At 39.5% G+C, this 72,089-nt stretch overlaps 2 protein-coding genes and 2 pseudogenes across 2 annotated transcripts; 1 reads left to right on the top strand and 3 right to left on the bottom strand.

The window, feature by feature from the left end:
- The first annotated feature begins 32,503 nt into the window (after positions 1–32,503).
- LOC109457534 (thymocyte nuclear protein 1 pseudogene) lies at positions 32,504–33,197 on the top strand (annotated as a pseudogene).
- A 1,038-nt stretch (positions 33,198–34,235) lies between these two features.
- Positions 34,236–46,216, bottom strand: LOC141569564 (melanoma-associated antigen B10-like; annotated as a pseudogene).
- A 5,888-nt stretch (positions 46,217–52,104) lies between these two features.
- LOC109457531 (melanoma-associated antigen B10-like) lies at positions 52,105–53,160 on the bottom strand. Its single transcript, XM_019750495.3, has one exon. The coding sequence runs from the start codon at positions 53,158–53,160 to the stop codon at positions 52,105–52,107; it is 1,056 nt and encodes a 351-aa protein (XP_019606054.2).
- Positions 53,161–64,836: 11,676 nt separating this feature from the next.
- On the bottom strand, positions 64,837–65,877 carry LOC109457530 (melanoma-associated antigen B10-like). Its single transcript, XM_019750493.3, has one exon. It carries the CDS (start codon positions 65,875–65,877, stop codon positions 64,837–64,839), a length of 1,041 nt encoding a protein of 346 aa, XP_019606052.1.
- Between the last annotated feature and the right edge of the window lie 6,212 nt (positions 65,878–72,089).

Raw genomic sequence — 72,089 nt, 5'->3', positions numbered from 1 at the left:
GATAATAGGAAATTTTAAGAAAGTAAGAAAAATACAAAGCTTTTAGAAGTTGTTAAAAGTACTAGGCATCTACATATAGGGTTGTTAAGGTAATAGATTTATATTTCACTCAGAATCAAAGAAGAACACAGAGAGACAGAGAGATGGAGGGTGGGGGGAGAGGGCTGGTTAACATAAGAATATGGTGGTTTTCTTTAAAAGTTAAGATGAGCATATTAAATAATTTATTAAAAGCAAAACTTTAAACATTCATTTGGATTTAGAAAAAATTAACCTCAGCATAAAATATAATGTTAAATAACAGCAATACTATTTAACAAAAAATAGGCCTTTTCGTGTGTGTGTCTCTCTCTCTCTCTCTCTCTCTCTCTCTCTCTCTCTCTCTCTCTCTATATATATATATATATATATATATATATATATATATATATATATATATATATGCAATTGGTAAAGTAATTCACCATCTAAAATTGTTTTAAAAATGGTAATCATGTGAGGTGAAGGATGTAACTAACCTTATTGTGGTAATCATTTAGCAAAAATTACGTGTATCAAATCATGACATTGAATACCTTAAACTTATACAATGTTACATATGAATTATATCTCAATAAAGGTGGGAAAAATAGTTTGAGAAATAGTATGATCTTAAATCACTTTTTATGCAAGTCGTTTCAGGAATAATTTTTAGGTCAAAAGCCTCTGATTATATATCAAAAAATTAACTATATAAAATTTAATTTGAAACATTCTTTTTAAAAAATTTTAAGTAACTAAAACATTTGCAGGCAAGTAAGACACGATTATAAGATTTGATGCAGATTTGAACACTGTGATGATATGCCCATTGGAAAGAAAAAAGAACAAAGTTAAAATATTATTTTTATTGAACCCTTATTACGAACAAATGTTAGTGTCAGTGAACTATTTTAAAATGTAAAAATGATGTTGTGAAACATTGTATAGTGTAGAATTTCCAATGAGCAGCTCTTGTTGAGTGTGAAAATAAATTAGAAACAGATCCAATTTACTAAATACCTGAAGAATCTCAGTTGGGAAAATCATCCAATTCAAACTTAAATATTAGAGTTAGGTTTTAGGGAAAAGGTTTCAATCATCATTTTTCAATTCTCTTGGTTTCTGTTAACATTTGCTAGCTGTCCTTCTTAGGGTAATATTTCCTCAACAAATAATGTTCTTTTACTTTATTAAATACAATATATAAAGTGTCAAAGATATAGTAGGCATACAAGACATTGTAGTTATATTTAAATAGGATAATCTCATTGTCCTTATTGTGTCTTATTTGTATCCTGTTTTTCATAATTACATTATTTTTTTTAATGTAAAAATTGTTTCTGACCATCAGTGGAAATACACACCAACCCTATTGGTCACATACTTTTTGAACATACTTTAAAACTGATATGGTGCATTTAGGTTATGCCACTTCTATCTATGAAATGTTTACTTTGAAGTATGTGGGGGATGGGGTTTCTGTCTATCTTGAAAATTAATAACATATATGTTATAGCATATATGGAGAAAAATCCATGCTCACAACTTATAAAATGCTCCACTGTGCTATGGATTGTTTTTTTTTTTTTTAAATTTTATTGGGGAAGGGGAACGGGCCTCTATTACTGGGGAACAGTGTGTACTTCCAGGCCTTTTTTCCAAGTCAAGTTGTTGTCTTTTCAATCTTAGTTGTGGAGGGTGCCGTTCAGCTTCAAGTTGTTGTCTTTTCAGTCTTAGTTGTGGAGGGCGCAGCTCAGCTCCAGGTCCAGTTGTTGCTAGTTGCAGGGGGCACAGCCCACCATCCCTTGCGGGACTCCAGGAATTGAACTGGCAAACTTTGTGGTTGAGAGCCCACTGGCCCATGTGGGAATCGAACCGGCAGCCTTCGGAGTTAGGAGCACAGAGCTCCAACCGCCTGAGCCACCGGGCCGGCCCTGGATTGTTTTGAATATGTAATATTATTTTAAATGAAAAAATAGTACATTTTAGAAAGTTTTCTTAGGAAACAAGGTGAAGAGGAAAAGGAACTTGCCCATCAATTTCTTAAGAAGCAAAGAGTTTATGACACAATGTCAATACGTTTAAAATAATCATTTAATGCTTACTCTTGGCCAGGTACTAAGCTGGAGGCGAGAGACTCAGTGATGAAAAAGAAAGCTATGAGCATCAGTGCTCTCCTGGAGTTCACAGGCTACTAAGGTAGATGATTTTTTAAGTAAATAATTTTGCAAATTATTAAATAGTTGCAATTGTGATAAATGTTTCAAATGCAGTGTCATGAGCAAATGAAACTGGGTGAGTTACCTTATTCTGGAGCTGAAGAAGAGGTCAGAATCCATACCCTTAGGTGTAAGAAAAGAGTAACACTGTAGTCATGTGAGATTAAAATGGTAATATTGTTCAGAGGTAAGGAAACCCTGCAAATCTGCCCCCATGCAAATTCTCTTTGAGATGACCAGCTTATCAGGAACTCACCTTTTCTACTCTGAGTTTCTGAAATGGAGACTTTGTCCTCAAATTTGTTTCACTATAGTGTAGCTATACACTCAGAAAGTGCAGGTAGAAAATCTGAAAGTGAATGAACCTTCTTCTCCAAATTCTGTTGGGCTGATAATTCGTTATGATTGCCCTTACTGCTTTCCACTCTTCATTCCATGAATCACTACTATGTTTCATGAACATGTTACCTAAAAAAAAATTACATGGCACTATTCTAAGCCTTGGTTAGGGTGATAAAATGTATAACTGAGTTATATGGGGGGAGGGGATCATGATACTGCTCGATGGGAGATTCCGTTTTCTGACTGAAATTCAAATCAGAAATTATTCTTCCCAGCAATTCAGGCATAAAATGTCATAGTTCACATATCTTTTTGAATTAGTATTTTCACTTTTTTTTGCATAAATACCCAGAAGTGAAACCCTGCTCTTTGCAACAACATGGATGAACCTAGAGGGTATTAAGTAAGTCTGACAGAGAAAGACAAATATTGTATGATTTCACTTATATGTGGAATTAAAAAAAATCAAAACAAACAAAACAAAACAAAAACAGACTCATAAAAACAAAGAACAATTGATGCTTGCTAGAGGGGAGAGGGAGAGCGGGCTGGGTGAAAAAGGTGAAAGGGGAGTATAGTCAATACTAGCATCATAATTTTGCAGAGTGACAGATGGTTACTAGACCTAGTGTGTTGAGCACATTGTGAGATATGTAAATGTCAAATCACTGTGTTGTGCACCTGAAACTAATATAATATTGTATACCAACTATACTTTATTAAACAAATCAAACACTGAACAATATTTAAAAAAGTCATCGTTCACTGTGCGTTGACCAAGACATCCTTACTGTTCCCCTTAGCTTGACTAAACTTTAGACAGGCATTTTCCTGACTTGCTTTTTGTAGAGCATTTGCCTTAGAAAACTTGCAAAATGGTAACTTTTTTTAAAGACCTGACTCTGGGTGGTGAGCACACAATGTGATATATAGATGATGTATTACAGAACAGTACACCTGCAATCTGTGTAACTTTACTAACAATTGTCACCCCAATAAACTTTAATTAAAAAAAAAAAAGGACCTGTAGATCTTCTATAACCAAGGAATGCCTTTCCCAAGGCTCTGGGAACCATCCCTTTGAAATGTAATCATCAAGAAAGCACCCTTTTCTCCGAGACTGCCCGAGATACTTGGAGACTAACTTAGATAAGCACCACTTAGCAAACACAGATAATCACATTGACACTCTTCCCTCCAATGTCCTCTATTGTTTTTCTATTAGCTCACCCCAGCCTGTAAAATTCTCCTGCCTTTTGTTTCAGTGGAGCTGAGTTAAATGGCTCTCCTCTATTGCAATAGTTTTGAATATAGTCTTTTTTGCCTGTTTAACTGATCAGGTGCAATTTTTCTTTTATAGTTCAAAAAATGTTTCTCCCTAATTTTATGTGAAATAAGATCAAATATTGCAGTTATACTAAGGACTGCAATCAGAGTTAAACCAAACATATCAGAGAAATGCAATAATTTTTAGAAGGAAATTACAGACTTTATGATGATAGTCTATTCTTCGAAAACCTAGTCAGACTTACACAATCAGAGCTGTGAAGCAGAGATATATATTCCAGTTCAAATTGCATGAGGTGGGCTCAAAGCAGCTTTTGACATTCAGAAGAGGAAACTGACTGCTTAACTATTATCCTAATTCATTGACTGAGAAGGAAATAGAAAACCGATGTTCAAAACCCAAGATATGTCCTTTATAGGTTGTTTAATATATATGTGCATACTGAATTGTATACAGTTTAAATTCTAGAGTTTGGCCACAATCATTCTCAACAAAACTTTATTTTTGGCTCTCTTATTCATTTTCTTAACCTTTCTAGATATTGTTATAGGCACAGGATTAAATTATGAAAAGTAAAACATATAAACTTCAGAAGAGATTACATTTCCTACCTCCACTTCCCCAACACACATGAGACATCACGGTGTCTACCGTATACCAGGGGTGCCAAAAAATGTATATACATTTTAAGCGATGTTATCTTAAAATGTGTATGCCTTTTTTTGGCACCCTCTGTATGTCACTGTTATTGTAGTTCATATGTGGAGCCTCTAGCTAGAACTTTCTGTAAGGATGAAAATGTTCCAATAAAATAACCTAGCCACACTGGTCACTGAGCACTTCAAATCTGACTAGTGTGACCAAAGAACTGAAAATTTAACTTGATTTAATGACAAATTTAACTTAAACATAACAAATCCCATGTGGCTACTGGCTACTACACTGGACCGTGCACTAATTTATATCAGTCATCAATCTTACCTCATTGCCAATGGGTTAGAGCTTGCTAGGAGGTTAATCACACAAAACTTTTTACAAGGTTTTCATAGTAGAAAATGAGATCCGTGCCAATATAGGTCAGAGTTTCTCAATCTTGGCACTATTGACATTTAGATAATTCTTTGTTGGGGGCAGGGGAGGGGAGCAGGTGTCCTGCATGTAGAAGATGTTTAGCAGCATCCTTGGCCTCTACTCTAGGCCTAGGTCACAGAAGAACCTCTACTTTATGACCACCAAAAATATCTTCAGACATTGCCAAATGTCCTCTGGGGCTTTAAGCGGCATCCACATACGGACTGTCTTTAAACTCTAGTATCCCTGGTGGAATTCTGGCCACTTCTTCAGGCAATCTGCCTCCAAGACCACCTGGCTCAATTAAGGAGTCTCATTGACATGTCTGCTGTGGTAGATATCTGAATATATGACTATGAAGTAAGAGGTGGAGAGAAAATAGTACAGGAAACAATGGAAGAGGAGAACTAATTTTGTTACAGCCACAAGAAAATATTAATTTTTAAATTACGTACTTTGAGTTCTTACACTTTCAACTTTGCAATATGATCTCGTCTGTATTTCCTAATTTGTGTGATTACTTGGAATTACCACCCATTCAAAGAGTTTCTAACTTCATATTATTTTGGCACATTTAATTTAAATAGTATTTAGATAGCATTCTAAATCTCACCCCTGTGAGACAAGAAGAGAAATAAAACTCTGTTCTATATCTGTCAAGGTTCAGAGTCACATTCCCCACCTCAACTGAAAGCAATTTAGCTCAATACAGGTGAAGAAGGGATGTATGTGGCAGCAGCTAGAGAGGGGGAGGACGGCATCATCTCTGGGCGTGGTCCTCGACACAGATCTTCTAGAAGCAACACTCACATACAAACAGTCTTAGAAAGAAGAGTGTCTGGACTCAGAAAATGTGGGTTCTAGTTTCTGGTCTGGCATATTCAAACTGTGTGACCTTCGGCAATTACGTTTTTTCATCCTTGAATGTTCTCATTTAATTGTACAAAGGCATAGCCTGTCCAGATACTTCATCTTTTATTTAGCGTTGAGAATAAAATGAAATTCTATGAGTGTTTGGCTTGCAGCAATATTGTGAACACAACTAGATAAGTGTCTCTTTACAAGCTTGCCAATGTAGTCTGGGATGCAATAACTTATAGTTATATTCATAATGAAGGCCGGCAACAATATAACAACTACCTGTGCTTTTCCAGAATACATAGTACATATTCTTTTTCAGTAAGATATTTTATCACTTATCTGAAAATTTCTACTCTAGATTACCAAATCAGAATTGATCGCACAGACTACCATTTATCAATGTGATAGTGTTTTTATTTTTATTTTTAAGCTAAAATATATAATATATCTTTGGTAGTTTTTAAATACAACATTTGAAATTTTTCTTAGAAACAAATCAGCATGTGTTTGCTAATGACTTAAACAAGCGTTTCATTGCATTTATTCCCTTTGAATGTACCAAGGTGCTTCCATGGTTTGTTGGGGCTCGTCTTGGGCTCGTCTTACATGTAGAGCTACATATGATAATAAGGAGAACATAATTAAATTTAACAATTACCAAATGCCCTTACATTTGGTAATTGTGATTTTTCATAAAACATGCCACAACCCCATTCATAAGACTTTTAAATTCTTGATATAATATTTATAAATATGCTTTAGATTTAAAATTAGTTCTCTATTTCCAGAACAAAATGTGAGGGAAGAAAATACCCGTAACTTAAGCCAAAGGGAGGTTTTGACTTTCTGGCAAGTTGAGGTATACCATTTTGAAAATTATGATGCTTTTAAATAAAAACAAGAATATTGGACATGTTAATTAGCTTGACTATAATGATAATTTCACTCTATATGTATATCAAAACATCATGTTGTGAATGGCAAAATAAATAAAGTGGAAAATATATTAAAAAATAATGTCATAATAACTTTAGTAACAGGTGGTTACTAAACTTATCATGGTGATCGCATCATAAAATAAATAAATGTTGAATCACTATGTTGTACACCTGAAACTAATATAAAATTGTATGTCAGCTATACTTTAATACCTAAGTCTATCACAAAAAAATTATCTTGTACAGCTTAAATACATATACTTTTTATTTACAAATAAACAAAAAAGAATGGTGATTTTTGGAGAAGGTGTAGAGATTGTTAAAAATATGATGAGTTTAAATAAAATCAAGAATTCAACTTTTGGGGGAGTAGGCAAGGAATGGTGCATTATAAATCATATTGTTACAGTAGTAAAACATGCTATTTGAAATAAAATATATATTTTCTTAAAAAATACATCTTGAATCTTTAAAAGTTAGGCTACTTTTAGGAAAATGTGCAAAAATGAGTTTACATAACTGCCATTTCAAAAATAGCACTATTTTTGTCAATGATAGTGTTGGCATCATACATAGAGTAGGGAATCTCCATGAATGACTTTTGGAAATGAGTGAACTACTGAGCAAAAGATTTAGCCAATTATTTTCTTCATGTATTTGGATAAAAAGGGTTTATCTTGATTAAGTGCGTTACTATGATGCACACACAGACGGAGTCTGTCAATAAACATCTCAGAAATTGAAGTATTTCCCACAATGTTAATATTTATTACTGTTACAAGAATTTTGAAATCCCAACATATTTGGGAAAGTAAATGATTTAAATTCAATAAAGTGCATCTATAATGGGATATAATCCGGAAATTCTATAATTGCTATAATTAAGAATGACTTTATTTCAGTGTTATTGAAAGACACCAAATATTTGGATCAATAAATGTTGACCAGCCTCAGGAAGTTATTTTATATGTTGTGAGTACAGAAAGTAACCCCAAGAAATGACGTTATTTGAATTATAACAGTTTTATAGAAGAGCTGTAATTATAATGATAAAGAGTCTTTTTAGAGATGGGTGGGTGAGAGAGTGGGGGGTGGGGGGAGTGGAAGGAGGGGCTTTCAACTGGAAGTTTGTGCTTTGCAGCGAATAGAAGCCCAAAACAAATTTACAAATTCAAACCAACCAGATCATAAAAATTCTATTTTTTTCCCTCTGGTGTGTGTGGAGGAGGAATTGTAGGATCAATAACTAACACTTAACTGAGTAGCCACTTTTTGACAGAGACTACATGCACTGCTTTATTTAAAATTTATGGAGCAGATGTGGCCTGCTTCTTGAACTTGAAATCAAATCAAATGCTCAAGTTATCAAATGTTTATGTCAACAGGAACTTAATTTTTGTTTCTTGAGTTACACAGCCCTTCCTCTAATATAGAGTCTAGATCTTCAACTCCTTTACCCCCTTTACATGGCACATATGACCTTGTGCTTGGTGGCCTTTCCTGGCAGCAGATTTTATCTGGAACTACAAAACATTATGGAGTTTTTAATAATGTTTGATCACCAAAGGTATGTTGCCAGAGTTTCAGCCTTTTCCTTTCATGTGGCTCATTGGCTCTCAGGCACATTTATCCATCTCCTCCCCAGTAAACAGGATCTGTAGCTAGAGAATAATGAAAAGATCCTTCTTTGCTTGGCTATACTGCAGATATATCCCAAGGGTATAGGTGCCTCCTTTCTTCATATTTGCATAATTGGCATGGAACAGATCAGAAGAAGAAAGGGAAGTTGAAGGTGAACAAAAAGAAGAGGTACAGAAAGAGAAGAAAGAGGAGGAGTAAGAACTTAAAGATGAATTGCTTTATAGAAGGATTTTGCCTTTAAAAACAAAGAATCAGGTATACTTAAAATGTAATATATCCCTGTAATGTGGATCAAGTTCTCTCAGTTTCCAGCATTCTTTTTTTAAGTTAAATTTATTGGAGTGGTAGTGGTTAATAAAATTAACCCTCGGTAACCATTATACCATTTTCTGTGTCTATGTTTTTCTTTGTTTGTCTTGTTTCTTCATTTGTTGCTTTCAGTTTAATATCCCACATATGAGTGAAGTCATATGGTTCTTGACTTTTTCTGTCTGACTTATTTCACTTAACATGATAATCTTAAAATCCATCCATGTTGTCGCAAATGGCAGTATTTCATCTTTTCTGATGGCTGAGTAGTATTCCAGTATTCTTAAGGTTACACATAAGGGTATACAGTGAAGAAAATTGTTATGTCCCATAGCATTAGGCAGTATGTCATTTTACGATCAACAGGAATGATATCCAGTGAATGCTCAAAATTGTTTTATTTCTGTAGCTCTAAAACATGTGCTGTTTTGTTTGCATGCTATTGATTTAAAAATATATGGTATATGATATACAAGAGAGAGATAAAGGAAATGGAGAATTGTTTATTGTTTTTTCTGTAGTAATGCAAATACACAGAGCCACATCATATTTAGAGCAAGAATGAGACACTATATGAAAATTTAGGAAACAAAGATAAATGCTGCAATAAAATGTGTATCAGTCATAATCAGAAAAACAAAATGCCTTTCTATTACAGAGAGATTAAAGACTAATACACCAATTGAAATGGCTGATGCAGAAAAGATGAGGAGGCATAAAATTTAGAATTACTACTCTCAATAGAAATTGCAGGGACCACAGTAATTTATTATACCGTGCTGACTGATTTTTAAGCGAACACTTGGTCAAATGATTTGGGGACTGTTTGATAACTGCAAAATCTCTTCACAGTGCTACCTAAATTAGTGCTATATTGAGTAATTGGGAAAAGGTGTATATATACCAGGGGATGAGAATCTTAGGGAGACATCTTAGTATCTTTCCTATCACAATGCCTATAGCCTAAAGGTTAACAATTTTTCTCATAGAGGAACTCTTACAAATATGCCCAAAAACACATGTAGAAAAATGTTTATAAAAATGGACAGAATGGAGACAACCTTAATGCAAATATTTATCAATGAGGTAACAGATATGTGTGCTTTTTTAAATGTGAAAGATGAAATTAAGCCACATGTTTCAATATGAGTGACTTTCAGAAATGTTAAAAAATAGCCAGTTATAGCAGAAGTCATAAAGTATAATGTTATATGCAACAGATATTATCTGAGATATATATATATATCAGATTTTTGTATATATATATAGATATAGATAGATAGATAGATAGATAGATAGATAGATAGATATACATATATATATATGTATATATGGGATTCCAAAGCAAATAATGTCTATAAATCATGAATAAAAATCTAATATAAATAAGGATATAGACAGGAATTCCACAGACTAGGAAATTTGAATTTAACATAAAAATATATTCTCACTAGAAATTTGGAAAATGCAAATTAATACAACTAGATACTACTGAATTCCACTCTAAAGGCCAAAAACTATAAAGTGTGCAAAGCCTAGTACTAGTTAAGAACATTAATGGACACGTATATTGATGCAATTACTTTGGTTCAACACTTGAAAATCGTGTAATTCACCATATCAACAGGCTAAAGAATAAATAGTATATGATTATATCGATTGACACAGGAAGAGGATAGAACAAAATCTCACATCTATTCATGATAAAAACTCAGCTCACTGAGAATAGAGTGGAACTTCCTCAATTTGATAAAGAACATCTACAAAAAATCTACAGCTATCATCTTTAATGGTGAAAGACAGTGTTTTCCCCCCTAATATCAGGAAAAAGACAAAAATGCCGGCTGTCACCACTCTTATTCAACATACGACTGGGCATTCTAGACCCTGAAATAAGGCAACACGATGATGATGCTGATGACAATGATGATGATGATAATTAATAAAAGTCATACAGACTGGTTGGAAAGGAAGAACTAAAGCTGTCAGTATTTGCAGTTGACATGCTTGTCTACATAGAAAATACCAAAAAATCTAAATGAAAAAATAAAAACCTACAACTGGTAAATGAGATCAGCATTGTTGTAGGATACAAAATTAACACAAAAAATCAATTGCATATCTATATATTAACCAATATGTAGAAAACGAAATTTAAAATGCAATACCACTTACAAATACAAAGAAAATGACATACATGGTATAAACTTAACAAATAAGGTACAGTATGTGTGTGTGTATATATATACATATATATACACACACACGGTGCTAAAAAAAATGTATACATATTTTAAGACAGGAAAAAACTGTGTTAATTGAATACTCAATATATACCAATACACAAATATGAATAAAAGTCACGTTGGACTTCTGCAATTACAAGAGGTGCTCTAAGTACCATCCAGACATTTCTGATTACCGTGAACTATTGCTTGAGCAATGTTGTCCAAGTGTCCACTTGTATGTATTTCTTTGGCACCCCCAGTATATTTAGGTGCTCCTATGTTGGATATATAGATGTTTACTAGGGTTATGTCCTATTGTTGGATCGACCCCTTTATTATTATGTAGTGCTCTTCTTTGTCTTTTATTAATAGTCTTCATTTTAAAGTCTATTTTGTCCGATATAAGTATTGCTACCCATCTTTTTTCTCGTTTCTATTTGTGTGAAATATCTTGTTCCATCACTTTACTTTCAGTCTGGGTGTGTCTTTTGATCTGAGCTGGGTCTCTTGTAAACAGCATACGCATGGTCTTGTTTTCTTATCACTCAGCTACCCTATGTCTTTTGATTGAAGCATTTAATCCATTTACATTTAAAGTGATTATTGATAGGTACATAGTATTGGCATTTTATTACTCATATTTCTGGTCTTCCTTAGTTAGTTTTCACCTTTCTTCTGCTTAAAGAAGCCCTTTAAACATTTCCAACAATACTGGCTTGGTGGTAATGAATTAATTCCTTTAGGTTATTCTTGTCTGGGAAACTCTTTATCTCTCCTTCAATTTTAAATGATCGCCTTGCTGGGTAGAGCAATCTTGGATTTAGGCCTTCGTTTTTCATCACTTTGAATATTTCCTGCCATTCCCTTCTGGCCTGCAAAGTTTCTGTAGAAAAGTCAGCTGATAGTCTTATGGGAGCTCCCTTGTAAGTAACTAGGTGTCTTTCTCTTGCTGCTTTTAGGATTCTCCCTTTGTCTTTCACCTTTGCCATTTTAACTATGATGTGTCTTGGTATCGGCCTGTTTGGGTTCATCTTGTTTGGAACTCTCTGTGCTTCCTGGGCTTGTAAGTCATTTTCCTTCACCAGGTTAGGGTAGTTTTTGGTCGTTATTTCTTCAAATATGTTCTTGATCCCTTTTTCCCTCTCTTCTCCTTCTGGTATTCCTGTGATGCAAATGTTGTTGTACTTGTTGTCCCACAGGTCTCAAACTATTTACGTTGTTTTTTATTCTTTTTCCTTTTTGTTCTTCTCATTGGGTGAATTCTACTACTTTGTCTTCTAAATTGCTGATTTGATTCTCTGCTTCATCTAATCTGCTGGTGACTCCTTCTAGTGTATTCTTCAGTTATTGTGCTCTTTATTTCTGACTATTTTTCATGGCTTCTATATATCCTAATTTATGCTTGCTATCTCATTGTTTAAATTCTCGCTAAGTTTCTTCATTATTCTATCTATATTTTAAACTCTGAATCTGGTAGGTTGATTGCCTTTGTTTAATTTAGTTCCATTTCTGGAAGTTTCTTCTGTTCTTTTATCTGGGACACGTTTCTTTGTTTCCTCATTCTGGCTGTTGCTCTGTGTTTGCTTCTATGTATTAGGTAGATCACCCATGTCTCTCAGTTTTTGCTGGGTGACCTTATGTAATATGTGTCCTTCGTAGTCAAATTACTCAGTCTCCCTAATTTCCTGTGCATGTGTTCCAGAGGTATCCCTTGTGTTGTGTGTGTTCTGTTGTAGTTGAGCCTTGATTGCTATTGGCATGTTAATGGGTGGGATTGACTCCCAGGCTGGGTAGCTATGAGGATTGGCAATGCCCACAGTGTATGAGCTGCTGTGTGAGAGTTGACCCCTCAGTGGAGGCTTTGCCACTGTGGGCTCTTGTGCCTGTTGAGAATTCCCTTCGGGTGTGCAGCTTGTAGACCAAACCAGGTTGTGCTCTGGTGTGGTCTGAAGCTGGCCTCTGGGTGTGTTGATTCTGATGCCTCTTGGACGGGGCTCTTGTGCAGGACAATTTCAGAACAAAACAAACCAACAACCACAAAAACAAATACGCTCACACATAAAAACAGCAAACACTCAAAACAAATAAAAATACAAAAATCAAAAAAACAAAACAAAAGAAAAAAACCAGAAAGAAAAGAAAGGATAAGAAAAAAGAAGAGAAAAAAGAGAAAGGGAAAAAGTGAAGAAGGATAATATATATATATATATATATATATATATATATATATATATATATATATAATATTATAATATATAAAAATACACATGATATGTATATAAAATTATATATAATATATAAAATATAAAATATATAATTATAAAATATATACTATTATATATAAAATAAAATATATAGATTATAATTATATATGAAATAATATGTAAAATAGATATGTAATATTATATACATAAAATTATATATGTTATATATATGTTATATATATTCTATACGTAAAATTTTAAAAAGCACAGGTCTTAGTTTAAAGCCCACCAGCTATCTCACGGTTGTCCACTGCTGTGTAAAATCCTCTCTGCATCTTGTGGAGGCAGAGCCGGCCACCTGGTGTCCAGAGTGCCCCTGGCACTGCAGCTCTAGTTGGGTGAAGCTATGTGGTGTGGTCTGTGGTTTCTACAAAGTCAGTGCAGTTTCTGCTCTCTCCTGCACAAATGTGCGCTAAGAACACCACAGCCAGCCACTAGAGGGAGGGCTTCTTATCTGCAAGCAGGTTGCCTGGGTCTTAGCACACCTCTTCTGTGGGGGGATGTGGAGTGTGATAGAGTTCTGAGCTTCTGTAAGCCTAGAACTGCCTCTGCATCCTGATGCTAAACGTGGGTGTGTCTCAGTGGCTGTAGTTGCCACTCCGGGATCTGCCCAGAAACATTGGGGGCTGGGTGGGCTGGTGCATTTGTGGCTCCCTCTAGCCCAGCACTGTCACACCCCCCAGCTCTTTCCGTATTGTTGGAGTGTGGTTGTCAAACCATCTTTCCAGTACTTAAGGTCTGTACCTATTCTTTTCTCTAATCTGACACTGCTCCTGCTTTCTGGTGCCTGCTTCTAACACTGGGAGGGCTGAGCTGGGGAGAGCGCTGGGAGGGTGGTGGGGAGGCGTCCAGGCTCCCTGTCTTTTTTTTTTTTTTTTCCTTCTATTTTTTGCCTAGCCACGAGGACTTAAGGCGCAGTTCTCAGCTGAGGTCTCTGCCTCGTATGCTGGGCACAGCGGTCTGATATGCTGATCCCTTAGACAGGACTGTGGGTCACAGGGAGAGAGCCCACTTCTTCCTTCTCCTGCAGCTGTTGTAATCTCCCTTCTGCATCCTGAGGCCCTGTGACCTGTGGGCCACATCTCCCCACTTCCCCTTTCCCTCCTCCCCCACTCACCCGATTTGCCCACCTTCAGGTAATTCAATGTGCATGTCTCTTAGCTGTTCCTGTGTGATGAGAAGAGAACCTTTGTTGAATTATAGCTGTTCAATTTGTTATGATTTCCAGGGGAGATTTTAAGAAGCACCCTTCATACTGCCATTTTTGTGACATCACTCTCCTCAGTGCATTCTTTTGATTTTCAATTATTTTATAACCGAGTACACTAAACCCAATTTTACTTTTTATTAATGACTGAAGAAAATATTATGAAACTGGTTTCTTTTGTTATGCTGGAAATCAATAATATTTCATGGCACAATTAAAATTTTCAGAGTTAAATTACTCTCTGAATTCTCCCAATTGTAATATTTTTTGACATAGTTGTTGACATCTCTAGTTTCTCCATTCTTGTCAACTGTCACTCTCAGTTGGAGGCTTCTCTCATCTCTCTTTCATCCACAGCTATAGTGTTCTCATTATAGCAAGGTATTAAGGTTGATAATAATAAACAGATCAACAATCCTATATAATATTTTAGACATCTTTCTTAATTAATGGCCTCATTGTTCTGGCATATACCTGGCCACCCCTATCTCCCACCCCACCCCACCAGAAGAGATTTTCATAGGATTAGTTACACTTAATTCTCTCACCTTTTAGACATTGATTTCACTAACCACCATGTTTGTGACTGATAAATATTATTAAAATTTGTTGCAAATCTAAGTGACTGTGTACCATTCATTAAAATATATTTTAGTCTTTAATATTTATTTTTTCAAATAATTGGATCAGAACTCAAACCTTAAGTGAATGATAACCTATTCGTATTAGTCCAAATATAATGGTAATATATTAGTGATGCAATTGTCCTTTTTAATCCAATTCACTCTTGTTTAAACTGTATTTATGGAGTATGTAATATAGGCTAGGCATTGCTGTAGGCACTGAATGTACAGGAACAATTGACATAATTCCTGAAATTCAAATGTTTACCATTTTGGACATTAAGTATTACAAACTTCTGATAGTGCCACCCATTGGCAGACTACAGTTGAAGCCAGCTGACCCAGGAATCTGAAAGAAATATTTCCCTTAGGGTCAGCCTCAATGTCATAGAAAATAGAGGAAGAAGAAGAAAGTATTTGAGAACAAATAGAGGAACAGACACAATTTTTAAAAAAAAACTTGCCAACCTTGTAAAGACAAACCTAATTAGAAGCCCCACTGAGAAACCTTGTAGAACTTTAATGCATAATGAAACATGAGCTTCACTTAAAACGTTTCAAAGACTGAGGCCTATGCTCTAGGTAAAATATCCATAAATTGAAGAGTTTTTATCTCAGCACTTTAAATGTAGAAAGATTTAGCCTGACTTGAAATAGTTGGGCTTGACATTATCTCTTATAATACAAGGAATCATCAAGAATTCTCTGAACAGAGTACACTCATAAAAGATTTAGAATTCATTTTATTTCTAATTAAATATTTCCTCGTTTGATTCAGTGAATTTTTTTTTTCATTTTTTAAAGATATGGAGTAGTAGTAAAATAAGATGCATTCAGAAATTCACCATAACCATAAGACAGGACAGCGTGTAAAATACAATTTTATCATTTAAGTTATTGATGCTTGTCCATCAAAACATTTAATATTGTCAATCTAGTAAAATATACAGCAGTATGCAACTCTAGTGTGCATTGTTGAAGTTCTCACAGCGTCCATTCCCCTCTCCCTGAATCCTAACAGAATCTTGATTTAGGTCAAACATTCAATGCTCTTCATTCTATGTGCCTCAGAGGAATCTGACTCCACAAATCTTATTGGTGTGAGAGCCTGATTGGCTGAAGCTAATTAGCATGTTACTAAGTCTTGGAAACTGGACAGAAGTGAGCAAGAGACATAGTGGGTAATTGAGGGGGAAGGGATAAAATGTCTCTCGGAGTGCTGGAACACAAGAGTTCTTTCTTATCCTCTATAAATTGTTATATATTGTTGTGGAGGCCAAAACTACTGCAGCTTTCTTGCTACTAGATTAAAAAGAGAGTATGGGGTTGGCTAATATCAAGATTATTTCAAGAAAATGAAGCAACAGTTATTGGCATAAGCCAATTTGAAGCCTGACTTACAATTTTACTGCCAGTTATATGGGCAACTAAAATTCTTTGATATTTAGGTCAGTTTAAGTTGTGTTTTCTTTCACTGGCCACCCAAAACAGCTTACATCAGTGTACAAAGTATGTGTGTGTAAATATGCATATATAAATATAAATACATGTTCCTAACTTTGCTATATTTACACTTCATTCTTATATACTATTCATATATATATAATTTTTAGAATTTCAAATATTATTTTAGATATTTTAAAATCCCCACATAACAATCTATATGCTATATGTATTCATCATCTCACGTAACAATTACATCTGGCATATTAAGTTTTTTGGAAATAGTTTTAACTCGGTAAAATATTTGTACTTTTTTACTTCATATTTTAATATCCAAAATCAAGTGTTTCTTTACACTTGAATTGACCCACTATGCCTCTTTGTCAGTTGTCCCAACCATATACAAATGACTCAACTTCTGCTTGCAGAACCATTAACAAAATATAATTAATAAATCTTAGAATTTAACTTAAAATTCCAGTAATATGATAGATTCTAGGGAAGAAGTTCTCAACTCTCTTAGAATCACTAACTCCTTTTTGGAATATAATGAAAGACACTGAACTTCTGCCATGGAGAAAACTACAATGCATTGATACGTTAAAAAGTTGCAAACACTATAGTGGATTCTCAGACTGAATGATACCAACCCCTGCAATAGGGTATCATTTATTCAGTAGAGCAAGATACAGTTTAAGGGAAAAAACAACAACAAAAAACCCGCTAGTGTTATTGCACATGATTTACAAAATTTTAAATAGGTCTAACAGATATCCCTATTCTTTAATGAGGGAGAATCTGCTTTAAAGTTCTTGGTTTGAAAAATGTGTTATGTGCGTATAATAGCGTATTATTCAGCTTTAAAAAAGAAGGAAATCTTGCTATTTGTGACAACATGGATGGATATGGAGGACAATTACACTAAGTGAAATAAATCAGACACAGGAAAAATACTACATGATATTACTTCTATGAGGAATCTGAAACAGTCAAACTCATAGAAGCTGAGAGAAGAATAGTGGGTGCCAGGAGCTAAAGGGAGGAGGAAACTGGGAGGTATTAGTTAAAGGGTACAAAGTTTTGATTATACAAGCTGAGTAAGTCCTAGAGATCTACTGTACAGCATAGTGTCTATAGTTAACAATGCTGTATTTTATACTTAAACATTTGCTAAGAGGGTATATCTTATATTAAGTGTTCTTATCGCAATAATAATAATAATAATAATAATAATAATAAATAAATGGGTGGTGGGAAACTTTTGGAGGTGATGGATAGGTTTATGGCATAAATCGTGGTGATGGTTTAATGGGTATATACTTGTTTGCTCAACTCATCAAGTTGTAGACATTAAATGTGTAAAGATTTTTACATGTTTACCATACCACAATAAAGTGGTTTAAAAGATATACTTCTTGGTTTGAGACATTGGCTTAGAAATGAAATATGGGTGCACAGATGAGTTCATTCATTCTACTACTCTGGTAGTGTGACTTGAATATATTTTGCTACTGGTCTTTATTTATTTATTTATTTATTTATTTATTTATTTATTTATTTATATTAGTTTCAGGTGTACAGAACAATGTAATAGTTAGACATTTCACCCCTCACAAAGTGATAACCCCTCTCCCCCAATCTATTGCCCCTCTGACATCTTATATATCTATTACAATTCCATTGACTCTATTCCCTATGCTGTACCCCATATCCCATGACCATATATATATATATATAAATATATATATTATATATATATATATATATATATATATTAAATTATAGTTGACATTCATTATTATTCAACATCAGGTGTACAGTGCAGTGGTCAGGCATCTACACCATCCATGAAGTGGTCTCCCTAATAAGACATGTGTCCATCTGATACCCTACAAAATCTTTACAATATTATTGATTGTATTCCCCAAACTGTTTTTCATCGCCAGTGGCAATATTGTAATTACCAATTTGTGCTTTCTAATCCCCTCACCTTCTCCCTCATCCCCTCCCTCCTCCCATCTAGCAACCCTCAGTTCTTCCCCTATGTCTCTGAGACTGTTTCTGATTAGTTCATTCCTTTATTGTTTTCTTTAGATTCCACATATAAGTGAGATCATATGGTATTTGTCTTTCTCTGTCTGACTTATTTCACTTAACATAATGTTCTCTAGGTCCATCCATATCATTGCAAATGGTAAGGTTTCATTCTTCTTTATAGCTGAGTAATACTCCATTGTATAAATGTACCCCAGTTTCTTAATCCAGACATCTACCGATGGGCATTTTGGTGGTTTTCAAATCTTAGCTATTGTGAATAGTGCTGCAATAAACATAGGGGTGCATATATTTTTTTGAATTAGCGACTTACTACTGGTCTTAATACTGCATTTATTTTAGTTTTGCATATTCAAGGTTAGAACTTTTCAAAGATATTCATCTCATGTATATTAACATGTGATTTATGTAAAAGAATGTGTACTTAAATTACACAGAGAATTAATTTGCATTTATCATACCTACAACAAATAGTTCTACTTACTTTGGGAAATACTGTATTATATACAGAGGGTGCCAAAAAAAATGTTTACATATTTTAAGAAAGGAAAAAACTATTAAAATTGTAATACTCAATATATACCAATAATAAAAGATGAATACAAGTCACGTTTGACTTCTGCAATTACAAGAGGTGCTCAAAGTGGTTACATCAGCATCCAGACACTTCTGATTAAGGCGAACATCGTTTGGTAGGCTTCTGTGGCGAGTGTGTAACCTGTTCCAACACCGCAGCAGAAGCAGCAGGACTTGTTACCATGGGCGGCCTCCCGGATCTTTCTTTGTGCACATCACACACAGTACCATGCGTCTCAGGCTTATCACAAATGCGTGCAGTTGTTAGGTGTGTTGGAGGTTCTGTTGCATACTTACACCTCTATTGTCGTTGTACTTCCACAATGGTCTCAAATTTTAAATACACTTCAAAATGGTCTTGTGCTCCTCGAACGACAACCCTGCTTCCGCCATTTTCTTTGACTGTCCTGCCTGTCCCATGGTGACACTAGCATTCATTTGATTAACGCCATCTTATGAGCGAACGTCATACTACACATTGCTACTGTAATTCAATTCAGCTTCACAAAGTAATACATGGATAACAGCTCTTAAAATGTATATAAATATTTTGGTATCCCTGATGTTTGTTCAAGTATTTATTAATAAAACAGCACATGGTATTCAACTGCCTTTTCAGAGGGGGTAAAACAGGGAGAATTTAGGTATGCCTGGGAAAGGCTTATGAATAAATATGTCAGTATTTTTTAACACATAGAAACATTTAATGTTGAATGTGTGCTTTAAAGAGCAACACAGCTTTGCTGTGCATCTTAAATTCCTATGGTATTCTTGTTTATAATGTAGTAAAACATATGCATCAAATGATCCATTTAACAATAGAGCAAGATTATCTCTAAATTTTAACAAAATCTAAGTCAGGAAATCTAAAAACATGAATTTTCTATATTTCCATGTTATACGAAAAAATTTTTACTTATAAAAAGGGATTATTTTATTTTATTCTTAGAGGAATCACTGTGGAATGCTAAGAAGACATGTTTTGAAAGAGCTTAGTATCTGGGCTGCCATAGGCCTCCATTTTTAAAAGCTATTTTTCATAGAGTTGAGCTGTTGATACTATTTTACCATCTGATACTTTTTTTGGCATTCATGCAGCAAATATTTCAAACGGGACATTATGTCTTGAGAAGCTAAATAGCTAAAAGAGAGTATGCAATCCTCTTCTTCTCACAATAATCACAGCTTGGCCTTTGATCTGACTTGAGACTCTTTATCCTTCTCTACAACACAGTGGGAGGAGACTTATTCTGCTGGAATTAAATAGGGCAAGAAGCCATGTGATAGTAATAACTCCTTCTAGCTCTCCTAATGTGGAGCTTTTAGATATTAACTATTTGGTAAAGACATATGTATAATACACTTTCTGGATTTTATCTCCTTTTTTTTTTTTCTGCCAGTTAACATGTTATTTTTTTTCTTTAAAAGCTCTAAAAGTTTCATGTCAGTGAACAGGAGCAGAATATTTTACAGAGAAATTTCAAAGAGATTTTTTTTTTTCTGTACAGATGCACCCCTAGTGATGAAGTGTTTGTGCCAGGAATGATAAGGGTAGTTTCCCTATTGTTCACACAGCAGGCTGTCATCTTTTTCTTCTTAATAGGGAAAGGCCTTATCCTTAGCAATGCTGCATGAGTTTTTCAGTTACTTGGCAACAATAGTAAAAAAAAGACACAAGCAGTAAAGGACCCATCATCAATATCATGATAAGTAGTCGTGCCTCAGCTGGTTTTAATGGCCATATGGAGATATTAAGTTCCTTGCTTTCAAGAATTAAACCGAATGCATATAATTGGTTGAACCCTGGTATGTGTAGCAATGTGAAACATTTTAGCCATTGTATATGGAACAGTATGTGGAAAAAAGTGGATAAGTTTGAGACATTCACCTGAATAAACAAAAAGCACCCTTGGAATGCATGAAACAGACATAAATTTTTCTAATTTAAATATCAGGATACAGATTTTTGGTCCATCCTTATGATCACTGCCACCTATGATACGTAATATCTACTGTGTGTGTGATTCTGTTGGTAAAGAATTAATAAATAGAAATAAATACTTGATTAAGAAATTCTGCCATTAATAAATGAGTAGTTGAAAACAATCAAAGTTGGTTTAATAGAATTTATGGGTAGGGGTGGGGTAGAGGAATCAATAGATAATGCTTAAGTGCTTTATTGTGAGAGTTCAGTATGCTTTAAGAAAATAACAGGTAATTATTATTAGAATAAAGTCGAGTGGGCAGTTTTCTAATCAATAGAAAATGTAAAAGGAAAATAATATGCAAAAATTACAAGGCTGTCTTCACACTGTTTATAGATAATACTCTAAAGCTAAGTTTATCTGGAAAGGTTCAGAGGGTGTGTGTGTGTGTGTATGTGTGTATGTGAAATTTTTTTCCCCCTTTGTATTTATTCTTGTTTTGACATCTTGTATACCAATCAGGATGTAGGGGAAACCAACATGGGATACAAATATTAACGAATCAAACTAGCTGTAATAAAAATCTATAGCGTAACCATACTGATGATGAGGGGAAAATAAGTAACCTAAATAACTTTAGAAAACAATAACTTAACTGGGTGTGAAAGGATAAAGATAAAAAGAACTGCATAAATGCTATTCTGTGGTTAGTAAATGTGTTTCTAATAGAGTTATTGATAAGACCTTTTGAAATTGATTTATATGTTTACTAGAATTGAACAAATAAGCACATAGGTTGTAAATAATAAAACTAAGATTTCTTACTGTTGGAGAAATCAATTACCAATAAAGAAAGTGGGAAGAATAAAATGATTCTTGAAGCGTTGAATTGGAATCTGAAGTATTAGTATAAATTCATTATACACACATAGAGATACAAAAATAGATATGTGTGTGTACATGGGTTAACAAATATAGAAATATTTCCCAGCCTTATCTGCTGAGAGGGCTTAGAAACAATGACATTCCAGTAGAAATTAGCATACCTAGTGCCAAGATCTTGGTTTCTAAGCATTGTTCTTCTATAAAAGGACCCAGGATCCTTGTAGAAGTGGTTATTTCAGGGCTGGGACAGGGAAAACCAAGTTGAACTTGGAACATCCTGTGGCACCAGAAAAACAGAAAGTTCTCAAAATATATTGGGAGGAGAGCATTGTTGAAAGAGTAGAACATTAGGTAAAGAAGCTCCTAATAGCAAAGTTTTGAGCAACAAAATAAATAATGTTAGTATCGGATTATAAACAAAAGAATAAAAAATGCACGAGTCCATAATGATATAAATAAGTACTTGATTAAATATATAGATGGAAGAGACATGACAGCTTCTCCTTGTAGTGGAATTGCAATTAACAACTATATAAAAAAGAAATAGAAACCACTATTAGGCAAATACCACAGTGGTGATTATTGTATCCTTGATCTATTAATGAGTGCTAGAATCTGGGTTTCAGGAGAGAACATATTTACACAGTTTCGTCGAGCATCTATCCCAAAGATATTTGTTGACTACAGGAGAAATCATAGTAACTGTATGCTGGGAACTCCCAGCAGAGACCTCCTTGACCAAGTGATAAGGGCAATGTCACCAGTAATAAGATATATTGAAATCAGGAAACCTGTGATATGGCAAATGGAGGTAGACATGGTACCATTTCTATGGTTCTCTTTGAAAGGAAATATGAACTCAGTCTGATAATGGGGGGCGGGAACATTGAGCAAAACAGCTGCTCAGTACTTGTTGGGGTTGTCAGTATCATGCATGAAAAACAAGGAAAGACTGAGGAACTCTTGTAGTTTGTAGGAGTCCAGGGAGAAATAACAACTGAATGCAACGTGGGACTCTGATTAGGGTCCTTAGAAAGGATAATCATGGAAAAAATGGTGACATTTGGATGAGGTACCCTGTTTCCCCGAAAATAAGACCTAGCTGGATAAGTTCGGGTCTTCCATTAATTTTTGCTCCAAAAGACACATTAGAGCTGATTGTCCGGCTAGGTCTTATTTTGGGGGAAACACAGTAGTTAATTTGCTTAATATTGTTAGGACAAGGTCAATTTCCTGTTTCTGAAAATTGTATGATAGTTATCTAAGATGTTAACATTGGAGGACGATGGGTGAGAGATATATTGAAACTCTCTGGTACTAGTTTTGCAACTTTTCTATAAGTCTAAAAGTGATTTGAAATAAAATGTTTAAAACATTGCCATTACATACTGGGTGAGAGATATATTGACACTCTCTGTACTAGTTCTGCAACTTTTCTATAAGTCTAAAAGTAGTTTGAAATAAAATGTTTAAAAAATTGCCATTACATAAAAACTCAGGAAGACTTCTACTTCTGGTTGTTGTAAACAACTTTTAAAATAGGCAGAATATATGAAGTGACTGAAAAACAGTCAGCACACGATTATGATCCCTAAAAGTAAGGGAGAATGAGGTAGGCTCCCTAAATCACCTTGCATTCCTACTTGGAGACAATGTCTAGATTGTGGTGCAGGGAGGATAAGGCCAAAGAGAGCACAGTGGACTCACTGTGCTGAGGACACAGTGATCCGAGTTTGGGCATAGTAAGGCAGCTGAAAATTTCAGGGCATGTTGTTGGAGAGAAGAGAGGTGGATAGAGTTAATGCTCCAGAATCTGTAGAAGGGCCCCTCTGGGTTTTCACTGAACATTAAGCTGCTCCCATGAAAGGCAGGATTCCATGAGGCTGGGCAAAGAGCAACGACCAGGGGAATTAAAGAAAAGACAGAGCAGCGAGCTGAACAACTATTGGAAGACAAACATGGCTGGGAGACTTTTAAGTATTGAATAGCCTGAGGGGAGAGTCCTCTTTGAACACCCAAAGTAATTCAGTGGAGTCTCAGACGAGTCAAAGCTGTAGGAATAAGGCTAATGTAGGTCAAGAATGTGGCTACCATAGACCATCCTAACAAAGCTTGAAAACTGGCTTCAAAAGGAGCGATATGATGGGTGAATGAATTAACTGCTTGCCTGAACTTTTTATTAAGGAAAGTAACATTCACAACTGAACATCCATAATGTCTAAGATACAATAAAGAACTACTAGGTACGTGAGAAAGCAGGAAAATATGACCCATACAGGGGGGAAATATAACTTGTAATCAGGAGAAAAATCAGAGATCATGAAAATAGCAGAGAAGGACTTTAAAACACCTATTATAAATGTCTCCAAAGATTTAAATGAAAACACAAACATATTGAAGGAACGACTAAATACTTCAATGGAGAAATTGGAACTATAAGAAGAAACAAAATAATTTCGTAGATTCAAAATAATCCTTATTAAAATTACAGCTGGCTTTTCTTATAGAAATCAACAAGCTGATTCCAAAATTTATATGGAAAGTAAAAGAAACATGTTAGCCAGTGACTCTTATTTTTTCTACCCGTGACTACCCACCATGACCCACTTTTAGTTAAGAATTTTGTTTCTTTTCCATATATAAGTTTTTAAAATATTTTTTTCAATTACAGTTGACATACAAATTATATTAGTTTCAGGTGTACAATATTGTGGTTAGACATTTATATACCTCACAAAGTGATCACCCCATAAATCTAGTACCCATCTGACATCATACATAGTTATTACAATATTACTGACTATATGCCCTGTCCTATACTCTACATCCCTGTGACTACCAATTTGTACTTCTTAAACCCTTCCCCCTTCACCCATTCCCCAGTCCCCCTCCCATCTTGCAATTATCAGAATGTTCTCTATATCTATGTGTTTGGTTTTTTTGTTGTTTAGATTCCACATATAAGTGAAATCATACGGTATTTGTCTTTGACTTATTTTACTCAGCATAATACTCTCTAGGTCCATGTTGTTGCAGATGGCAAGATTTCATTCATTTTTTTATGGCTAAGTAATAATATTCCATTGTATATATGTACCACTTCTTCTTTATCCATTCATCTATTGATGGACACTTAAGTTGCTTCCATAGCTTAGCTATTGTAAATAATGCTGCAATGAACATATGGATGCATATGTGTAATGACGAGCAGAGAAAAGGAGGAGGAACACACGCTAGCGTGGGGCTAATTAATTCATTTATTTAATATCTAATCAATTTATTTAGCAATATGCAATAGCAAAAAACAAAGGCAATTAATAGAATGTGCTAATGACTGAAAGTAAAGGTGGTTAAGATTAAGCTATATACATTGACAACAATGTCATGTCACAGGAGTACACATACATGTAAGTTTAAGAGATCCCAATGCATGTTTACTATTGATAAAAAATCACTTGGCTAAATACACAGATAACATAAGTAAAGAGTATCCAAAAGCAGTAATAAGCTCTACAGGATAGTAACTATTACAATAGATGTCAAAAGCTCACCAAACGGGGGGAGAACAGCACTGGATAAGTCATAAATCAAAACCTTGCCAGGTCTGTAGCTGAGAGAAATTTAGGCGTCTCCCACACCGCTGCTTGCTAGTTCCCAAGAATGCTGCTGCTGCTGCTGTTGTTGTTGTTGTTGGAAGTAAGGAAGTCTTCTGATGCTATAAGCTGCAAGCTGCATACAAATTTTCTAGATGCTAACAATTTCTCAAGAAGGCTAACCGTGGGGAACAACACTGGACCAGTCGGGAACCAGCCAGCCCTCACCAAGTTCAAGGCTGGAAGTCAGGACATCCCTTGGTGTTGTAAGCTGCATGTTGCTGGAAGTCTTAAAAATGTTAGCATGATCAAAAATCACCAATGACAAATGACCAAATGACAAAATAATTACAATTATACTGCCAACTGAGGTCGGTCTTAAATATTTTTTCAGATGTACCTTAGAGCCAAGTGTTTTGTTCCTGCCTCCCCCTCCAGGAATGGCCAGTTCTGGGAGGGTCCGGCAGTTACTGGTATGAATGCTGCCCATCCGGCCAAAGGGCCAATTTATCCAGATAAGCAACAAGGCCTGGCAATGTGTCTGTCAGGCCATCCTGATATAACTTAGCTACTTCTTCACTTCATTTGCTGATGTGGGTGAAACAGAACAAAGAGGGAATTCTCTCAACCCCTGATCAACAATTTCTTTAACCCTAAGCTAACCATCACCTCACAACACAGACATAATAGTAGCTTCATTTCACATCTCCTCTACTCGAGAGAATGAGACCAAACAGAAAAGCAACCTCATCTCACGTCTCCCGTGCTCAGGAGAAGGAGACCAAAGGGGGGGACAAAAAAGCAACCTTATCGCATATCTCCCCTGCTTGGGAGAATGAGACCAAAAGGGAAATTTACTCAATCTTTGATCACAGCACAGAAATCACCTCACATACAGGAACCGATAAAAGCTAATAGACTTAAGCTTACATCAACCAACGAAGGCAAATTTTCTTCAGCATCTTCCCTACAATATGTCTTTTCGAATTAGTGTTTTGGGTTTCTTCCAATAAATGCCCTGAAGTGGAATTACTGGGTCCTTCTTTGTCTCTTATTATAGCCTTTGTTTTATAGTCTATCTTGTCTGGTATAAGTATCGCTACCTCAGCTTTGTTTGTTTCCATTTTCATGGAATATCTTTTTCCATCCCTTTACTTTCTGTCTGTGTGTCTTTCAATCTGAAGTGAGTCTCTTGTAGGCAGCATATGTAAGGGTCTTGTTTTCTTATCCATTCAGCCACCCTATGTTTTTTGATTAGAGTATTTAATCCATTCACATTGAAAGTGATTGTTGATAGATGTGTAGTTATTGCCATTTTATTATTCATATTTTTCTTTTTTTGTCTTAAAGAAGTCCTTCTAAGATTCCTTGTAAAACTGGTTTGGTGGTGATGAACTCTTTAGCTTTTTCTTGTCTGGGAAGCTCTTTATCTCTCCTTTAATTCTAAATGATAGCTTCACTGGGTAATCTCATGAATGTGTAAACAAATTGCGGAATACTTATACCATGGAATACTACTCAATAAAGAAATATTGCACAACAAGGAAAGAAATACATGCTCCAACTTGATGAAACTCAAAAACATTATGCTAAGTGAAAGAAGTCAAATAAAACAGAGAACAGACTGTATGGTTCCACTTACATGAAATTTTAGAAGAGGCAACTTCTGCTTCCAGTCAAAATTAGGAACAAGGATTTGATTTACTCTTCTGCCAGAAATAACAACCACAACAAAAACAATAAAGATGAAGAATATATGAAATAGTGGTTTGCAAAACACTATATCAGGTAACGAAGGGTAATGATCCCTGAGATTGAGGAAACATGAGAAGCGAGCGTTATAATTGCCCCAGCTTACTGCCTTAAGAGAATTCCCAGGCCTTAGTGCAAGCCGAGGGGAACCAGGCAGAGTTTGCAATTTCCCTGAGTTGAAGAGGTGGAGCTTTGAATTTGGGGAGGCCAAAGTAGCTAGAGTTCACAGAACAAAGTACCAGGAAGAGGAGAGCTGCGTGAACTCCAGAGCTCACACAGACTGGCTGTAGTTTCTGTTCCCACCAGTCAGTAGTAAATCACAGAATTCATGGGCCATCAGATAGTGTCTTGCCTCAACAGTGAGGCAAGATGGCTGTACACTAAGTGCTGCTTTGGTCTCAACACTCAAAGCTTAAAAGCAAGACCCAAAAAGATCACAGAAGGGTTTTCCAGCAATCTGCTTTCGTAGCAATCCTTAAGGAACCCCAGAGTTGTGTAGGTTCCAGGGATTAGTGTCCTGAGATGGTTGAAGCAGTGCTAAGTGGGCAGGATAATGAACTTACAGTCTACTCTTCACCCAAACTTCTCTGCCTTCAAATCATGATTGGATTTCTGGGGAAGGCTTAAGTTGGAATAAGTCTTGTGTCTAAAATGTTCACAACCACTGTACACTAGGTAGATACAGATTGTGTCATGGAATCCTGGACTTCATGGTCCCTCTGGTGGACTATGGTCATGGCCTTCTCCCCCTGGTTTTCTTTACTAGCTGACAGTGTTCTGTCTGGACCCATCCCCTGGCACCTGGGCATTCGGATCAAGTTCTTCTTTCTCAAAGTGAAGGGAAAAAGCTTATTCACATTTCAGAATTTTAAAGCATGCCCAGAGGAATTCTTTTACTCAGGGCATCACTGAAAAAAAATCCTGCCTTCTATGGTTGAGAGATTAAGTTAATTTTCTGCTCAACCTACTTAGAAAACAGGGAAATTAAAATAACCATGAGACAATATATTTTCACCCAAAAGTTTGACCAAAATCGAAAAGGCTGATAAAATGAAATGCCTGTGAGAGTGTAAATTATTTACATACGTTACTATGTGAGAATATGAATCAGTACAGCTTTATTAAAACAGAATTTCAGCAATATTCATAAAAATTTACAGTCATCACATTGTGTCCACTCTAGTCCAATTTGCACTTTGCTGTATTTCCTGTAAGAAAACATATATATTTGTCCAAGAACCACATTCAATGTTGTTATATTTCAGTTCTATTACTCGTAGTAACAAATGAGAAACAACCTATATGTCCATTGGAAGGAGAATGGTTATATTGATTATGGCACATACAAACTTTAGAGTTCTAGGGAGGAGTTAAAAGAGTGAACTGGATCTATATGTGTTCTCATGGAAAGATCCTGTGTACATTTTCTTCAGCATCAAGGGCAAGAGACAAAACATAATGTACAGTGTTACACATGTAGAGTAAAAACTCACATTGTCTTTTTTATAATACATCTACGTAAGGAAAAGTATAGAATAAATAAAAGAACACGCGCATTTTTAATTACGGTTACTTCTGAGGAAAGGGATGAATTTCGGAGGAATGTAGTAAGAAGGGGAATTGTGATTTATTCGTATTGTTAGAAGTTTGGGGTAATAAGTCTGTTTGTACTATTACCAAACTCCAAAATTTCTCTAGGGGGCAAACATAGAGATAAGAGGCAATGGAAGAATGTTGACTTTTTCTTTTCTTATTAAGGATAGCATGTCTTCCAGGGAACCATTTTCTATCTCCTAAAAGGACTCAGGTTTTTAGGAATACTGTCTATGTAGATGTTATATAGTGGTTTCCATGATCTTTTCTCATCTACTTACGGAAGAGGCTTTGGTTTTGACCAACAAGGTAAACTCATTTATTGGTGTATGTGGTCAGTGGCCAATCTCAAATAATTCAGCCCATTAAAATTCTACTGCAAATATCAGGGTAGTTTCCAAAACCTCTCTAAGTTCAGGGTTATAGCCCAAGAACTAGTCGATTTTGTGCCACATCAGACTCCAGACACCAGCAGGTTTGAAAACACTGAGAATGTGGTGGAGACACCAAGGGGGGGTGGTGAGGAGGTTTCTAAACTTCACTGTCCGAAGTGAACAATTATCTGGAAGGGGCTGCTGCTATCAGAGGGGTCCACAGCGAGGGACAGAATCTGCAAGGAGTTGGGGTGCTCTAAGTTGGAGAGGGCAGGGGATATGGGCTGTCTGTTCCATAGGGAGCTGGGTGCAGCCTCCAGAGGCGGATGCAGAGAAGAGCTGGATGGCAGGTCAGGTTCCAGTCTGGACAGGAGGTGCACTGGGGAAGACTCGGGAAGGGCGCTGTAATGCAGGAAATGCTCAGGGAACCCTGGGGCAAGAGGCAGGAGAATCCTCAGGAAATGAAGTCCCAGACAATCCCCAAATTGTATCTGATTCTCATTTGCAGCTTCCTTCTTTAGGCCTGGTCCGTAGGCATTTTCTTTTTACCTCCTGAGAAGTATCATAAAACAGAAGAGAAATGAATGAGTGGACACAAGGCTGGGAGGAGTGTGGGTTCTAGAGGAATTCAGACCAGGGCTTTAGTCCCAGCCCTGTCGCTAGCTGTGTGAACTCAGCACCTTACCAAACTCTATGAGCTTTGGATTTTTCATTAATGAAGTGGGTTTGATATATCCTGTCTTCTAGAACTGTTGGAATGTGCATAATGGATATATGAGGACTGACAATTAAGTTTGCGAACTTGTTCCAATGGTGTTGCTAACCTTTTTTTTATATCAGGGATTATTCATGATGAGTTTCTACCAACTACACAAACAGTTAACCAAGTGTACTATTTGGAAGTGCTGAAAAGGCTGAGTGAAAAAGTTAGACAAAAACGACCTGAACTTTTCGCCGACAATTCACGGCTCTTGCATCACGACAATGCACCAGCTCACACAGCACTGTCTGTGAGGGAGTTTTTAGCCAGTAAACAAATAGCTGTATTGGAACACCCTCCTTACTCACCTGATCTGGTCCCCAATGACTTCTTTCTTTACCTGAAGATAAAAGAAATATTGAAAGGAAGACATTTTAATGACATTCAGGACATCAAGGGTAATATGACGACAGCTCTGATGGCCATTCCAGAAAAAGAGTTCCAAAATTGCTTTGAAGGGTGGACTAGGTGCTGATATGGGTGCTAGTTTCCCAAAGGGAGTACTTCGAAGGTGACTGTAGTGATATTCAGCAATGAGGAATGTAGCACTTTTTCTAGGATGAGTTCTCAAACTTAATTGTACGATCTCTAAAGCACCTGGCACAGGGACTGGTGTGCATTGAGACTTTAAAGAATGGCAATTATTGCTACCATGTTTCCCTGAAAATAAGACCTAGCTGGACCATCAGCTCTAATGCATCTTTTGGAGCAAAAATTAATATAAGACCCAGCCTTATGTTATACTATATAAGACCCAGTATTATGTTATGTTATGTTATATTATGTTAATTATGTTGTATTTTGTTTATTATATTATATTATATTATATTATATTATTATATTATATTATATTATATTATATTATATTATATTATATTATTTATATTGTATTAAGACCCGGTCTTATGTTATAGTAAAATAAGATCGGGTCTTATATTAATTTTTCCTCCAAAAGACGCATTAGAGCTGATTGTCTGGCTAGGTCTTATTTTCAGGGAAACATGGTATGATTTTGGCCCCAGATAATACCAACCTTCCTGCTGAGATTTTTGTTTTATTTGGTGCTTGTTTTAATCCAGGAGATGTCTGAGAATATGCAGTGTTATAGGATACTGAACACCAAATCAGCCAAAAATTCTGCTTAGCAAGAAAACATGCTCTAGCAAATCATCCCCCTTAGGGAATATATGATTTAATTTGGATATTGGGGAATCTTCCTCATCTGGATAACGGCTCCTAAAATGTGCGTCAAGAACCAACTCCTTCCCTCCCTCCCAGCTGCCCTTTAATCCAAATCACCCCTATTTTCATTCATTTAACCCCTACCAAAATCAAGTCCTCCTTTAGAGTTTGCCAAATTTCCCTCAAAATAACCTAGTTAAAATGCCCTTTTCATGGAGCAGGCTCTGTTTCTCCCTGCCAAGGGCAAAGAGTGCCAACACAGTGGCTTCAGGGCATCCCACCTCAAGGAAGTATTAGCCTTATTTATCAGAAACTCCCTGGAGATGATGGGGATAAAATACCTAGTCTGTGCACTGTGTTCACCTTCACTGGGAAAAGAGCCCAGGTTACCTTCCATCCCCGCCCCAGGCGGAGATTTCTCAGTGGCTTATCCACGACCTCAAAGTAACTGCTAAAAGCAGTTCTCCATTGGAGGCTTAGTTTCTCAACTCTGAGCCCCATCACCCAAAGTTTGGTCCTTGCTCACCACCCTCACATCCTCCTCTGACCCACCACCCACCTTAACTTAAAATTACTTCCTATTAAGGACTTGAGGCTTCCCACCCCCAAATTTTCTTGCCTCAGGACTTTCATACTTCACTGCTCACTTCTGGAACCTCCCTCTCCTCCCCTCCTCATCCTTCTCACTTGTGTTTTTTGTCTTAGAGAGTATCTCACCATCTTCCTTATATGGTAGCTGCTGGCAGTGTCTATAATTCTACGGAGGCGGTGGCTTGGCCTTCTTTATCTTACCATCCCCCATACTACCATGGAGGCTTCCAAAGAGCAGATGCTCAATGTTTGAGGAATAAAAAAATGCCATTAAGCAATTTATTATGATTTGATTTCTCCTATATTCTTGAAAAAATGAAGCAAGTGCAGGTATATTACTTTTATTTTACAGAACAGCAGAATACAAGGAATAAGGAAAACAAGAATTGACCATCTTTTCCTTTTTTTCTATTTCTTGATCCCAACTATTTTACTACTAATTTCTTTCACATTTCTAAGGCAATGCTATGTTTTCTTGTTCCAGATCACTAAATAAGATGGAAGGGTACCCAATTTGTTTTTGTAAACAGCAAAACTCTTACTCTTAAACCTCATAAATAATATTAAATATGTAACCAACATCATTCATGCACTTAGATTCTGAAGCTAATTAAACTTATTTTTAAAGAACATTTGGGTGCATGGCCTTCTGGTGCCTTGGAAAGTGTGCTGGGGTGGTGTCTTCAGAATGGTTTCTGGGGGCAGATACAGAGTTGCCTCTAGTATCTCTCAGTAGATTCCAGAATCTTCTGGTCTTCAACCCCATGCAGGGAGACCATGCCGAAACCCAGGAAGAGGCTGGCTGGGGCTGCTAAGCCAGACAGGAAGGGGCCAGCAGGACAAGGTACCAAGACTGAGCACTCAGGCGAGGCATCACCTAAAGTGGAGAACCCCAGCCCTCAAAAGACTTCAACCTCTAAAAACTGTGGGAAGAATCTCAGCAACTACTGGCTGATGAAGTCAGAGCCAGAAAGCCGACTAGAGAAAAGTATGGATGTGAAGTTCAGCATTGAGGACCTCAAAGCACAGCCCAAGCAGACAGCATGCTGGGATGGTGTTTGCAACTATCAGGCCCAGAACTTCCTTAGAGTCATGAAGCTGGAGGAAGAAGTCTTCTACAATAGCAGCTACAAAGAGCCAGGCATCGCAGGGCTTGTGAAGATTGTGAAGGAGGCTTACTTAGACCACACACAGTTTGAAAAAAAGCAATCCTTATTATGATCCATCCAGCAAAGAAGACAACCCTAAATGGTCCATGGTGGATGTACAGTTTGTTCAATTGATGAAGCGTTTTATTCCCCTGGCTGAGCTCAAAACCCATCATGAAGATCACAAAGCCACTGGTGGTCCTTTAAAAAATATGGCGCTCTTCGCTCACCAGAGACTCTCAGTTCAGCCCCTGACCCAAGAGGAGTTTGATTTTGTTTTGAGCCTGAAGGAAAAGGAACCGAGTTAACTGAGACATTCACTGGAATGGGCAAGACATTACTCCAAAGAAGTGAAGCTTCTATTAAGGAGGTGTGAGGAGGCTTGCTTGCTGTACTCATCTGGGGTTGTGTACACAGCGGGGTTTTGTGTGCTTTTCTCAATAAAACACTGATATCAAAACAAAACAAAACAAAAAGACATTTGAAAACGTTCAACAACAATAAGATTAACCTATAAGTTATCCATGTAGAACAGGAACAGAAATATGATATGCACTGTGCTGTCTCCAGCATCACCTAAGCCCCCTATTTCAAGCACAAAGTGTGGAAAGTGCTTCAGATTTCATTACTGGTGGGAGAAGCTGCCGAGATTGACCCCGGATATAGCAGCAAGGGGCTACGTTTTAAGTGACCATAGAATTTGGGTGTTGAATACGCATTCACCATGCACACTGAGACAGGTGAGGCCGCAAAACAATATTTATTAAGTGAGGCAATAAGTAAAATAGACAGAATAAAGCAAAGCAACACAAAGAGCAACAGTGAGTTCTCACCACCCGAAGAGTGTTTCCAAGGCGCTGGGGAACCGAGACAGTGTCTTGGCTTCAGATGTGTCCAGTGAACGTCCCCATTGGAGAGTTCCAACTAGGGCTCCCCCAGGACACTAATTATATAGGGTTTTTTCCAATAGCTTACCAGTCGGGAAAAAATGCTAGGCCATAGCGATTACAATGAGCAAGCATGGGGACAATGAATCACAAGTTTCAGGGTAATTATCTAGGGTAGAAGGCAGGGGACATGATTCCGGCAGTTTCACAATGTACATGAGGTGACTGTGGCCACAGGGCAACCTACATGATCCTATTCATGAGTTTCACCGGCTGGTCAGCTATTGTCCAACCAGGGAGGCTGGCAAGGCCTTCCCGAGTTTACTTCTGCTGGCGGGGGAGTCAATGTCCGGGTGCCACCCGGGCAAAGTGTTCCCCTGATGCAACAACTGGAAGGCACAAAGGGGCACCTAACTCACATTGTATTTACTTTACACCAGTACAAAGCATAGCTGCAAATCAGACCTGGGCTCTCTCTTCCTCATCTCGCAAAGCCTCCTTCCTCATACAGGTTTGGGAAGGCACTCGGGACTGTATCATGGATCTCGGCCAGAATCTCCAGCACTTTCTTCATCTTGGTGGTCTCAGCATGGGCTCTTGGGCCCCACAAGAACTCGTAGCATGGAGGATCACTGCCGGGCACCTGGCGGTACTCCAGGTACTCGGGCTGCACTAAATCTTCAGTGATGACCTTCCCCATGGATGAAGTGCTTCTTCCCAGCATATATACCCATCACATTAAATACTTCCCAGATGTCTTCCTCGGTTGCACAGTTGCCCTTCCTAAAGACCACCCAGAGTATAGTCATCAGGAGGCCCATCCTAGGCACATTCTCCTCAACCCTCAGCCTGCCATCACTAGTGCACTGCAATATGCTGACAAGAGTGTAGCAGTGCTTCGTAGGGTCGACTTCTTCACATCAATGCCAAAGGCCAGCACCATTAGCTCAGAGGCTTTCCTGAGGATCTCACAGGAGTGCTCCTTGTACCTTTAGATGACATGATTCATCATGTCTTCCTTTGTTATGGGCTCCCTCATTTTATACATGCACGGCATGAATTGCACCGACTGAATTGCCTTCTGATCTAGAGGGGTTCTGCAAGAACCATCAGTGCTGGGCCGTGCCTGGGAGGTGCTTGGTCTTTTCTTATCTTGGCTCTTGGCACCTTCATCAGATCTTGTGCATGAAACACCTGCAGAAGCAGTGGTAGCAGATGGGGCTCTCCGAGACCCTGGGGATTAGCTAACTGACCCAGCAGCAGGGGAGCTCTGGGGATTACCACCAAAAGGAGGAGAGGGGGAAGAGGGGAACTCTCCTTCCCCTGCTGCAGTGGCCTGATCACCTCAGAGACACTCAGTCTCATCTCCACTGTGGAGGCATTTGCCCAGGGCACGGACCTTAGTCTTCTGACCCCGAGGCATGATGACACAGGTCAGGCACAGCAGGCACCGGTGTGGGCAGAGCAGGTGATGAGGGAGGGAGAATGAGATGGTGTATGCACCTCTGCAGGGAGATTCCACCTTGGCCTTAACCAAGGCCTCCTCTGCAGGTCTGAGGGCCATCAGTGCTCTGGGAACCCACAGGGTTCTTTGTCTGATCAGTCTGTCCCCTGAGAACTTTGCAGAACAGGTTAGAGTGTGCCTTAGGCTGCTGCCTGCCAGTCCTGCCTGGGGTGAGTTAGGACTGGCAGGTTTAGGACTGTGGGCTTCCCTGTGTTCTAAGGTGGAGAATCCTCTCCTTCACATGTAGAACCATCATGTCAACTGTTGGCAGGGCCTGGCATCCTCCCCTCTGCAACTCTAAAGCTACACTCCTTATACCAATGGCCTTCCCTCCCTAAGACCCTTGAGGAAGAAATGAGGGAGAGCCTTAGCTGGCCATCCTGCTGGAGCATTTCAGAGCTGACACAGGAGCAGGGTTTTATGGGATCCCCTTTGTCCTGGATAATGAGGATTTTCGGTCCTCCCTTATGTGGCCAGCCCCATTAGACCAAGACCCCCATCTCCAGAGTTTGACAGCCATGCCCAGGGACTCCCAAAGTAGACCACAAGGGTAGGGGTTTGTGCAGGGTTCAGAGTACCCACAGTCCTTACTCAGGGTTCTCTCCTTGACTCTGAATAAAGCCTGGGTTTTTCTCTCTTTGATCTGAGTCCACCAGCTTGAGATCAAGGTCTTCATTCCCTGAGAGCCCAAGACAGAATTGAAGGCGACTTGGGCTTAACAGCCAACCTTGAGCCTCAGTACAGGGTGGATTGAGGCGGTGTTCTGTGGGGTCTCCTTTGTACCGGGGACGTGGGGGTATGTTCCAGCAGTTCTAAGAATCCACACCTTGACTTTCAGCATCACCTCTCCCTTCAGAAGACCTGAGAACCTAAGAGCTGGGAACCTGGAGGTGGAAGTCAGTCAGCATCTCATGCTGACAGCTCTGCCCTGGGCTTCCCAGGATTGAAATCAGGGGTGGGGCTCTTTGCGGGTGACACTGTACACTTCCGTTAGGAGGAACATAATGTGTGTGTAGCTCCCTCTGTGGTGATGTTGGCAGTTATTGATGATCATTACCTTTATCCATTCACCCATTAGAGGCTGCAGGATAGTAATTCTATAATCTATCATTCCTTGTGAGTTTCTCATCTGAAATACTTCTTCAGGAAGAACCTTTCCTCCCTGGTCTACCCTATGGTTACCTTGAGGTAATGGTAAAACATATTTATGGTGTTCTCGTATTAAATACCTTCTGCACCTATATTTTGGACAATTTTATTTAACATCACTTATTTCTAGTTCTGTTTTGTAATTGATAATACTTACAAAATTGTATATTCTATAATTTTTGAACTGGCTTTGGTTAGTTGCCTTTATTGTTCTCTATTTCCTTATTTCTATATTTAACTTCATTATTTCCTACTTTCTATGTAAACTTTAGGTTTAATATACTATCCATTCTCTGTCTTCTTCGATTTTATAAATATTTCTTGTTTCCTAATAGATTTATTCAAGGCTGTAATCGTCCCTCTTAATACCACTTGGGCTGTGTCTAACAGGTAGTGTCGCAGAGCTTTATGTGTATGCTTAAAAATTTTACAACTTGAATATATTTTTTTATGCTATGTGCTAGAAAAGTAAAAATAATTGGCCACATATAAAAATCAAGGATTGCGTAGACACAGAAAATTCTCTGTGTATTTAACCCAGAAGGAATTTAATGCAATATATTGGTTACTCAAGGGATGAAAAAGTCACACAGGGAAAGGAAAGGAAACCTAATACTTAGCAACATGAGACTATCACTCCCAACTTTGGGCTCCTGGAGCCTAGAAGTTGGTGTCAACAGGATTTAGGACCATAGTAAGCCAATATAATGGAGACTGGAACCAAAAAGAAGATCAGTCATTAAAGGAGAAGCCACCTGGTACAGAGAGGGAGAAAAGAAAACTCAGGGTGCTCCTTTTGCCTGAAATAAGAGGACAGCCAAATGTTGGGAGAGTCTACGATTTATAGATTCAGCCCGTATAATAGAGAATGGAGCAGGGGAAGGGGAAGGAAGAGTTCTGAGGGCAAATAGGCTAGGACTAGCATACCACATTGACATTGCAAGTTAAATGAGAAAAATCATGTCTAAATTGATATAGGAAAATATTTTATAAAAATAAGCGTTCATGATAAAGAATATATGTTATCAGATCAGATAAAGGATATCTACCAAAAACAAAACAAAACAAAAAACTCAACAGAAAAATGACATACACGATATGGAAATGATAAAAGCTTTTACTTGAAAACTGAGTAGACAAGGATACCAGCTATCATACTTTTTATTCAATATTTTAATACAATTTTTACATAGTACAGTAATAAGAATCATAAGAAACCAAAGAGATAGGGATTGGAAAATAGGAAACACAGCTTTTATAATTAGCAGATGATTAGACTGTGCATAATAAAATATAAATGAACTAAAGATAGGCTGTTCAATCACCTAAGAGAGTTCCTCACGATAAGAAATGCTAAAGTCAATCAAGGTGAAACCAAAGGACAGTAACCAGAAACCATATGGAAAAATGAAGATCAACCTATGAACACAGATAAATATAAAAGCCAGGATTATTGTATTTTAGGTATGTAATTACTCTGTTTGTTTCCTATATAATTAAAATAAAAGTACATAAAATAATAATTATAGGTCTTCCTTGATGGATACACAAATATAAAGATATTACTTTTAGAAAAAAATTACAAACCAATATCACTTATGAATGTAGATACAAAAATCCTGAACAAAATAATAGTAAATGGAAACAAACAGCGCATAAAAAAGATTATGCACAATGACTTACTGGGATGTATCCCAGAAATGCAAGGCTAGTTCAATACAAGAAAATCAGTCAGCGTAATAGGCCACGTTTTAAGAACAAAGGAGAAAAAAACATGATTATCTCAGTAGATGCAAAAAAAGCATTTGACAATATTTAACATACTTTCATGATAAAAACACTCACCAATTAGGAATATAAGGTAACTTCCTTAACATGATGAAGGAAATTTATGAAAAACCCATAGCTAACATCACACTAAATGGTGAAAGAATGAAAGCTTTACTCTTAGGAAGAAGGCAATATCCAAAGATCACTGTATGATTCCATATATAAAATTTTCAAAATGACAAAATTATAAAAATAGGAAAAGATCAATGGTTTCAAGAGCTAGGGTTTGAGGGAGTACAAACCAGTGCATTTCTTTGGAGTGTCGGAACAGTCTGTATGTTGATTGTGAGGGTGGTTACCAAAACTTATACATGTGGCAAAATTTCATAAAACTATACACCAAACAAATTAATAGTTTAAAAACCTTCCCCCCAAAAGAATCACTAGGCCCAGATAGTTTCATTAGTGAATTCCATCAAACATTTAAGGATGAAATAATACAAATAAGCTGTATTTTTCCCCCAGAAAATAGAAGAGAGAAGCATTCTTTTTTTTTCTGTTTAAAGACATCTTTAATATATATCATTGATTCATTCACATTGAACTCATGTCGACAGCACTGTAATTCATGCCTGAATGAAGCTTATCTGACACACGTATTTTCTCCATAAGGTACATCTCAGGCTCCTTGGACATAGGAACACTGGGCAGCACTTGAGCACTACACTCGTGCACCATTTTCAACAGCAAAATCAAAAAAGCATAGAATGTTACAAACATGGCACTAAATAGACCGCAAGAAGGATGCTTATTTACAAGATGAGAAATGAAACAAGAAGTTTGCCTTGTTCCATCTCAGCTGAGAACGTGGGCATCAGGGAACTCACATTTTTTATTGCTTGGTGCATGTCCAAGAGTGACTGCAAGCACTGAGTATTGATTTGGGGCTTACAAATAAATTTTAGTGAGTAGGTGAACTCACAAATACAGAATCTGCGAATAATGAGGGTCAATGGTAATTGTGTATCTTTCATCTTTCTCTGAGGGCTGCTGTCAGGATTTGGGCTTGTTCACACAGCTAATTGGGTTTTCAGAGTGCAGAGATGTCATTTGGCATCAGTTCTGAGTTCCACTCTCAGCATCACCACCTACTTGCTATGTGCCCTCATGTAAGTTCACAGGTTTCTGGAGCCTGAGTTTTACCATTCAGGTAAAATGGAGAGAACACCCTTTAATGTGTGGGGGGAACATAAGGATGAATTAGAATAGATGAGGAGTACCCAGGACAGTGCCTGGCAGGGTGCTGATTAGATGGCAGCTTTTGTTGTTGTTGTTTGTTTATGTTGTGTTTGTTTGTTTGTTTTTACTCTTTTTTATTTTCCATTACAGTTGACATTCAATATTTTATATTAGTTTCAGATGTACAGCATAGTGATTAGACGTTTATATAATTTATGAACTGATATTCCCCTGATTAGTTTAGCGCTATACACAGTGATTACAATATTATTGACTATATTCCCTATGCTATACTTCACATGCTGGGAATATTAAAACATAATTATTTTGAATTCATATTAAAGTTTCAATTCATCTTCAAAAATGCTTCGATCTTTAATAAATATTTCAAAAATATTTCCTGACATACCATCAGTTAAATAAGTAATACTAGTTAAATAAAAGACTAATCCATCTCACCCACTACTTATTTTTTTGTTTAATTTTTCAATTACAGTTGACATTCAATATTATTTTATATTGGTTTCAGGTGAACAGCCTAGTGGTTAGACACTTATATAATTTGTGAAGTGATCCCCCCCCATTAGTACCCACCTGGCACTATGCATACTTGTTATAACAATATTATTGACTATATTCTATATTCCTTTTGCTGTACTTTATATCCCTGGGACTATTTTGTAGCTACCAATTTGTACTTCTTAATCCCTTCCCTTTTTTCACCCTGCCTCCCAACCCCCCTCCCATCTGGCAACAATCAGTTTGTTCTCTGTATCTATGAGTCTGTTTCTGTTTGTTTGTTTGTTTGTTGATTTATTTTGTTCTTTAGATTCCACATATAAGTGAGATCATATGGTATTTGTCTTTCTCTATCTGACTTATGTCACTTAGCATAGTACCCTCTAGGTCCATCCATGTTGTCACAAATGGTAAGATTTTATTCTTTTTTATGGCCAAATAGTATTCCATTGTATATATGTACCACTTCTTTATCCAGTCATTTATCGATGGGCACTTCCGTATCTTGCTTACTATAAATAGCACTGCAGTGAACATAGGGGTGCATATGTCTTTGCAAATTAGTGTTTTGGGTTTCTTCAGATAAATACACAGAAGTGGAATTGCTGGGTCATAAGGTAGTTCTATTTTTAATGTTTTGAGGAACGTCCAAACTGTTTTCCACAGTGGCTGCACCAATTTGTAATCCCACCAACAGTGCATGAGGGTTCCCTTTTCTCTACATCCTCGCCAATATTTGTTTGTCAATTTCTTGATGAGCATTCTGACAGGCATGATGTTAGTGTGGTTTTAATTTGCATTTCTCTGGTGATTAGTAATGTCGAGCATCTTTTCATATGTCTATTGGCCATTTGTATGTCCTCTTTGGTGGAATGTCTGTTCAGGTCCTCTGTCCATTTGTTAATTGGATTTTTGGGTTTTTTGGTGGTGAGTTGCAAGTTTCTTATAAATTTTGGATATTAACTCCTTATTGGATGTATCATTGGTGAATACGTCTTTTCATTTTTCTTTTGGTTTTTTTTTTGATGGTTCCTTTTGCTGTACAAAAACGTTTCAGTTTGATGTAGTCCCTAGAAAAGCATTCTTAATTCTTTTTATGAGGGCAACATCACCCTAAGCCCAAAACCAGATAAATACATTAGTAGAAAAGAAAACTACAGACAAATATCTCATGAACACAGACAAAAAAAAAAAATCCTTAACAAAATCACAGCAAATGGAATCCAGCAATATGTAAAAATAATAATACATCATTACTAAGTGGGACTAATTTCCAGAATTCAGGCCTAATTCAACATTTATAAATCAATTAATGTATTTCATCATATACCACACCGAATTAGAAAACGAATATGATCATAGCAGTAGAAAAATAATTTGAAAATTTTAACACCCATTTATGTTTAAAAAAAATTTTTAATTAGGATTAGAAGGGAACTTCCTAAACCTAATAAAGGGTATATAAGAAAACCTATAGCTAACATTATGCCTAATGATGAGAGAGTGAATGCTTTCTTGCTAAGACTAGAAATCTAACAAGGATGTCCTCTCCTTACTCCTATTCAGTATCAGAATGGAAGTCCTATCTTGTGCATGACAAGCATTAACAAATAAATGAAAGGTATAGGGATAGGAAAGGGATAAATGAAAAGTATATATTTTTGCAGAGGAAATGATTGTCTACGTAGAAAATCTCTAAGAATGTGCAAAGAAAACCTCCTTGAACTAATAGCACAGTATAATTGCTTTACTATACACCAGCAATAAAAATTTGAAATTAGAAATTTTAAAAAGTAAAAATATTCACAGTTGCACAAAATTGAAATACTTAGGTACAAATCTAACAAAATATATACCAGATCAGTTTGTGGGAAACTGAAAAACACTTATCAAAGAGGTCCTCAATAAATTAAGAAATATTTCCTCTTTATGAATTGGTAGATGCACTGTTGTTAAGATGTCAATTATTTCTAACTTGATCTATAGATTTAATGCAATCCCCAAAATCCCAGTAACTTTTTTTGTAAATATTGACAAACTGATTCTAACTTTTATATGGAATGGCAAAGTTTCTAGATTAGCCAGCACAATAGTGAAAAAAAAAGTTTGAAAACTCACACTGCCCTATTTCAAGTCTTAATATAAAGCTATAGTAATCAAGACAGCATAGTGTTGGTGAAAGAATAGACTAATAGATCAATGGAACAGAATGGAGAGCCCAGAAATAGACCCACACAAATATAGTCAACTAAATTTGACACAGGCACAAAGGCAAATAAATTAAAAGATAATTTCTTGCACCAAATAATGCTAGGGCAATTGGATGTCTACATGGGGAAAAAAATTGAACTTAGACACAAAGCTCATACCTTACACAAAAATTAACTTAAAATAGGTTACAGATCTAAATAGAAAATGCAAAATTGTGTAGCTCCTACAAGGAAACACAGGAGAACATCGGTGACTTTGGGTATGGGTATGAGTTTTAGATACAATACTGAAAGCACAGTCTATAAAAGAAAAAAAATAAGTTGGACTTTATAAAAATTAAAAATTTTCGCTCCATGAAAGACACTGTTAAGAGAATGAAAAAACAAGCCACAAATTGAGAGAAAATATTTGCAAATCACATAGCTGATAAAGGACTTGTATCTGAATGTACACAGTGATCTTAAAACTCCACAATAATAAAACAAGCAGCCAGTAGTGGTTTGCATGATGATGTCTCTTAAAGATACGTCCATTTCCTAACCCCTGGGACCTGTGGATGTGACCTTATTTAGAAAACATCTTTGCCAATGTAATCAAGTTAAGAATCATCCTGGATTTAGGGTGGGCCCTATATCCAAAGACGGATGTCTTAGGAGAAAGACAGAGGGACAATTGAGCAACAAACATACAGAGGGGAAGACCATGTGAAGACAGAAGTGGAAGCAGAGATTGGAGCAATGCATTTATAAGCCAAGGGATGCCAGGAATTGCTGAGTAGCTACTAGAAGGTAAGAGAAAAGCCTGGAATGGATTCTCTCTCAGAGCCTCCAGAACCCTTCTGAAAGCTTGATTTCAGACTTCAGAACTCCATAATCATGAAAGGATGAATTTCTTTTGTTGTAAGCCACCCAAGTTGTGTTTATTACAGTTGCCCTAGAAAAATAATATGCGACCCTATTTTTAAAATAGACAAAAGATCTGAACAAATATCTCACAATAGAACATATACAGATGGCAAATAGGCATATGAAAGGATGCACAACATAATTGTGCATTAAGGAAATGCAACTTAAAACAATTAGTTACTAATACACACCTATTAGAAAGACTAAAATACCAATTACTAGCAAGGATGCAACTGGATCTCTCACACGTTGATGTTAAAAATGCAAAATGGTGCAGCCATTTTGGGAATAGTTTGGCAGTTTCTTATGAAGCTAAACATAGTTTTATCATATAATCCAGAGTCTGTGCTTCCAGATATTTATTCAACTGATATGAAAAACTTATGTCAACACAAATAACTTCACATAGATGCTTATAGCCGCATTATTCATGATCACCCAAAACCAAGATGCCTTTAGTAGGTGAGTGAATAAATAATCTGTGGTACATACATACAATGGAATACTATTCAACAATAAGAAGTAATAAATTATCCATTCACGAACTAACATGGATGAATCTTAAATGCATGTTGCAAAGCAAAAGAAACCAGTCTGAAAATACTACATACTGTATGATTCCATATGACATTCTGGAAAAGACACTACTATAGACACAAAAAACAGATTAGTAGTTTCTATGGTTTTTGTTTATGTGTTTGTTTTGAGGGGAGAGGATGGTTGAAAAATGAAGCATGGGTGTGTTTTTTAGGATGGTGAAACTATCCTATATGAAACTATAGTGGTGGATATGAGGCATTCATGCATTTTTTAAATCCCATAGAACATTAGAGTACAAAGAGTGAACCTTAATGTATGCAAATAAAAAATCAATTCAGAGACCTAGGTATCTCTGGATGGAATGTAGATGGTGACAGGGAAAAAAAATCTAGCTGTATTACAAATGTATGAAATAACATCAGTGAAGAGGATGGGGAAAAAGAGGTGCTGACCTAAGTAACTTGGTAAATGAGAGGATACTGTAAGACTGAAAAAAAAGGAAACTGTATATAGATGCTGCATTTCTAACTGGTAAAGTTGTTTCTTAGAAGGGTATGGGTTAATAATTTGAAAATAATATACATGTATATCAGGATTGAATAAATAAGTCTATGTATGGTGGATAGTTGGAGCCAATTTTCTCATAGAGGTAAGCAAAGGGGGAAGGCAAGAATGCATAATGCAATACTAGATTAGAGTTGGGGCCATTAGTATGACTCATGTTTAGCTTAATATAGATACAGATGGACAAATATGGGAATAATTATAGATATATGTGCACACATGGGCTAATATACAGACATTTTCCAAGTTCTAGCTTCTGAGAGGGCTTGGAAGCAACAAACTCTAGTAGCAATGGCACAATTGGAGCAGGAAAATAAATAACCTAATAGTGGATTATGACTCAAAGTATAAAATAAATATCCATGAGTCCATACTGCTATAAATAAATGACTGAATGAATAAATCAGGGAGAATAGACAAATGTTATGTATAGAGCATTCCGAATAATTTATGTAGCTACTCTACCCTCAGTATGGGGAGCATAACTCCCCACCCCTTAAGTGTGGGCTGAACACAGTGACTTCTTTCCAAAGAGTACTGCATGGAAAAGTAGGGCAAAGAGTTACTTTACAGTGGAAAACTTGACAAATACTACCTTAAGTAGGTGATCAAGGTAATATCATGAGTTGATAAGTCATGCTGATATCATGTGCCCTTGATATAATGTGATGAAAATGGCACTTGACCCCTGAGGCCTTCCTCCCAAGAACCCATAGTGTCAGTCTGATCATGCGAAAAACATCAAACACATCCCAGTTGAGGGACATTCTACAAAACACCTGACCAATACTCTCCCAAACTGTGAAGGTCATCAAAAATAAGGACAGTTTGAGAAACTGTCACAGTCTAGAGGAGTCTTGGAGAAATGATGACTAAATACAACGTGGTATCGTGGATGGGATCCTGGGCCCAGAAAAAGGACATTAGGGGGAAAAAAATGAAGGGAATAGGAATTAAGTATGGATTTTAGTTAATAGTATGTTGATATTGGTTTAATAGTTGCGATAAATGTATCACATTAACAATAGGGGAGAGTGAGTGCTGGGTATAAGGGAACCACCCTCTGTACTGTCTTTGCAACTTTTCCGTAAATATAAAACTATTTTAAATTTATCAGTTTATTTAAAAAGAAAGGATTTTTCAATAAACATAAATACTGCAACTTGTCCATTTAACTAGTGTCCACCAACGTCCAGTTCTTGGATTTAGCCACCCTTGCCTGGGGCCTTCCAGAACTGACAGCCGGGACAGGGCTCTATGGAGACCTCTCTGTTCTAGTGTGTGTGGTTCCTTCACACTTCACTCAGACTCCTGCTCTGTACTTCTCTTGGAGCGTCCCAAGTGCCGGCCTGAGGCCCATACCATGGTGTAATACTCTCAGCAAACCGAATCCCACAGGGGGAATGCAGAAGATTCTAAATCAGCTGATTCCTGCCCCGGCCTACCAGGGCTGAAAACAGGGGTGGTACTCTGTGTGATACCCTCCAGTTTGGGGTGGGTGGTCACCTCAAGCCTAACCTCCCGGCAGGGTCTGGACTCCGCCTCCATCCGCTGACCAGACGCCTCTGCACTCATACCAAAACCTTCACTGCTCTGAGACACCACTTTTTGAGACTCCTCTACAGGGCCTCCCAGGGCTTTGAGCAGGGGTGGGGCTCTGAGCTGGCGACTTTGTTTTAGAGGAGGAAACACCCGCAGTCCTCACCCAGGTTTCTAAACTTAACTCACAGACAGTACTGGGACTCCTCCCTCTGCTGAACTGAGTCTGCCAGCCTTAGACCAAGGCCAACTGCTCACCCCCAGATTGCCACTCCCTACCCCAGTCTCAAGAGTGTGCAGCAAAGGGGTGCCTGTGCTTAACAACCGTGCCCCGGGCTCCCGAGGCTCACACCAGGGGCACGGCTGTGTGGGGCACTCTGTTCGGTTGTGGACAGTTCCCCCAGACTTTCATCCTGCTCCTCAACTTTACTTCCGTTAGGGTCTGGGATCCTTCTCTTTGCTGGCCTGAGGTGGACAGTGTGGTATAATGACCTCACCATTCATTGAAAGGGAATAAAATGTACTACAAATCATGTGAAAATCTTGAGAGTAGTTGATACAGAATTAAAATTTTTTTAATCCAATCAAATTAGAGTTATTACACTAATAAAGAACATTGGACACCACACATCACCGTCAACTCCAGTCAGTTTAACAAAGAGCTACACCATCTGTAATGATTATTTCCACCCATTCTGTAAACTGCTGAGGTGGGGATAGTATCTAGATCATTTTGTAATGATCTAGCCCCAACTTCAATGCTTGAAGCCTTTTCCTGGAAGTTGTCTGGGACCCTCCGAAATTCCATACGTTCTTCTGATTCCTTTCCTACTATATGCTGAGCTCTGAATTCAGAACCCTGACTACCACCCTGCCCTGGACTATCTGGACTTGATTTAGTATGAGGTCTCTCCCATGGACCCTGGAAATTTCTTTACCCCACCCCCCCAGGCCTCCTGATACTTCTCATTAACTGAGGTTTTCCTGTCTAGACTATTCCCTGGGACCTAGTCATTCTGACCAGATCCTTGCTTCTTAAAGCAAATGGGAAAAAAATCCATTGACATAGAAATCTAAAACACTAACGCAGAGATAACCCAGTACTCAAGATATCTTGCAAAAATCCTTCTTTATATATTGATGATGAATTAATGAATGTGGAATTGATTTTTAATAACATAATTAGAAAACATAAATACAAAATAAAAGAAACGTGATATATTTTCACACAAAAGACTCAATTGATCAAATAAGCCATATGATTTCACTTATATGTGGACCCTAAAAAACAAAATAAATGAATAAACAAAACACAAACAGACTCAGATGCAGAAAATAAACTGAGGGTTGCCAGACGGGAGAGTGGGTGAAAAGGGGATGCGTTTAGGAAGAACAAATTGGTAGTTACAAAATAGTCATGGGGATGTAAAGTACAGCATAGGGAATATAGTCAGTAACATTGTAATAACTATGTATGGTGTCAGGTAGATACTGGATTTATTGGGGTGATCACTTTGTAAGTTATGCAAGTGTCTAACCACTGTATTGTACACCTGAAACTAATATAATGTAAATCAAGTATAATTGAAAAATAAAAAATTCTAAAAAATTGATCAAATGTCTGAAGTTTAGGATATTCTCATACATTATTATGTGAGAATATAAATTGGTACAGCATTATTGAAATAGCATATCAGCAATAATCAAAAAAATATGATCACACTGTTTCCACCTTAACCCAATATTCACTTCTATATCTTTACTATAAGAAACATCACATTTGCCCAGTAATTTGTATTTCATGATGTTGATATCAATTCTATTAGTACTAGCAAAAAAATGGAAAACAACTTATGTGCCATCAGGAGGAGAATGGTTAGATTAATTATGGTACATACACACTTTAGAACACTTGGGAATAGATAAAAGAGTGAGATGGATCAATTGTGCTCTAACAGAAAGATCCTGCATTAATTTCACTAAATGACAAGGGCAAGAGGCAAAACCATATGTACACCATTATCCATGTACCTTAAAAAAAACACCTTCACATGGTATTGTTGTATTATATCTACATAAGAAAAAGCCCAGAATGCATTTTAATGTATTCTACACAACATTTTAAAATTATGGTTACTTCTAGTAGGGCCTGAATTTTATAGAACCATAGTAAGGGGGCAGAACTGTGATTATTCCATATTTTCAGAATTTTTTTAGCATCAAGAATATGTGCACTGTTTCTTTTGTAATTAGTATAATTAATTAAGATACACAACAGAAATAGCAGCTGGTGTTATTTACATAAGTAACTGCTAGTGGATGCAATGCAAGAAGCCTGACATCTGAACGACCTAACACTACAAAAGTTTGTTTCTCATGTGCATTAAATCTGACATGGGTAGGCAAGGTCTCCACTGTCAGAGTGCCCTGGGGATCCAGGCTACTCCCATCGCGTGATGGCCCATCTCCACATGTTTGTTGCTGAATTGAACAGAAAGCATGGAAGTGGCATACTGACTGGCAAATGCCTTGGTCTAGTAATGACACACTTTGCTTCTGTTCATATTTCAGTGGCAACAGTTGTCACAAACCCTTTCTAATGCAAGTGGACTGGACGATATGCCCCATGTGCCCAGGAAGGAGAGCAGGACACCTGTGGATGAGCACTTGCAGTCTCTCCATCAACAGTTCTGGAGTAGGTGATCAGCAAAGTGCAGCACTCATGCTCTTTATACAAAAGCCCTCTTCGTTCTTGGAGAAGATTCTGAGAAGGCCTAAATTGCCTTGCTACACTCCAGAATTTTCTAGTGCCTGCTACCATGTGACCAGTGGTTTCAAACACAGGATCACACCAGTTTTCTAAAGGACATTGTATGTAAGTCTCATCAGGGAGGGGTCACCCTTCTTCAACCTATAGCACCTTTCTGCACGACCTTGTCAATAACCTCTATAATCTTCATACACTGAGAATTTCTTTTTCTTCTTCCTTTCGCTGCATGGTCAAAATCATAACTTGTGAGTGTCTGCTGAAGAACATGGTTGAGCACTTGTATCTTCAGGTATTGTTAGGCACACTGACAAACCTGGATTTTCCTCTGGGGCAGGTGCAGACAAACCTCAGGAGAATGATGGTCAAGTATTTTCCTTCTCTTATCAAAGCCGGCAAGACATTTTCTACCGTGGTGGTAGACTGAGTAATTTCTCCATGAAGATACCCATACCTTATTCCTGAAACCTGTGAATATGTTCAGTTACACGGCCAGGGGTACTTTGCAGATGTAGTAAGGTTATGGAAGCAACTTTAAAGTAAAGATATACTGGATTCTCTATCTGGGCGGGCCCAATGTAATGACATGATCCCTTACAAGCAGAGAACTTTCTGTGGCTGGAGACAGAAGAGAGGTGCCGAGTGTGAGAAGGAGTCAGCATTTAATTGCTGACTCAAAATGAATGGGTCTGCTTGCGAGGACTGGAGCGAGTCCAGGAGAAACTATGTCAGCTGCAGCTGCCAGTCAGCATGGAAACGGCCTCAATCTTATTTGCACAAAGAATTGGATTCTGCCACCAACCTGAGTGATCTTGGAAGGACATTCTTCCCAGGGCTTATGATCGGCAGTCCGCCAGCTGAAAGCTCCACTTGGGCCTGTGAAAATCCCAGCACAGAATCTCACAGAGACATCCCAGCTTTCACTCCTACAGAAATGTAGATAATAATACTCACCCAGATAATAAATATGTGCTGTTGTAAACCACTAAACGTGTGGTCATTTGTTACAGCAGCCATAGAAAACTACTACAAATCCTGAAAAGACTCCAGGGCTGGTTAGAATCCAGCCTCTGCCGGTCCTTGCTACACAGAGCTTTCCTCGGGCCTTCCTCATCTCTCTAGGAGGGAGGCTTTGGTACTTGGCCACTCAGTTAAGCTCACTCATCAGAGGACGGATTCAGGGGCCTGTCTCCAATACGCCAGCAGGTTAAATTCTCTTCTTTCTAACTTCGTCTGCTCTCCTAACTTCAGGGTTATCTTACAAGAACCAGTAGATCCTGGGCCAAACCAGACTCTACTCACAAGCCGATTGGGAAAAAACTTGGAGAGTGTGGTGGAAGCACCCCGAGTAGGTGAGCAGACACCTCAAGTTCACTGCCAGAGTAAACCACCAAGTCAACAGGGCTGTTGTTAGAGGGGTCCACGGTCTGGGACAGGACAGGTAGTGGGTGTCTGCAGGGAGCTGGAGTGCTCTGAGTCAGGGGAAAGGCGGGTGATTCTGGGCTGTCTGTTGCAGTGGGAGCAGAGTGCAGACTTATGAAAGGAAGCAGGTGAGAGTTGGATATCAGGTTAGGAACCAGATTTAGAAAGGGCACTAGATTTAGACAGGGGAAGACTTAGGTAAAACTTGGTGTAATTTGGAAAGTCCGATGATCCCAGCATCTGCCATCAGCTCTAAAATAACCTTGTGGATGGGGGCAGGTGGACCTTAGGCAGAGGCAGCCCATGTGGTGTCTAATTCTTATTTTCACCTTATTAATACAACTGGGTTTCAGGTTCCTTTTTATTTGTTGGTAGACATTGTGGAGTAGTGAAAAGAGAAATGAATTAAGAGATGGTAGGCCTCAGGCAATGGGGAATGAAACAGTGTGGATGCTAAAGGATTAAGAACAGCGCTTAGTCCCAGGTCTGTCACTTACTAGCCAGGTGAACTCGGGAAAATTGCAAAGTTCAATGAACCTCAGATTTTCATCTGTGAAATGTGTTTGATAAGTAGTCCCCTTGTTCTTGGCTCACATATATCTTGTAAGTGGGAATGTTGGGATGTATCTAGCTTATGCAAGACACTGGCAGAATCTGGCATGTATTGGGTTTTGATAATTTTCAATTATTACTATTATTAGTTTCACCCTAAAATGTACCAATCTCCGCTCTAGGATTTTTTTTTGTTTTCCAATCCAGGAGATGTCAGAGAATTTGTAGCTCTCGAGGATGTGGTACGAGAAATCAGCTAATACATTGCTTGAGGAGTTAAATGAAGTTACTTGCTGTGTAACTTTTTCGAGTATACGTTATTTATTGTTGGTGAGGGGGAATCTTCCCATTTGATGTAACTCAGAGCTCCTGGAATTTGTGTCAGTTATTTCCATTCCTCCCTTACATCTGCCCTAACATCCAAAACATTTGTATTTGCAATTATTTCACTTTTATCACAAATCTAGTTCTAACTTAGAGTTTACCAAATTACATTCCAGATTAAAATGGAATGTGAAACCTAATGGAATTAATACTTAAGTAAAATGGCCACTTAACCATTGGGTTTTGCCTCTCCCAGCGCAGGGAAAGGATGTCAGCACAGTGGCTTCTGAGCGTCCCATCTCACATGAGTCTCACCCTATTTCTCAGACACTCCCTTGTTAAGATGTGCATAAATCACCTATTTTGTGGCCTCTGTCCTCCTGCACTGGGAAAAGAGCATAGGACCTCTTCCATTTCTGTCCCAGGTGAAGATTTCTCTCTGCTTTATCCATGATCTTAAAGTCAGTGCTAGAAGTTGTTTTCCATTCCAGGCTTCGGTCTTTCAATCTGAGATACACCACTCAAACACGCTCAGTCTGACCCAGCTTAATTAAAATTGCTTCACACTGAAGGGCTCGCAGTTTCCAAGGTTTCAAACCCCCTTGCCACGTCATTTACACTTGACTGCTGGCACTTAAACCCCCAAGTCCTGACACCATCTTTTGACATGTCCTTTTCGTTGGAGGGAGTTTCTTACAATATTCCTTACATCGTAGCTACTCTAAGACTATGTTTTGATGGGCAGGGGTGGTTCTTATACATCTTAGCTTTCCCAGTATTAACATGGGATTTGCATAGTGTAGATGCTCAAATTGTTGGAGAAAAAAATGGGCACTGAGAAAGAGATCTAATTTATTATAATTTCTCTTACATTCTTGAATGAGCTAAATATGTCCATATATATCGTTACAAAACAACAGACTAAAAGTCAAAAATGAAAGCAAGAATTCATCTTTTATTTATTTTTCCATTTCTTGACCAAAACTATTACACTGCTGAGTTGTTTCACATTTCCAAGGAAACCTCATCTACTGCCATGTTATCTTGTTCCAAAGCACTAAATAAGATGGAACTTTTCCAATTTGTTTTACAAAATAATAAAACTCTTACTCTTAAAACTCAATCATAGCAACAAATGCTTGAGCCTATCATTTATAAATTTTGTTTAAGGCTAAACCTTCTATTAAAAGGTTAAAATTATCCAAGTTGTCACATAGAACAGAAACAAATGTTATATACTGTGTTGTGTCCATCTCCACCCAAACCCTCCACTCCTTAGAACATGAACTTCTCTTTCTAACAATCTAGAACTCGTGTTAGACTTCACTTAGTGTGGGAGGAGCTGCTGACCATGGCCCTGGAGCGCACATTGGCTATGGCCTTGGAGCGCGCACTGGCAATGGCAGCAGTACGAGCCCTGGCTGCTACTCTGGCCTGTGCTCTCTCTTCCTCATCTCTTACAGCCTCTTCATACCAAGGTGGGAAAGCACTCGGAACGGTATTGTGCATCTTGGCCAGAAATTCCAGCACTCGCATCTTGGTGGTCTCAGCGTGGGCTCTTGGACCCCACAGGAATTCATAGCTTGGAGGATCACTGTTGGGAACTTGGCGGTACTCCAGGTACTTCTCCTTCACCAAATCCTTGGTGATAAGCTTCTTGGGATCCCCAAAAATGAAGTGATGCCTCCCCTTATATAGCCCCATCGCATTCAGCGTTTGCCAGACTTGCTCCTCAGTGGCACAGTTGCCCTTGGTGTAGATCACACCCAGAATAGTCATCAACAGGCCAGTCTTGGGGACCCCTCTGTCATCACTTGGCATTGCATCATAGCTTAGCTCCAATTTGTTGACAAGAATATAGATGTGCCGGTAAGGATCCATTTCCCTCAAATCAAGGCCAAAGACCATCTCCAGGTGGTCAGAGGCTCTCTTGAGGATCTCAAGGAAGCAATTTCTGTGCACTTGGATGACATTTCTCAGCATTTCTGCCTTGGTAATGGGCTCTTTCATTTGATACTTGTGTAGTAGGTAATATACCAAGAGAATCACCTTCTCCTCTAGAGGGCCTCTGTGGAAGGGCTCAGTGGCACGCCCGGTGGCAGGCTGGGCCTGGGGGGATCTTGGCCTTTCCTCCACTTGGTAGTTGGCACCTTCATTCAATTTTGTTGCAGTAGTGACAGTGGATGGGGCTCTCTGAGGACCCTGGGGATTGCCGTTTGACCCAGCAGCAGATGAGCTCTTGAAACGAGGAGAGGAGGGAGAGCGGAACTCTCCTCCCACTGCTGCAGTGGCCTGAGCACCTGCTGGATTCTCGGGCTCTTCTCGTTCCTGGTAGTGTTTGTCACGGGCCTGGTGCTTAGTCTTCTTACGTTGAGGCATGATGGCTTTCGACACGGGCAGCAGACACCAGCGTGGGCAGGTGACTCAGTGACCTGCAGGAAAGAGATCGGGCCACTTCAACAGGGAGACATAGCCTTGGCTTTATTGACGACCACCTCTGCAGGTTTCCTTGAGGGTGCTGCTCTAGGAACCCACAGGCTACTACTGTCTGATATGCCTCTGCCCCGAGGACCCTGTGGAAATAACTAGTGTGTGCCTTAGTGCCTACCTACCAGATCTGCTTGGGGCTCACTGGGGCTTAGAGCAACGGCTGTAAGTTATGGAGTGTTTCAGTTCACATTAAGGGTCATCCCTTCACTTTTGGTAGGACCTGAGGTCCCTGTGGTCTACTGTTCTGAAGCTGACCCCTCATTTCAAAGCCCTCATCACTCTGAGACCTTAGAGGAGGAACAGATGGGAACTTCATCTTCCCACACCTGCCCAGCGAAGAAAGTACAGGCAGAGGTCTGTGGAACCCTTTCTATCCTGGGGTGTTACTTAGGGGGTCTCAGTCCTCACTCAGTGCCCTCACTTTTATTTCTGGAAGGGCCCGGGCCTCCTCACTTTGCTGACCTAAGACTTACACCCTCAGAGAAAAGCCCTCCAATCCCTGAAAGTCCTGAGGAGGAAGTTAGGGAGGCCTCTAACATATCTGCCCTGGAGCCATTTCTCACAGGCGTGGAGGTACTCTCAGGACTAGGGCTATATGTGACCCCCACTGTTCTGAGGTAGATGGTCCCCTCAGTCCTCACTCAGGGTCCTCGGTCCTCACACTGACTTCTGGAAAAGCTTGGGTTCCCTCACTGTAATGACAGTGAGTTTGAGTTTGCTTTTATTTTTTTCAATTCACAGAACATATTTTATTATTATTAATCATAATTTAGATAATTTGATTTTTTTAAAAACTGTACTCTAAATCTAATGAGGCTGCCCTTCCACCAGACCCCATCTTCCTGAGACTGCCCGTGGACAATGTGAGGGGGTGCCTCAGCCTCACACCCTTCCCCAAGGCCTCCCAGGACGGACAGCAGTGGTGGGACTTTGTGACGTCCCCTTTGTTGGGAGTGCGTGTTTCCCTGAAACCTTACTCAGTGTCCTCACTGTAACGCGCAGCAAGGCCCGGGAGCTTCTCCGTCTCCTGACCTGACACCTTCGTCTTCCAATTCGACGATATCCACTTCCCCTGAGAACCAGAAACAGAAGTCAGGGTGCCTGACATCAACCCACCCTAACGTTCGGCTCCTCGAACCCAAGACATGCGCGGGGCTCTAATGCCCCGTATGTTCGGGCATGGGTGGTTCCGCTCAGGCCTTACTTGGGGTGGGGCCCAGGACCGTCTCTCTTCTGGTCTGAAGCTGACACCTGGGTGTGATGCCCTCACTCCCCCACCCTCACCCCCCACCACCTCCAGTCCCCTCGGGGGAAATTTAGAAAGTACTCGAATGTCGCGATGTCAGACGATTACTGTCTGGGTTCTCTCCGTTGACAGCGGGCATAGAAGTCCAGAAACCTCTCTAATCTGGACAGGCCAGTCCCCTCACAACTAACTCAGGGTCTTCACCTTAATTCCAGTCGGGGCTGGAGCTTTCTTCTCCACCTGACCTTATGCCACCCTCCTCACACTAAGGCAATGACTCCCTTCAGACACTGGCGATGGAGACGGAAGTCAGGGTGATGGGGTGCGTCAAATCGTTAGAGCGCTACGTGGGGCCTCTGAGGATGCACAGCAGGGGCGGGGCTCTGTGGAGCCCCGTATGTTCAGGGGTGGGTAGTTGCCCCAGACCTCGCTCAGGGTCATCACCTTTACACCCGTTAGGGTCTAGGGAGCCGTCTGTCTTCTAGTCTGAAGCTGACACCTTGGTACGATGCCCTCTTCCCCATCAGGCTCCTGGGGGAATTTAGAAAGTTCTCGAAATGGCTACACCAGACGATACCTGCTTGTGTTCTGTCAGGGCTTTCACAGGAGTTGGGTTCTATGGGTTTGACTTTGGTCTGGGTGAGGGGAATTGCCTGGGAACTCACACAGGATCTTTTTGTTTTGTTTTGTTTTTAAACTCTGGGCTTGCCCTGGCTATTTTTCCTCAAACCAGGACCCTCCCCATGTCAATCTCCAGTTTCCAGAGGCTGAAAGTATCGGGCACCTGAGCCTTACAGCTAGCTATACTGGGGCCTCCCAAAACTTAGGAGCAGATCACTGTGCTGCCCATCTGCCTTGTGGGGCACCTTAAGTTAGTGCCTGGAACTGCATTCTCTGTGGCCCTGAGGCCGACACCCAGACTCAAAGCCCTCAAAACCCTGACTCCGCAGAGAGGAAATTCAGAGGGCACTACTTTAGGCAGTCCGTCCACAGAGGCTGCCAGGACTGAAAACAGGGGAGAAACTCTGTGGGGTCCACTCTCTTGTGGTATGGGGGTCCCCTCAAACTCCATCAAGGACCTTACCTAAACCCCAGATTCCCTCTAACTTCACTCAGATTCTTCACCTTACCTCCTGTGAGGGCCTGGGAGTCTTCCATTTCCTGGCCGAGTCTGACAGGCCGGTCCATTGTCCTCAAAGTTTTAGATTTTATTATATTTACAACACATCCTGCAGTGACTTTGGAATGACTAGCACAGAGTCTAAATAATTTTTTAAATTTTTTTTGAAGGAATATTGTATATTTTCAAAGTATTTAGGAATTCTTTAATTAGGAAATAATGTCAGGCTTCCTGCGCCCTCCGCTCCCGGGGCAGGCTCTGTCGGCTCTGTCCGGGCCTGCCCAGAGCACCGCTGAGTGGCGGGGTCCGCAGCCCACCTGAAGGCACAGCCTCTGGGTCCCGCCTCTGGAACCTGGGGAAGCAGTAAAGCCCCCCCACCTCCCTGACCCCTGCAGCCCAGTTGGGGGCTGATGGGGAGGGGGGGCTGTGAGCCCACCCCCTCTTCTTCTTAGCCTTCGCTGGTAGGCTGCCTGCAGCCATACAGATCTGCGTTCTGTCTTTTGGCTAAGAGGAGAGTGACTTGGAGTGGGAATACATGGCTGTCATTTTAGAAAATGAACAACTTCCAAAACTGTTTCTTGATCTTTCTGTTTGTTTTACTCAGGTTATCTATTTATTCCTACAATCTATGACATAACAGCTCTAGCTAGTGGTAAAATTCACAGCCCCAGCTTAATTCAGGACAGGAACATTTCCATTAGAATGGTGCTTTTAAAAATAGAAACTAAACCAGGGTGGTGATGAGGTTAAGGCCAAGGGTTTAAGAAGTAGACTATAGCTGCCAATTTAGAAACTATGAAAAGGAAGCAATAGAAGATCCCTCAAGCACCTAGTATGACAAAAACAGACTCTCGGCTTCACTTGCACCATTTGATACAGTGTTTCCCCGAAAATAAGACCTACCTGGAAAATAAGCCCTAGCATGATTTTTCAGGATGACACCCCCTGAACATAAGCCCTAATGTGTCTTTTGGAACAAAAATTAACATAAGACCCAGTCTTTATTTTGGGGGAAACACAGTAATTGAAAATCTTATCCTGAATCATACTGAGACTGATCAACTTTGTAGCTTTTTTCTTTTTTTAGCTCTTGATAAAATGTGGTAGCTTTTTTGTTCAGATTTTGTGACACACTAATCTTTTCATTATGAGATTTTTCTGAGCCAGTGATAGATCCATTCTGAAGCACTGGCACCAGGAGACTATCACAGAAACATACTCTGCAAAATGTGAGGAAGGAACTAAACTGGAAATTAAATTAATGCTGACAATATTGGGGCACTTTTTAAATCATGGCATTTTAACATTATCATAGAGTTGCATCATACCCAGAAGTTAGCGTTTAATGTCAGTACATTAGATAAAATAGGGTCTTAAGACTATCCTTGAAGCCCTTTAGAAAGACTCCAGTTTGGAAATCTGTCCTTTGTCCATCTACCACAGCCAGTTTTTCCTCCACTGTTGGAAGAAATGACTGTTTCTTCAGTTGAAGATCCATTGAAGTTGTTGGTGTTTATACAAAAAGCATGTACCTTTAAACACTAGAATCACACTTACCCCTGCAAGATGCTTGCCCCCTGAAAGATAAAATGTGAACTGGCAGTGACTGAGGGAACTCCACATTGACAACACTCAGCTTGGTTTACTCAAGGGTGTCCATTCATTGAATAGTTGGTATTGCCATGGAATTTATTATTTTCCTTATTGTTTCCTTTTCACTGACCTCATATATTGCATTAATGTAAGTTAAATGTGTTTATGATATGACTCCACTGTACATCTTATAGACATTCATATTTTGAATAGTAAACGTTACAAGCATATATGCAACCTGTATGTATGTGCTATTTTGGGGCGTTTCATTGAAAACTAATTAACAGCTAGAAAACTTATGGTTATTAGTTTTAATAAGCTTCTATGTGGGACAAGAGTATTTAGATTCAAAACTACTGAATCATGTTATTTGATTAGGATATAAATATACAAGTTTAAAGCCCGCTACAAACTTTTAGAGATATACTTATAATAGATATGTTACTACATGTTGGAAACTAGCAAGAACAAAATAATCAAGTGTCATCAACCAAAAATAACTGAATAGTTGTGTTGGAGATTTTTTTTTTTAAATGTTTTTGTTATTAGCCACTTTGAGTTAAATAAAAACCAAGAACAAGAAATATTTTTAAAAACAAAGAAAAAGAAAGTCAGTGGGATTATTTATCAGGTTCTAAAAGTACCCATGAATTATATCACTCACATCTTCCTCTTAAAAAAGTAACAAAACAAACAAAACTTTAAATCACATTGCTATTAAGCGTTCTTACAGTAAGGAATAAGACCAAGCTACACGAGCATACAAAAACCTGAAATTCTGAGCATGAAAATAATGTATTGATTAGACATCTGGTTTATTCAAGCATTAGGCCTACTGAAGATAGAATTTTTTAAAAATTTAATTCAATCAAGTTGGAGTTATTATAATAAAAAAGGTAGAGCTTTGGACGCAACGTATATCTGTCACCCCCAGGCAATTTAACAAGGCACTACACCCACTACAGTGGTTCTCCTTTCACCCTGTAACTGTGTGCACTGTAGGCCAGCCTCCTACTCCAGTCAGTATCTGGTAGCAGCACGGACCACCCAACACAGCCAAGGTATATCTGCCGTCTGCTAGGCAAAGGAGTCAGGAACCATGGGAGGCAATCTGAGCTGGGAATAACACCTGAATTGTTTTTTAAAACATGTCCACACTCAGCCCTTTATTCCCAGAGTCACTGAGATAATTAGCCTTAGGGAATTCCCCTTCCAATTTCCCCCTCCTTGCAGTTGCACACCCCCTTCCACTACTCATTGGTAATACTTGCCCTATTTTAACTGTCATCCAAGTCACCAACCAATCGACCCACTTGCACAGCCTCAACCTCAGCAGCATGAGGGCCACATACACAGCGGAGGAACGAGCCTTCTTCATCTGGCATCAAGACAGCTCTCAGGCCTGGTACACTGGCAAGGATGCACAGAACCCCCAGAGTAGTGAAGAGATGCAGCTCTCCCAGATTCCATCAATAACAGCACTTTGTGGGTGACACGGGGGAACCAGTTATCCTCTGCCTCATATTGGGCAGGGGGGATTCTAAAGTAGGAAGGGGTATCAGGCGTGCCTTTGGTCCTTTCATCCAATAGATCTGCCCACTCAGGTTTCTCGACAGCTTGAGGCTGGTGATGATTCAGAGATTCCCTAGCCTATCCATGTAAGTTATCTGGTACCCTCCACCAGATTCTCCACCTTCTCGCCTTCTGGTAGTTTTTCTACCTTTTGCTGAAGCCTGCATACAGGTCCCCGACTGCCAGCTGCCCTGGGCTCTCTGGAGTTGTTTTAATATGTGAGCTCTCTCAGTGATTCTAGAAATTGCTCTACCCCCACACCCAGTCCTCCTGGATTTCCTCAGTTATTGATATTTTCCTGTTCAGGCCTGTTTCCTGGCCCCTGGTTATTCTGATAAATCTTTGTTTCTCAAAGTAAAGGGAAAAGTTTAATTTACGTATCAGAATTCTTAAAGCATGTGCCCATAGGTATCTTGGTAATCAAGACATCACTGCAGAAATCCTGCTACATATGAGTGAGGGATTATGTCAATTTTCTGCTCAATTTAATTACGAAACAAGGAAATGCAAATTAAAATAAAATTGAGACAATATAATTGCACCAAAAATGTGGCCCAAAATTTAAAATTGATAAAATTAAATGCCTGTGAGAGTGTAGGGTATTCACATAAATTAATTTGTGAGAATTTAAATTGGTGCAGCATTATGAGAATACAATTTCATAAATATTCAAACTATTTATAATCATTAAACTATTTCCACTTTAACCTGATTTTCACATTTCTACCTCTTTCCTATAAGAAAACCCACATTTGCCCAAGAAGTATGTTCAATATTCTTATATTTCAATTCTATTACTAGTAGTAACAAACAAGAAACAACCTATATGTCCATCAGAAGGAGAATGGTTATATTGATTATGGCACATATCAACTTTAGAGTTGTCCGGAGGAGTTAAAAGAGTGAACTAGATCTATATGTGTTCTCATGGAAAGATCCTGTGTACATTTTATTCAGTGTCAAGGGCAAGAGACAGAACATGACATACAATGTTACACATGTAGAGTAAAAACTCACAGTGTCTTTTTTTTTTTCTTTTAAAAATTCTGCTCTTTCAGTTTGGACAAGGTCTCTGTCTCAATTTCCTCATCTGAAAAATGGGAATAATGACTGTCCTTACTTAGTAGGACACCAGAAAATTATTAGAAAAAAAAATAAGTCAGAGAAAAAGTTCTGGCATCTAATAAGCACTCAATAAATCTTATCTGAATTTATCTGAATGATTATATTTCAGGAAGATGTAAGTTTATGCTACGGGTCTCTTGCTTCTCGGGTCCCCCATGGAGAAACCTATAGTTCACATTCTCCAGTTAGAGAAGCTTTATTTTTGCCTCTCAACTAAACATCCCTTCTCTACCTTCTGAGCCCGACACCTTACTCCCTCAACCACACCCCAGTACATGTCTACTGAAAACCTGTACATGTAACGTGTTGGGAGTGGAGATGGAAAGGAGAAGAGAGATGCCAAGATGACACCTCAAGAGCTTCTGTTATGGCAGGAGTGATAAAACCTGTCATTCACAAGTGAGGTCCAGTATAGAAGCGATTCAGATAAAAATTAATGGTAAGCTGGAGTGAGAATGGGGTCGCCACCCTGCTGTGAACCCTGAGGAGTTTGTCAGTACACCTGGAAACATTTTAAAAGGGAGTTACCAAGAGTGTATTTTTCTAGCACATATTTGTAAGAAAATGCTTAGAAAAAACTTTAAAAACAACACACAAGGTTTTTATTTATGGTTACTTCTAGTAGGGCCTGAAATTTACAGACCATAGTAAGGGGACAGAGTTGTGATTATTCCGCATTTTTAGAATTTTTTAGCATCAAGAATATCTGCACTATTTCTTTTGTAATTAGTATAATTAATTAAGACACGCAACAGAAATAGTAGCTGTGTGTTATTTACGTAAGTAACTGCTAGTGGATGCAATGCAAGAAGCCTGACATCTGAACGACCTAACACTACAAAAGTTTGTTTCTCATGCGCATTAAATCTGACATGGGTAGGCAAGGTCTCCACTGTCAGAGTGCCCTGGGGATCCAGGCTACTCCCATCGCGTGATGGCCCATCTCCACAAAGGCACTCCATGTTTGTTGCTGAATTGAACAGAAAGCATGGAAGTGGCATACTGACTGGCAAATGCCTTGGTCTAGTAATGACACACTTTGCTTCTGTTCATATTTCAGTGGCAACAGTTGTCACAAACCCTTTCTAATGCAAGTGGACTGGACGATATGCCCCATGTGCCCAGGAAGGAGAGCAAGACACCTGTGGATGAGCACTTGCAGTCTCTCCATCAACAGTTCTGGAGTAGGTGATCAGCAAAGTACAGCGCTCACGCTCTTTATACAAAAGCCCTCTTCATTCTTGGAGAAGATTCTGAGAAGGCCTAAATTGCCTTGCTACACTCCAGAATTTTCTAGTGCCTGCTACCATGTGACCAGTGGTTTCAAACACAGGATCACACCAGTTTTCTAAAGGACATTGTATGTAAGTCTCATCAGGGAGGGGTCACCCTTCTTCAACCTATAGCACCTTTCTGCACGACCTTGTCAATAACCTCTATAATCTTCATACACTGAGAATTTTTTTTTCTTCTTCATTTCGCTGCATGGTCAAAAACATAACTTGTGAATGTCTGCTGAAGAACATGGTTGAACACTTGTATCTTCAGGTATCGTTAGGCACACTGACAAACCTGGATTTTCCTCTGGGGCAGGTGCAGACAAAACTCAGGAGAATGATGGTCAAGTATTTTCCTTCTCTTATCAAAGCCGGCAAGACATTTTCTACCATGGTGGTAGACTGAGTAATTTCTCCACGAAGATACCCATACCTTATTCCTGAAACCTGTGAATATGTTCGGTTACACGGCCAGGGGTACTTTGCAGATGTAGTAAGGTTATGGAAGCAACTTTAAAGTAAAGATATACTGGATTCTCTATCTGGGCGGGCCCAATGTAATGACATGAGCCCTTACAAGCAGAGAACTTTCTGTGGCTGGAGACAGAAGAGAGGTGCCGAGTGTGAGGAGTCAGCATTTAATTGTTGACTCAAAATGTATGGGTCTGCTTGCGAGGACTGGAGCGAGTCCAGGAGAAACTATGTCAGCTGCAGCTGCCAGTCAGCATGGAAACGGCCTCGATCTTATTTGCACAAAGAATTGGATTCTGCCACCAACCTGAGTGATCTTGGAAGGACATTCTTCCCAGAGCTTATGATCGGCAGTCCGCCAGCTGAAAGCTCCACTTGGGCCTGTGAAAATCCCAGCACAGAATCTCACAGAGACATCCCAGCTTTCACTCCTACAGAAATGTAGATAATAATACCCAGATAATAAATATGTGCTGTTGTAAACCACTAAACTTGTCATTTGTTACAGCAGCCATAGAAAACTACTACAAATCCTGAAAAGACTCCAGGGCTGGTTAGAATCCAGCCTCTGCCGGTCCTTGCTACACAGAGCTTTCCTCGGGCCTTCCTCATCTCTCTAGGAGGGAGGCTTTGGTACTTGGCCACTCAGTTAAGCTCACTCATCAGAGGACGGATTCAGGGGCCTGTCTCCAATACGCCAGCAGGTTAAATTCTCTTCTTTCTAACTTCGTCTGCTCTCCTAACTTCAGGGTTATCTTACAAGAACCAGTAGATCCTGGGCCAAACCAGACTCTACTCACAAGCTGATTGGGAAAAAACTTGGAGAGTGTGATGGAAGCACCCCGAGCAGGTGAGCAGACACCTCAAGTTCACTGCCAGAGTAAACCACCAAGTCAACAGGGCTGTTGTTAGAGGGGTCCACGGTCTGGGACAGGACAGGTAGTGGGTGTCTGCAGGGAGCTGGAGTGCTGTAAGTCAGGGGAAAGGCGGGTGATTCTGGGCTGTCTGTTGCACTGGCAGCAGATTGATGAAATTAAGCGGGACAGCAGGCCAGTATCTGGATTTGGACATGAAAGCACACTGGGAAAGTTCCAGGGGAAAAGTGATTTAATTCAGAAAGTGCTAGAACTGGTCCCAAATGCTAGGACTAGGCTAGAGTCGGCTCTCAAGGGACTCCAGGCTTAGGGGAGGAAGAGCCTAGGTAAATTCAGCCCACAGACTATCCTGAAATTGTTTTTAATTATCATTTCATCTTTATTTATTACACCTTGGGTTAGTACACTGACAACAGAGTCCTTTGTTTCATTACCTCAGGGACATTGTGGAATAGTGGGAGTAGAAATGAAGAGAGACAATGTCTGTTTTATTCCAGAAGGAGTGGAACAGTGAGTGTCCCTAATTGAATTCAGACCAGAGGTCTAGTCCCAGTTCTGCCATTTATGAGCCATGTGAAGTCAGCAAAATTGCAAAGCTCTATGAGGCTTTTCTATGAAGTGAGCTTGGTCAGCCCTGCCATGTAGGACTCCTGGGATATATGTGATGTATTAAAGTACCCGACATAGTGTCTGACATGTATAGAGTCTTTAATAACTTGTGGTTATTATTATTATTATTTTGACCCCAGGTCCTACCAAAATATGCTCTATGGTGTTTTTTTAATACAGGAGATGTCAGAGAATATGTAGCACTATATGATATGGCACAACAAATCAGCCAGTATGATGCTTAGCAAGTAAAACTAAATTACTTAGTACAGAAGTTTTTGAGGATATGTTACTTATTGTGGATGTAGGGAATTTTCCCCAGTTGGATGGGACTTACGGATCCTAGAATTTGTGTCAAGAATCAACTCCTTCCATCCAACTGTCTTTCCATCCAAACCACCTCTATTTTCATTTATTTCAGTTCCATAAAAAGTCTAGCCCTCACTTGGAGTTTGATAAATTACACACAAGACAAACTAATAAAACGAACTTTTACTGTAATGGGCTCTTGTCTCTTCCAGGCCAGAGCAAAGACTGCTAGCACAGTGGCTTCTGAGCAGACCCATGTCACGTGAGTATCACCCCTATTTCTCAGAAGCTCCCTGGGGATGATGTACTTAAAACATACAATTCACCTGTTGTACTCAACTGCACTGGGAAAAGGACACTGGGAAAGGATGTAGTACCCCATCCATTCTTGCCCCAGGGGGTGCATTCTGTCTGGCTTATCCATGACAGAAAAGTAACTGCTAGAAGCAGTTTTCCATTCCAGGCTTTAGTGTTTCAGCTCTGGACACACCTTCTGAGGGTCTGGGCCCTTCCCATCATACCCACAGCCTCATCTGACCCACTGCCCAGCGTAACATAAAATTGACTCACACCAGGGGTCTTGCAGTTTCCCAAGGCCCCAAATTCACTTGCCTCAGGGCACTTACACTTGACAGTTCACATCTGGATCACATCTGGACCTCTCCTTCGTTTGACTTGTCCTTAGGTCTGAGGGTATATCTCACCATCTTCCTGACTTGACAGATGCTCCTAGACTCTAACATTCTATGAGCACAGTGGGTATTGTTGATCCTGACATTCTCAGAAGTAGCATGGAGCCTCCCCAAGAGCAGATGCCGAAGAAACGTTTGAGAAATAAATAAGACAGTGTGCAAGAGATCTAATTTATTATGTTATTAATTGTACATTCTTGAATATAGTCATATATATCTATATCTATATCCAGGCATATATCATTTCATTTTAAACAACAGACTAAAAGTGAACAGAGAATCCAATATTTGGCCATCGTTTACTTTTGCTCTCTCTCTCTTTTTTTTAATCTCAAGTATTTTACTGCTGAATCCTTTTACATTTCTAAGGAAATGCCTAATCTATTGACAGGTTATTATGTTCCAAATCACTAAATAAGATATACAAAATAATAATCTCTTACTCTTAAATTGCACACACAGCAGAAATTTGAGCAATGTCATTCAAAAACTTGGACTTTTAAGCTAATAAACCTTCTATCAAAAGGAAAAACAATTTTAAAATGATCTACGTTAACACACAGAACAGGAACACAAACTGTTACACACTTGGTTTTCTCCAGCCCCACCCTGACTTTTCAGTAATGAGAACATAGACCTTTTTTTTAACAACAAAGTGAAGAACTTACATCAGACTTCACTTAGTGTGGGAGGATTTGCTGGCCATGGCCTTGGAGCGCGCACTGGCCATGGCAGCGGTACGAGCTCTGGCTGCTACTCGGGCCTGTGCTCTCTCTTCCTCATCTCTCAAAGCCTCTTCATAGCAGGGTGGGAAGGCACTCGGGATGGTGTCATGGACCTTGGCCAAAAATTCCAGCACTTTCATCTTGCTGGTCTCAGCATAGGCTCTTGGGCCCCACAGGAACTCAAAGCGTGGGGGATCACTTCCAGGCACCTGGCGGTACTGCAGGTATTTTTGCTGCACGAAATCTTGTGTGATGAGCTTCTTGGGGTCTCCATAGATTAGATTATTTCTCCCAGCATATAACCCCATCAGATTCAGCACTTCCCAGACTTGCTCTTCAGTGGCACAGTTGCCATTCGTGAAGATCACGCCCAGGACAGTCATCAGCACCCCGGTGTTGGGCACACCTCTGTTATCTCTCTCATCACAGCTTACATCCAATTTGTTGACGAGGACGTAGGTGTTCCTGTTGGGATCCACTTCCTTCACGTCAAGGCCAAAGACGAGCTCCAGGTGGTCGGAGGCTCTCTTAAAGATCTCGTGGAAGTGATTCCTGTACACTTGGATGACATTTCTCAGCATATCTGCCTTGGTAACGGGCTCTTTCATTTGATACTTGTACAGCAGGTAGTGCACCAGCCTGACCACCTTTTCATCTACAGGATCTCTGTGCCAGTGCTCAGTGGTCTCCTTCACCGGTGAGGTATTTGACCTTTCTGCCACTTGATTGCTGGCACCTTTATTAAAGCTTGCATTTGAAGTAGCTGCAGCAGTAGTGATAGTAGAGTGGACTTGCCCAGGCACTGGAGGATTGCTGGGTGTTTCAGTGGCAGATGAACTCTGGGGAGCATCCTTGAGACCAGAAGATGGGGAAGAAGGGGACTCTTCTTCTTCTGGTCCAGTGGCCTGAGCACCTGCTTGGTCCTTGGGCTTTTCTCGGGCCTGGCGGCGTTTCTCACGGGCACGCAGCTTACTCTTCTGGCCCCGAGGCATGACGACTCTGGGCAGAGACAGCAGGCAGAAGTGTGAAAATGAGGTCAACTTATTCGGTGACGTGGAGGAAAGAGGATGAAATGGTGTGATAACCTTAGCAGGGAGATAACTGGGGGTAAAGTGAGGGATGTCTTCCCCTGACAGCCCTGCTGAGGGGTCACCAGGGCTTATAGTAGGGGATCATGCTCTGTGGGGTTCCCTTTGTCCTAAAGGAGGCATCCCCCTCAGCCTTGATCAAGATCCTGAAGGAAACTCAAAGCCACCTGTAGGACTCCTCCCTCTGCTCACCTGAATTGTCTAGCCTTCGACTATGGCTTTCATGCATCCCTCTCCCCACCCCCACCAAAGGTAAAGTGAGGGGGCATCGGCACCTTAATTGTCATGTCAGGGTTCTTCCAGGGTGCTTAGCAGAGGGGCTGCATAGGGCCTTCACTGTTCTGGGAAGGTGGTTTTCCCCAGAATGCACATAGGGGCATTCATTGACTCCTGGCAGAACCTGGTCTGAGGCAGACACCCTAGTCAAATATCCGCACCTCCTGGAGGGGCCAGACAGAAGAATCAAGGGTGCTACTTCCAGCCACCCCTGCCTGGGATCCCCAGGGCTGATGGCAAGCTCAGGCTCTGTGGGGCTTCCTCTGCCATGGTGGAGGGGAGAGGGGGAAAGGGAGGGGGAGGGAGAGGGAGGAGGAGGGGAATAAGGGAGCGGGAGGGGGAGGGGTATAAGGGAAGGGGGAGGGCAGGGGAGAGGGGGGAGGGTATAAGGGAAAGGGGAGGGGAGAGGAGAAAGAGGTATAATGGAAGGGGGAGGGGGAGGGGAGGGAGGATGGGGGAAGAGTATAAGGGAAGGTGGAGGGGAGGGGGAGGGGAGGGAGGAAGGGGGAGGAGTATAAGGGAAGGTGGAGGGGAGGGGGAGGGAGGGGAGAGGGGAAAGGGGGAGGGGTATAAGGGAAGGTAGAGGGGAGGGGGGAGGGGAGGGAGGAAGGGGGAGGAATATAAGGGCAGGTGGAGGGGAGGGGGGAGGGGAGGGAGGAAGGGGGAGGAATATAAGGGCAGGTGGAGGGGAGGGAGGAAGGGGGAGGAGTATTAGGGAAGATGGAGGGGAGGGGGTAGGGGAGGGGAAAGGGGGAAGGGTATAAGGGAAGGTGGAAGGGAGGGGGGAGGGAGGGGAGAGGGGGAAGGGGGAGGGGTATAAGGGAAGGTGGAGGGGAGGGAGGGGGAGGGGAGGGAGGAACTGGGAGGAGTATAAGGGAAGGTGGAGGGGGGGGAAGGGGAGGGAGGAAGGGGGAAGAGTATAAGGGAAGGTAGAGAGGGGGGAGGGGAGGAAGGAAGGGGGTGGAGTATAAGGGATGGTGGAGGGGAGGGGGGACCGGAGAGGAAAGGGGCGGGGTATAAGGGAAGGTGGAGAGGAGGGGGGAGGGAGGGGAGAGGAGGAAGGGGAGGGGTATAAGGGAAGGTAGAGGGGAGGGGGAGGGGAGGGAGGAAAGGAGGAGTATAAGGGAAGGTGGAGGGGAGGGGGGAGGGGGGAGGGGGGAGGGGGGAGGGGAGGGGGGGGAGGGGAGGGGGGAAGGGGGAGGAATATACCGGCAGGTGGAGGGGAGGGAGGAAGGGGGTGGAGTATAAGGGAAGGTGGAGGGGAGGGGGGAGGGGGGGAGAAGGGGGAAGAATATACGGGCAGGTGGAGGGGAGGGAGGAAGGGGGTGGACTATAAGGGAAGGTGGAGGGGAGGGGGGAGGGGAGGGAGGAGGGGGGAGGGGAGGAAGGGGAGGAATATACGGGCAGGTGGAGGGGAGGGAGGAAGGGGGAGGGGTATAAGGGAAGGTAGAGGAGAGGGGGGAGGGGAGGGAGGAGGGGGGAGGGGAGGGAGGAAGGGGGAGGAATATACGGGCAGGTGGTGGGGAGGGAGGAAGGGGGTGGAGTATAAGGAAAGGTGGAGGGGAGGGGGGAAGGGAAAAGGGAGCGGTATAAGGGAAGGTGGAGGGGAGGGGGGAGGGGAGAGAAAAGGGGGAAGGGGGAGGGGTATCAGGGAAGGTGGAGGGGAGGAGGGAAGGGCGAAGGGTACGAGGGAAGGAGGAAGGGAGGGGGGACGGGGAAGGGGAGGGGGAAAGGGGAGGGGAAGGAAGGAAGGGAGGGGGAGGGGAAGGGGAGGGGGAGGACGAAGGGGAGGGGGAGGGGAAGGAAGGAGGGGAGGGGAAGGGGAGGACGAACGGGAGGGGGAGGGGAAGGAAGAGGGGAGGGGGAAGGGAGGGGGGAGGGGAGGAGGACCCTGGCCTGAGGCAGACACCCTGGTCAAACACCGCACCTCCTGGAGTGACCAGATGGAGAAGTGGGGTATGCCACTTCTAGACGCCCCTGACTGGAGTCTCCCAGGGCTGACCGCAGGGGTCGGACTCTGTGGGCTTTCTTCTGCCGTGGGGGAGGGGAGGCCCACGCGCCAAAGTCACATAAGGTCCTTCAGTGACTCCAAACAGGACCCCGTGTCCTCCCTCTACTGGCTTGATGCCTACCCCTGGTTCAAGACTATTAATTATCTGAGTTCCCAGAAGGAGAATTCAGAGGGCCGTGGATTGGGCGATCCTTCTCTGGAACCTTCTAGGGCTGACAGCGGGCAGGCCTGTGGGGCGTTCTGTCTTCTGGGATGGGTATTCCCTCAAACCTTACTCAATATCCTTACCTTACTGTGTAAAAAAGCAAAAAGCCTGGATACCGTCCTCCGGTAACTAGCTGCCGCGCTCCTCGCACAAGGTCTCACCTCCAATGGACGCCAGACGGAAGTCAGTGTGCTACACATTCTGTTCCCCCTGCCCCGCCTCCCCGGGAACGGAATGCTGTGGTGCCCCCTCTGTTTTGGCGCGGGTGGTACCTAAAGTCCTCTCTTCGGAACCAGGTCCTCATATGACTCTTGGTTTTAAACTAAAGGCTTCTTGGGAAATACCACCTCCTTGTAAGCTCTGGACAATTTCTCAACTTAAACCTCTGAAGAAAATGGGTCCATGTCCCACGCGTGATGTGAAATCAAGAAGCTGCAACGCACTGTGGACGTGCCAGGAAAGGTTTCGAGCTGCCCGAGCAGCTTCAGTGATGGTGGGTTCTCTTCACTTGTCCGACTTAGACTTTTGGCGACTCTCTATTCAAAAGAACTACTTTCTGCAGGTTTGAGGCAGATCTGCATAATTGTGAGACCCAGATCTTTTGATCATATCTAATATCGTACAGTGTAGTGAAATTCATTTTGACTCTGGTTCATAGCGGATACATACGTGTTCCCCTAATTACTGCTTTGTACGGCAAGGCTCTCAGTTTCACTATCGTTGTCTATACACCAGCTTTCTGAAGTCATTTATTCATTTGAATAATTCGTGGCCTTTTCCTTTGGATTTTCTAAAACGATGATCATATTTACAACAAATAATTTCTATTTAAAAAAATATTCCTAGCTTTTATTTATTTTTGTATTCTTACCTTCTGGCTATCCTTTCCAGTCTAGTTTTGAACAGTAGAGTTGGTAGCATATGCTATGTCTTGTTCCTTTCATTAATGGAAATGCTACTAACGTTTCACATTTAAGTTTGCTTGCTATAGATTTTAGGAAATGGAAGTTCCTTTGTAATGTTAGTTTGCTAAATGGTATTATTCATTCATGTTGAATTTTTCTTTAAAAGCCTTCTCTGCACTTCAGTACATAATCAAATGCCTTTTTAAATCTTATCTGTTAATGTGGTAATATTTTAAGCAGTATTTTTAAAGTCATATCTTCTTTACATTTCTTGGATTCAGCCTCTTTTTCCCATTTAATTCACTGCTATATTGAACCTTCTATGAATTTATTTAGGATCTTTGCCTGTATGTATGTGGGTGAACTTGGCTTGACTGTTTTGTTTTCAGGGTGTCCTCAGCTGGTTTTCTTATCAAGGAGAGCTAGTCTGGGAAAATGAGTTGAAAAGTTTCCCATCTTTTGTATGTTTTGGGTGTGTTTACATAAGATGTGGTTAATTTTTTGCTTATGATTTCATAGAACTGGCCCCTAACTGCCTTGTCCTGAAACATTTAAAGTTGGAGTTTTGAGGACAGTTTCAGTTTGTATTTTTCAATTACAGTTTTCTATATGTTTGAATCAATTTGGTAATTAATATTTTTTCTAAATAGTGGTCTGTTTTCACTTGGGGTTTCCAATTTAATGGCAAATTGTAGAAATCCTCAAGCATATGCAACAGTAGAGAGAATAGTATAATAAAACCAATATACCTGACATCATCAATACATGGCCAATCTGGTTCCATTTATATCCATACCTACCCCCATCTCTGCCACTGAAATAATGAGAAACAAATCCTAGCTATCATACTATTTCCAAATATTCCACTATGTATTTCTAAAATACAGAGGATGGCAAAAAAAATGTATACACATTTTAAGAAAGGAAAAAACTGTATTAAAATTTTAATACTCAATATATAGTGATAACAAAAGATGAATACAAGTCATGTTTGACTTCTGCAATTACACATTGCTACCGTAATTAAATTCAACTTCAAGAAGTAATACATAGATAACATCTCTTAAAATATGTATACAGTTTTTTGGGCACCCCTGGTATAAATACTCTATGAAGCATAAACTAATTACACATATCCCACTTTAAAAGATTAACTCCTTAATGTCATCAAATGTCCAGTTATTTTTCACATTAACCTGGCTTTTTGTTAAAAAAAAAAACAAAAAAACACACATCTTATGTTCTGTCCAGTTTTATATCACCTGGATTTTGCTGATCGCAACACTAGTGCCCTTTTTACCCTGTATTTCTTTAAATCAGTAGAAGTTTGATCAGATTAGGGTTTAATTTTTTTCTTTCTCTTTCTTTGTTTAGAAAGACCACTCCATAGGTGATTCTGTGAATTTCTATTGCAAGGAACCTAATATCTGTCTCCCTTTGTGTTGATGTTTGCCATCTGTGACAATTAGCATATTTATCCATTAACTAAGGATTACATAATGTTAATTTTCTATTTTTGTCATTCTTTCTGAATTTGTTAGATGAATTATATCTTCACATGGAAACCTATCCTTATTCACCATTTAGTAATGATAGTTATAGTATTCTCTTATAATATTTAAATCCTTCTGCACCCATATTTTGTACAAAATTATTTAACTGATACCACTTATTTCTGTTCCTTTCATTTGTAATTGATGATACCTATAAAAATGTCAATTATATCAATCTTTTCAAAGAATAGGCTTTTGTTATTTGGCTCCATTGTCTTCTAATTCATGATTTCTGCATTTTTCTTCATTATTTCCTGTGTTCTAATTCTTGGGACTTAATATGGTATTCTTTCTCTAGTTTCTCGAGTTTTTTCATGTTTTAAATTTTTCTATGTTTCTGTCCGTTTGGATTTTAATTTCAATAACTATACTTTTATTTCTACGTATTGTTTTAGTTTTTTCAAATTAGCCTGTTCTTTTTCCTAATTTCCTGTTCTTATGGTCTCAATGCTTCCTTTTCTCTTTAATGGATTTTTAAAATTGAGATATAATTGACATATAACATTATATTAGTTTCAGGTGTACAACATAATGATTTGATATTTGTATATATTGTGAAATAATCACCACAGTAAATCTAGTTAACAGCCATCACCGTACATAGTTACAATTATTTCTCTGGTGATGAAGACTTTTAAGATCTACTCTCTTAGCAACTTTCAAATATACAAAAGTGTTATTAACTAGTCACCATGCTGTACATTACATCCCCAGGACTTATTTATTTATAGATAAAGTTTGTACATTTTGACCACCTTTACCCATTTTGCCCAACCTCCACCCCCTGCTTTTGGCAACCACCAATCTGTTCTCTGTATCTGTGAGTTCTTTTATTTTGTTTGTTTAGATTCCACACATAAGTGAGAGCATACGGTATTTGTCTTTTCCTGTTTTATTTCACTTAACATAGTGCTCTCAAGATCCATCCATATTGTTACAAATGACAACTTTTCCTTCTTTTTATGGCTGAATAACATTCATATATATATATATATATATATATATATATGTACAACTTTTTTTTAAATCCACTCATTCATCAGTGGACACTTGGGTTATTTCCATGTCTTTGCTATTGTTAATGAACATTGAAGTACACATATCTTTTTGAGTTAGTATTTGTGGGTGTAATAATGGATGTGTGTAAATACTCAGAAGTGGAATTA

The sequence above is a fragment of the Rhinolophus sinicus genome, chromosome 18 (genome assembly GCF_057876585.1).
Source record: "Rhinolophus sinicus isolate RSI-liver-muscle chromosome 18, RSI-T2T, whole genome shotgun sequence".
Lineage (NCBI taxonomy): Eukaryota > Metazoa > Chordata > Mammalia > Chiroptera > Rhinolophidae > Rhinolophus > Rhinolophus sinicus.
Note: the sequence above shows the minus strand (reverse complement) of the source record. Positions and strands in the feature narration are given on the sequence as shown.

Bases quoted from the DNA above. Each gene is read 5' to 3' on its own strand.
- LOC109457531 (XM_019750495.3), bottom strand. From the start codon at position 53,160: ATGCCTCAACGTAAGAAGACTAAGCACCAGGCCCGTGACAAACACTAC.
- LOC109457530 (XM_019750493.3), bottom strand. From the start codon at position 65,877: ATGCCTCGGGGCCAGAAGAGTAAGCTGCGTGCCCGTGAGAAACGCCGC.